Below are 72,089 nucleotides of genomic sequence, written 5' to 3' on the forward strand. Positions count from 1 at the left end.
CCTTCATATATAAGGTAACCTATTGCCTTGGGACATAAGGTGCTGAAGTGGAGGCTCTATTGAAGAACTTATGAGTGGGGCACTCTAGGGAGCCTTGACCATTCTGTGGCCTTAGGAGCATATGATTTCTTATTCACATTACAAAAAAATTGCAAAATTATCTCCTACAACCCCTATTTACAAACTAATATTATATAAATTCATCAATTTTCCTTTATCAAATCACCTTATTTACACTTATTTAATTTGTTCAAGTACACAAAGTTGATCCCTAAAATCCATAGGGTAATATATTATAAGCTTTTATATAGTCTAAAATATGCCACAAAAATCACTACATGTCCTTAGTACTAGACAAAATGTATTTAGAGAATCATAGGGTTCTTTATTTTAATATTGATAGCAAATTTAATGGCCATAAAGTGAATTGTTTTAGACATAAAATCCTTCAAATTGTGCTTAAAACCTTAGGATACCATTTATGCTTGTAAAAATATTTGAGATGCCAATGCCTTGCAGTGACCAAGGTGTCCTTTTCCAAATCATGAACACCATATAGGCCAAGACCATAGGGTCCTTTATATTACTGTCTTATAGAACCCTACAACCCTAAAGCTATGGGATTTTCTATTTTAGTATGAAAAATATTTATTTTGCCCATGTAGAACATTGTTTTGCACCCAAAATGACATATTTGTATTTTTCATACCTCTATATTGGAATGGTATGGTCCTTGCTTCTTAGGGTAGTATGTAAATTTTTAGACAAGTTTTCTTTGAGTATGTGTGACAAATAAAATATAGGCTCTTTAAGGATTCAAATTTCCCATCCTATGAAGATAAATTCATTTGATTATATGTTTAGATGTCACAGAATAGATATGTTTTTTTGTATGTGCATCAATTAGACTATCCTATGGGGTTAGATTTAATATTCTTCAACTATTAATGCTTAACAAAAGTAGCATTTGCATGTTGAGTTACTAGTTATGCTCCTCAAAAAGCAAATATAAATAAACACTAAGGGCAACAAAATAATCATGACTTAATTTCTAGATACTTTAGAGAAAAATATTGAGCAAATCTCTTAAAACTACACAAATTTGTGGTTTGGTAGAGTTATTCTTAAAATTAAGGATTACAAAAAAGAGATCTTGAGTTGATCTCTACAATATCCTATAGATGAGCTCCTTAAAAATAATCTATATTGAGCTATAGAGTTTCTTATAACCCACTTGCATAGAGTACCTTGAAAGCTTAGGGACATACAATGCCCTAAATAAAACCTTTAGAGACATAGGGTTCCCTTTGCGATCCCTTTCTAATACCAATGGCCTTATGGTCTTAAGGCATCCTTTGTGGAGTCTATGAAGCTAAAAGGTTCTAAATAGGACACTAACACAAAGAATCCTTTGGCTTTGAGGCAATAGTGTTCCTTGTGTAGAACATTTGAGGCCATATGATGCCCTAAGAATGCCCCACTAGTTCACAAACTGTGAACTATGACATCAACAATCTTTGAGATTGCAAATTATCAAATAGATAACATTTAGAATAGCTTTAGGATCCTCAAATCCATCAATCTTTCCCCCCTCATTGACTTGATTTTGTGAAGCTGAGGAACTTGAGACCTTGTTTTCCCTATCTTGCATTGTTTTCTTTGTTTTTTTTTTTTCATTAAGGTAAGTTTCTTGCACATGGTTCCACCACTCTTGACCCCATTATAATTAGGATATGAAAAGCCTTGTCTATAGAAGCTTTTGATGGTAGCCAACAAATTCTTACCCTATAGGCTAGGTGTAAATAGTCTTGTTGCAAAATTTCATAATGTTCAAACCTATCAAAATGGATATGTAGGTGCAAGTCAACCAACGCCATTGTATTGACCCACACCAGGGCTAGATCATGAAAGTTCTAAAATATTATAATTTGGGAAAGGATCCCATTTCTCTATGTTCTTTTATGTGATAACTTCTCTATAAGAGCACATGATATTATCATAAATCCTGAAGTACATTAGAGTTGGAATAAATGCTACTTGGGAGTTTAATAATAGAAACCAAAAAATTTACAATTATATCAAATGTCTAAAGCAAAGCAAGGATTGAGTAAGAGGTGCATGGAGGGAAAGAGAGAGAGAGAGAGAGAGAGAGAGAGAGAGAGAGAGAGAGAGAGAGAGAGAGAGAGAGAGAGAGAGAGAGAGAGAGAGAGAGAGAGAGAGAGAGAGAGAGAGAGACCATAATAAGATGATCTAGGAGAAGAGGTTGTGGCATGCACATGAGGGAAGAGAGTGATAGGGAGAGAAAGATAAAAACCCTATGTTTATAGAGGCAAAGTGGACCTAAACTGTGTGGCCAAGGTAGAAGGAAAAGTAAATAATTCAAAGACACCCAAGGTCTTTTCATACATGGTCACAATGAAACAAGTAAAGTGGGAGGGTGGAACACCACATGGTAACATTTTTCTCTTTCTATATTGCTTCTCATAAAAGCTTTAGTTGAGCTATCCAAGATAGGGCTTGACAAAAATGTCTATAAAAGGATATGGAACAATACCAACTAAAAGAGATACATGCACTCAGACTTCAAGTGTGTAAGAGGGCCCTTATGGGGGAGAGAATACAATAAGAATTAATTTCTTAGGTCCTAGAATGTCAAGAATCACAAATTGATCATTTCCTCTCTACACAATATCCAAGGCAACAAGGAAGTTAACCCAAAATCTCATGGAAAAATGAAATTAGAATAATAATAATTCGGTCAAACCCATCCCTAAACAAGTGGAGAGCTCAAAACACAAACATTAGAAGCCTATATTTTTTATGAAATTTATATACAAGTGTATGTCCAAGATCTCAACATCACATATGTCTCTAATATTGGCAAGAGGAGACAACCATAAGAACTCAAGCCTACATTGGTCATTTTGGGGGTCCATTCTTGATACAAATAACCTTAACTCTCTTTTGGCTAGAGATAGCTTTGAATATCAATAAATGGGTTAAATATTTAGGTTTATTTATTGGAACAACAAATTAAATAATGGAGAAAAGGGAGAATTATTTCAAGGGAGTCCATGCTTTTGCTAAACAAGGAAGTGCTGGTGGTGGGACAAAAAAATAAGCAGTGCTCCATTCAATTGGGTTGCCTCTTTACTCTTTCATAGCCTAACCACTCTCACTCTAAAAAGGGGCACCACCTTGCTTTAGGGTAAACAAGGAAACCAAAATCCACAACCTAGGGCTACCTACCCCACATGAAAACCCTAATTTTTTGTCAATAAAATGGTGTTGTTTGTGTGGCTGCTATAGTTTGGGGGGTTGGCACAACATCCCTATTACCTTGCAATTATTATGCATTACATATGCTAGCCCAAGGCATTTGATGGTACCAAACTCTCATGCCTCAAGTGTTGCTCCCAACCAATATTGCTCTAAGCAAAGGGAAGGAATTATGAGGCTAGAGTAGTGGTGTTGTAACACCTTAGCCTAGAAATGGTATGCCTTTCAACAAGACATGTGAGAAGTTTTGTGCATGGTTGCAATAAAATTTTAATTATATCCACATGATCATAATTATATAAGTATGAGTCCACTTATACAATCATTATCAACCACACCTAAAGTGTAGTCACATTTTATACTAAGCTATAGTGAATACTTAGTCAAGTAATGCACCATGAGCAACATGAATTTTTCAAAACCATGCATTATCAAGAAGCCCAATATTTTTCACTAACACTCTAGAAATTTCATCAACATATTATCAAATTCATTGAATCATGATCAAACTCAAGCACACACTCCCAATAGTTGCAAAATCATTGATCAATTTGACATGCAAAATTCAATAGCCAACCATTCTCAATGCTACTCCAATTTAGCACATTTGAACTAAAAAAACCATAACTCTTGCACTCATGCTTCATACACAACTTCTATCATAACTCTAACCCAACAATTATCAATTCACATGCGGATGCACACTCAAGAAAACAAACCACCATCATAATGCTAACTCAATCAACTAAAATAGATCTTGTCAATCACACAAAACACAATTAGAGCTCAACCATGCAACATTATTGATTTAAAACTAATTTAACAAAGGATGGGTGCTTAGGTGATCCCACTATTGCTCCTTTTGCAAATCTTAAAGCTAATTTTGTGGAAATACTAGGTAGCAAATAGTAGTGTCAAGCTTTACTTCTACAAAGTCAAACCCAAGGCTAAGCATCAAGTCCCCAAGACCATTTTATGAATGGTATGTTCCTCCTTTTATTAGGCATGGAGAGTGATTTTAATGATTATAATTTCATTAAAAATAGGAGTTGAAATTAGAATTAAAAATGGAAGAAGAATGGTGGTTTTTCCCATGATAAAATGTTCATCATTACCATGATGAATTTGATGTAGCAACCAACTAATGAATTTCTCCCCCTTTGCTTAAGCTCCTCCTTTTTCCTTAATTTCAAATTTTAATTATTGAATTAATATAATAGAGATAATAGTAAAGGTATGAGATAACGTTTTAGAGCAAAAGACTTTATGTTTTCTAATCTATACTTGGTAGATATAATGATTTGGGAGACATGTAGGTGTTGAAACACTTCTTTGTTGTGGTTATGGAGAGAGTAAGAGAGTAAGATAATGAAAATGAAATGCATACTTGGCAAGAGAAAACTAAAATGGGTATTTTGAAAGAGATAGACCCTTTTAGTGTGTATGTGGTAGCAAGGGATAAGAGTGTGTGCGAGACAAGTGGGAAAAGAGCTAAGCATGCACTCAAGGCATGATGTGGTGGGGTGTATAAGTAATCAAAAAATTGCACATTTTCTTGGAGGAGGGGAGTGTGTGAGAGAGGGTTTTGATGATGAGCCCCTTTACTTTACTTTTAAGCTTATCTCAAATGTTGGTGCTACCTCATGGCTTGCATCATCAATTGTTGCCCTACCCTAAATGTGGTAACCACCTTGTTTTTTTCTTCTCAAATCTAAACTCAAGCATTTGTTTTAATACATCTAATAAAGGACTCAAACCTAAACTCAACACACAGTTGTGTGTGAGATTCTACCAAGACTCCATCTCTCTCTCTCTCTCTCTCTCTCTCTCATAGCCACACACACTTCTCATGTCCTTGTGCACATGCACTTCAACTTCTATTAGAGCAAGAGGCGAGAGGAGCCACTGTACATGCTTGTGGGTCTAGCCATAACTTGTTTAGGGCTAAGGAGAGAGTGTGTGGGCTATAAGTGAAGCTTGGAGTAAAGAAGGAGAGTAAGAAAGCTGTGCAGAATGTAGATCTACAGGAGAACAGCAAGGTCTCCCTTCACCAAAAAAAATGATTTTACATTGTTATAAACATAAAATGATGCTTTAAACAAAAACAAGTACATAGTACATGGGTTTTTGTAAAAATGGCCAGATCCTGCTCAAATTTTGAGTTATTGGCATTTTTCTGTTTTGTGGCCTATTTGAGGCTGCCAAATTGTGATGAGGAATTCTCTACACAAGCACAGTAGCATTGCAACCAATCTTGGTTATTTGGGCAGCCCCAAAAGCTAGCCTACAACTCAACTTAGGCACAAGAATAGGTTTGTGGAGCATGACCTCCTTGATATGTCTACATCAACTACTTCACACTGCTCCTTGTCTAGTGAGTAAAGCATCAGGAGAGACCAATAGAGCCTTGTTTGCAAGTACTTTTGGAGAGAGTTACTCTCTCATTGGTATGCATTTGAGGAGCCATGTATGACATTGTGGGTCTAGTGGCTATGAGTTATGCACTAGACAGCCTCCACTGAGGTTGATAGGGAGATTGAGTTGAGAAAAACATGTTTATAATGTTGTTAAGCAAAACACAAAAATCTTTGCATAAATCCTTGAGAGTGTGAGAGGTTTTCTTTGAGCTAGGGGATTCTCATGTGAGATTCCTACTGTGATACAGGTGGAACATCCTATGACACACCCTATCGGCATTGAGCTTTATGCTTTACTGTGGTTAGATAGTGTGAGTGCATCCTATGCTATCTGGCCATTGAGGCATTGTGTAGAGGCAATGCACATTTATGCACTGCTCCATATAATCCACCTCAAAATGGTGTTGTAGAGAGGATGAATAGGACCATACAAGAGATATTAAAAATTTTGTTGTCCAATGCTAGTTTGCCTAATGAATTCTGGGCAAAATCATTGGCCACAAGTGTTCATTTGATTAATAGGTCACCTAACAAGAAGTTGAAGTCAAAGGTTGGTGAACAGGTATGGTCTTGGAAGCCATCTTCACATATGCATCTTAGAGTATTTGGTTGCAAATCACTTTGCCACATTTGAAAAGAGTTTTGAGATAATTTGGCACCCAAGTCAAAGAAATGTGTATTTCTTGGCTATGGAGAACCTGGCAAGATGGGTCACATACTTTGGGATCTAGAGGCTAGGAAGATTTTTTGCAACAATGATGTCTTCTTGAATGAAAATAAGATGCATAAGAAGCCTATCACAATAGTAGATATATGCAAAGTTATCTTTGAAGAAGATGGACATGTTCATAGAAGTCTACAAAATGCTAGGCAAGTTGGACAAAATGCTCCCCATGTGCAAGAGGAAGTTAGAGGAGATGAATAGGCCATTGAGGCTCAACTTGTTGTCAAACGGACTTGTAGAGTCAGTAGAGCACCTGATTGGTATCTTCCTTCTCTAGACTATGTCATGTTGATGGATTGCAAGGAGCCATCTTGTTACAAAGAAGCTATGTTAAGGGAATACTAGCCTAAGTGGGAGAAGGCTATAAAAATCAGAAATGGACTCATTGCATAAGAACTCCACATGGGAGTTGGTCAGTCAACGTATTGGTAAGAGGATTCCACCATACAAGTGGATTTACAAAATGAAGGTTATAGATAGTGTAAGTAAGCCAAGGTACAAGGCAATACTAGTAGCCAAGGGGTTTAGAAAACAAGAGGGTATTGATTTTGAAGAACTCTTTTCACAAGTTGTAAAGTTGACCACCTTGCAATGTGTTCTTGCATTAACTGCACAAATGGACATGGAGCTTGTTCAAATGGATGTTAAGACTGCATTCTTACATGGTGATCTTCAAGAAGAGATTTATATGCAGCAACTAGAGAGTTTGAGGATAAGAGCAAAGCAAACTTGGTGTGTAAACTCAAGAAGAGATTGTACAGCTTGAAGCAAGCACCAAGGGAATAGTACCACAAATTCCATTCATTTATGCTCTCTGAAGGTTACAAATGCATTGATACGGATCATTGTCTCTAAAATAAGAAAGCTAAAGATAACAACTTACTTATTCTCATCCTTTATGTGCATGATATACTACTTGCAAGGACAAACATTGATGAGATTGCCACTATGAAGTCAAAGTTGAATGAGCATTTTGACATGAAGTATTTGGGTGATGCTAGTCACATATTGGGCATGCCCATTTTAGAAAGCATGGACAAGAAGGCACTTTTCTTATCTTAGTTAGAGTATGTTGGCAAGGTGCTTAAGCCTTTCAATATTGATGAGGGAAAGGCATTGAGTGCTCCACTTCTTTCATATGTGAAACTGAGCCTAGGTGACTATCCTAAATTGGATACAAAAAAGACTGAAATGGCAAAGGTGCCATACTCTTTTATGATTGGTTCTCTAATGTATGTTTAGATATGTATAAGACCATATATTGCTTATGCACTGGGAGTGGTCCAATAGGTACATGTCTAACCTTGGCAAAAAGCATTGGGAGGCAGTAAAAGGTATTATGTGGTACTTGAATGGTACAAGGAAAGTAAGCATTTGCTTTGGAAGCAAAGGAGCATGTGTAGAAGGCTACAAGGATGCTGATTATGCAGGAGACATGAACAAGAGAAGGTCCACATTAGGTTATGTGTTTATGTTTACTGGTGGTGCCATGTCATAGCAATCTCATTTGCAAAATTGTATATCATTGTCTACCATTGAGGCAAAGTACATTATAGTAGTAGAGGCATGCAAGTAAGCCATATGGCTTGCTTGTTTAGTAAAAGACCTAGGGATGATAGTTGAGATGCCTACACTATACTGTGATAGTCAAAGTGCTATCATGCTAGCAAAGAACCCAGTATTCCATGCAAAGACCAAGCATATTGATGTGAAGTACCACTTCATTAGGGATATTCTTGAAGACAAGTTCATGAATCTTGCAAAGGTACATACTAATGATAACCTTGCTGATCTTATGACCAAGGGTCCACCTCTTAAGATGTTTGCACACTGTCATGCACTTATGGGTGTTGGGTAGATAGTGTCTTCTACTCATGGTTGTACATACATACATTGTATGGGTGTCCCATAGACTTAAAGGGCACATTATCATTTAAGTGGGAGGTTGTTGGGATATAAAGCCCATTGTATCGGCACCAATCTATGGGCGGTTGGACACTAACATTGACTATTTGTGTGAATACATAATAAAGGACTCAAACCTAAACTCAACACATAGTTGTGTGTGGGAGTTTGCCAAGACTCCGACTCTCTCTCTCTCTCTCTTGCAACCATGCACACATCTCACATCTTCATGCATGCACACTCCACATGATAAAATAAGATTGCACAATCATGGTAAAACATCATTGCAATGGTGAGAATTAATAGAGTACATTACCCTGTTCATCTCTACCTCCTCTTTCCATTGTGCTTGTTCATATAGTTTTTTGATGCTTTGGTTGCTTGATATTTTATCCTGAAGTTTTTCATCCCATGACCCCTTAGTTAGGGGGTTTTCTACCTCAAACCATATTAGATTGCTCCAAAAGCTACAATAATAAACATTTAATGTTGTTTCTTCCTATGGCCTTGTGCTCATTTAAATACACACTCTTAGAACATTCTACCATGCTAGCATCCCTATTTATCTTTCTACCATGGGGTGGCCAATAAATAACTATTTACCATAAGTAAAAATTTGCACCCGCCCCCTAGGGATGAGAGCAGTAAAATACAAATATATAGCTCATATCTATAAGAGAAACACGCTCATAGAAATTAGAATAAGTGGGAAAAACATAAGAGTATGCATAATTAGGGAATTGCTCATTCTTGCCAAAAAATTCCATCATCATATCTCCTCCAAATGTCGAAGGCATTCATGCATCTAGCTCCACCATTTCTTTGATGTCAAAAATCCTTGGGAGTTTCCACTTAATTATCCATCCATTTATGCAAGTGTTGTGCACCTTCCTATTGATATCCATAAGCTTATAGTTGTCATTGTCAAACTTTTTCATGACCTTTGATGGGCCTTCCTAGTAGGGAACAAACGTTTTTGTCTTTTCTCTTGTCAAGTGTGTTATCATACCCTAGCACCATTGAGGCCTCCTCTATGTCCTTATATATCCAACATTTTGTTGAATATATTTCTTCTCTTCATTATATAAAGTTCATAGTGTTAAATTGTGTCATCCCTCTTGAGTTGAGGTGCTTCTAGTTTTAAAATTATTTTTCTTATTCTCTCCTCATCATTCCTATCTTGGTGCTCTTATAATCGCAATATTGATAGCTCCATTCCTATAGACAATACGTCTTCTTGACCATACACTAGTTTAAAAGGGTAAAATCAAAAGCTACTTTGAAAGATTTTCAACAAGCCCAAAGGGTTGCATTAAAGTTCTTATCTCAGGTTTGTGATTTATCTCCTACATGCTTGGTAATGATTTTGTATATCATACCATTTACCCTCTCTACAAACCCTTTGCAGTGAGGATAATATGGTGTAGAATGTTGCAATTTAATCTTGAGTCTCTTCATGAGTTTTTACATTAGTGCTACTCTAGAAATTGGCCTTTGTTCAAGATTATCTCTAGTGTTGTGTTGAATCAACAACAAATGTGCCCAAATATGAAACTACTTATATCTACTCCCATGAGAATGTATTTGTTTCCTATATTGGTTCTTTGTAGTGACCCAATGGCATCATTGCTCCATTTTTCAAATGTTGCATAAGAGACAATTGTTTGTTGAGGTCCATAGGTAAGCTTCATTGTACTTATGCCTTGACATGCACCACATGCTTTACAAAAAAAAACCACATCTTTATGAGGTGATAGCCATACAAATCATGCTTGTCGCACCTCAATAGACGTGATATTTTTAGTGAAGTGCTTACCACGTATTCCATCATGGCACACATGTAAGATCTTTGATATCTCTACTTGCATAGGGAATCTTCTTAGAACCAACTCTTATCCCATTAAAAACAACTCTTCATTGACAAGGCAATATTTGATTGCCTTCCTCACCAATCATTGTTGCCCCCCTTTTGTAATATGTGGAGGTGGCTCATCTACTTACAAAAGGCCCATTACATCTAAGAGACTCTTTGCAACTTGAAATTTGGGCTCATAAAGCATGATTGTCTCTTTTAGAGCTTCACTTTCTGACACATCCATAAGATGATTATTTTATCCATTTACGTGGTAAATTTGAACATGTTTTGTACATCTAAGTATACCCTTCACTTCCCTAAGATTAGTTGCAATCTTATCACTCTTACATAACCATATCCACAACACATACTTAAAAATTAAATAGAATCCCCGTATACATTCAAGTGACTAAAGCTATTTGGGAAACACCATTTCAAACCCATTATAAATGGATCATACTTTGCTTCATTGTTGGAGAAAACTTCTTGCAAAACCATATCCTTTTTTGTAAGCAATTCCCCCAATGGCTCAAAGACCACTATGCTTATTGCTACTTCTCCTTCCTTTTTTTATTTAAAAGCATTGTCAAAGTAAAGAGAAAATGCATCTTTAAGCTCCATTGTTAAAGGGTGGGGCTACTCCCTTGCTTTCTATTATTGCTTACTTTACACTCACTAATGTGTAAGGACATCTGCCAACGTAGCTCTTGTGGAGTGCTCCACCATCATTTTATATTCAAATTATTATATTTGCACAATCTACTTTGAACTTCTAGCCAAAATATCCATATCTTGTAGGACATATGGGAAGGAATCCTCCACTATCATGCTAATGAATGGGCAAAGCAATAGGTAGGAGCAAAATCAATATGTAGCAAACATGAGGGCCAAGACCATCTTCTCTATTGGAATGTAGCCTCTCTTAGTTTCCTTCATCACTTGACTTGCAAAGTAGACAAGCCTAATCAAGGTATTCATAAGGACTACTCCTAGTGAATCCATCCCAACACTTGAATTAATATAAAAATCCTCATTCCAACATGGCAACAAGATTGTTGGAACCCAAAACTTTCTTCATATCATTAAAAAAATCCTCACATTCTTCATCCTAAGAAAGGCTTTGTGCATTTGTAAGGCATTGTAGAGGAAGTGCTGATTGAGAGAGTTTGTGTATGAACCTACCTAAGCCCCTTACATTTTTCAAGAGGGATGTCAAATCTCTTGTTGAAGAAGGTGGAGAGAGTGCAAGTAATGCACTAACCTTTGATGGATTTGCTTGTATGCTTACTTCAAGAACCACTAACCCTAACAAATTACACTACCTTTCTCCAATATGAAATTTAGCTATATTTAAATGACCATCCATTAATGCAAGTCTACTCAAGTCTCTATCTAATCTAGCTAGATGATCTATGTGTGAGCTATAGATGCAGAAATCATTGGTGTACACCATTATGTAGCTCCCAAATTTTGGTTGAAGAACATGATTCATGAACCTTTTGAATGTTGCGAAAGCATATTTAAGGTCAAACAACATTATCTTGTGTTATAAGATAAGAACCCCCATGGTGTGATGAACATAATCTTCTTTTGATTCCCTAGTGTAATGTTGATTTGGAAGTAGCTAGAGTAGCCATTGTACATTGTATACCTTTCATGCCCTACTACTTTTTTAATTTGTGATCCATCTATCTCATATACCATCTTTAAATTATTTCTCTTTTTTATATTGCCTTAAGGATTGGGGATCCTAAGCACCCATTAACACTAGCCATTCCGGCCATGCTACTAGTGGATTGATTTGAAGGCATAGCCCATGGTTATACCCCTAAATGGTGAGGAAAAAAAGAGTGAAAAAGGGAGGGGAAAGGGATGATCATAACATTGCATATATATCAATTAAGATGGACACATAGTTGGTGAAAAATGTAGTAATTTCATTAATAAAATCATCTCAAAGAAGCATTACAAAATTGACATAACATAACCATAAGTCCATAGGCAAACTTGAGCTACTAATTACAACCTCAAACAAACGTTTACAATGAACCATGAAAGACAATATAAACATATTCATGAGCTGTCTCAGGGCAACTTGCCATCTACTTCACCTACAAACATGTTAACATCTAGCATCAATGATACATCACATTTACTTCAATTGTTTTATAAAACATCACATGAAACCAAGTTGAAGCACCAAACCCATAAAATGGGATTGACCGGTCTAGCCATCCTACAGCTCCAACTATTGACAAGGAGAAACTCCCTTCCTAGCAACAAGGTATGATGCCAAACATCCAAGTGTGAATGATCACCCCCCATCCTTATAAGAGAAAGAGCCTTGAAGGGATCCAATACCTACTAACCATTGGATCAAGTGAGTTAGCAAGTTTAAGCCTTTGAGCTTGTTAGGATTCAACCACCTAGCAACCCTCAATATTTCCAATACTAGTGAGTGTGTGGCAATGCCATGCCCCTAGCTTTATAGCCCATGTGGTTCTTTTGGAAAAACCATATCATTGCATATCACACCTCTGCTTACATAACATACATTGCATAGCACATCTGTGCTCATTTTCAACACATAATACCATACTTCCAAACCATAGCACACCTGCACCTTTCCTATGATCATGAACAAACTTTAAGAGCTTCACAAGCTCATTTACATAACTTCAAAAGAAGAGTATATCCCATAACCTACATGATTATCACACCTTGCATTAAATAGCTTTTCTGGCATGCTTTATGCCTAAACATAATACTTTCAATCCCTAGCCTCAAGCCACATCAATTCACATTTATTCATGCCACATCTTTGAATATATCAACTCACAATCCATTTACACATAAACCAAATTTTGTAACCAATTGAGACCACATTTGTAGCTAAATTTAAGCATGAGAAATCAAGCACATCAAAAAAACTTTATAACCAATTGAGACCACAAGTGTAGCCATCTTTAAGCATAAGAAATCAAGCATATGAACCAAGCTTTATGACCAATTGAGACCACGTTTGTAACCAATTTTTAGCATGAGAAATCATGATTTTTGCCCCTATTCTTGGGCCTTTATTTGTAAGTCCACATAGAATCTAGCTACACAATCAACTAGGAAATTGAAGACTGCATCATAGGCTACAACCCCCTTCTGTTGAATAGGCCAATTTCTAGGCAAAGCCCACTTTAATGGTTGATAAGTTATGCAAGAAAAATAACTTTACCAATTAATAAAAATTACAACATTAAGAGAATTTTTGCACATCAAATCAAGCCATAACTTAAGAAAACTATGAGACAACCTTGATTTTTAGCACACACATGATTTATAGCCCATGTGTAGGTATTCAACATTTTATTTGAAAATTTTATCATTTCCATCTTATTCCTCTTATTATCCCTCTTTATTTAAGTGATTTTTAACCTTTTTTATGAGTGTTTATCTCTTTATGGAAACTCACCGTTTCTCTTATTTTAGGCAAACCACTCATGGAATTGATCAGTATTAGTTGTTTAGGAGACTTAGAAGAGTTGAACAAAGGTCCTAGTCAAGTATTTCCATATTATAGGTCATTATTTATGACCAATTATCATAGTGTAGTAACTAGGAATGAAGAAAAAAAAAATATAGTGCTATATGAAGGTGAATTTGAAGCACTTCACACATGTCCTAAATGTGGATTGAATCGCTACAGAGAAGATCTTCAAGGAACACAAGTCCCATGTAAGGTAGTGGGGCATTTTCCCATGATTCCAAGGATACGACACATGTTTCGTTGTAAATCTATTGCAACCATGATGTCTTGGCATAAGAAGGGGCATTCAAAGGATGGAGTATTAAGAGTGCCTGCAGATTGCAAAGCTTGAAAGCACAAAGAGGAACAATGGACAAAGTTTTCTCAAGAGCCTAGACATCTAAGATTTGGCCTAGCAACGGATGGTGTCAATCCATATGGATTGAGGTCAACAAAGTGGTCAACATGGCCAGTGGTTTTGGTGAGCTATAACATACCCCCATGGTTGCGCATAAAGAAAGGACACTTGATTTTATCTCTTATTATCCCTGGAAAAAGAAAACCTTGCAATTGACAAGTATATATGGCACCAATACTATAAGAGTTGCAAATTTTGTGGAATGGTATAGATATGGTGGACAATTCAAGATCCGAAAAGAGCAAATACTTCAAGTTGAGGGCAATTTTAATGTGGACAATGCATGACTACCCAGGGTATGGAGAGGTTGTTGGCTTGTCAACAAGTACTTACTATGCATGTCCACCGTGTGGCATGAGTCTCAGTAGCAGACACTCCGCAAACCTAAACAAGGTTGTGTACGAAGGGCACAGGAAGTATTTTGATGAGGGATGTTCAAAGCATCGCAATGTGCAGGATGTAAAGCCATATGTATGAAAGAAAAAAGATTGGTTTGAGCATTGGGAAAAGAGGTATCAAATGGAAGGTTCCAAGAAAAAAAAGAATCTTGGCATGAAAACATTGAAATGTTTTCATAGTTTTCCTTACTGGCATAAACTACTCATCAATCATATTCTCAATCCAATGCATATATTTAAGAATGTGAGTCAATTGGTATGGGATCATATAACTGGAAAGCGTGACACTATCGGATTCCACAAACATTTGGAGAAAGTTAATCGTATGCCACATCTTTGGATTGATGAGAGTGGAAACAAATCACCCTCGCCATGGATCCTAAGCAAACAAGAGATGATTGTAGTGAAAGCAGCTATCAAGAAGTTTCGAACACCCACAAGGACTATGCAATCTCTGAACGGATGCTTCACCACAAACGATGATCTCTCTAGACTAAAGAGCCATGATTGGCATAAAGTACTACAGGTATGATGTCTTTGTGTTTCTCTATAATACAACCTATTGTGATGTAATTAATCTAATTTTATATTTATATACCACGTAGTTCATCCTACCAATTGCAATAGGTGGATGTTTGACAGATTCAATGCACAGATGCATATACAAGCTATGAAAAATAGTGAGGTATACATAGCTCTATATGTGTACTTGATCAAATGTCACAACAAGTGAGATTCTATACATAGGGCACACGTTGACATATATATATATATATATCCCCGTACTTTTAGGTGGATATCCTGCAAGGAAATCAATCCATCAACAATTTTATGTGCAAAAGAAGATGCCATCGAGACAGTATGCTTATTGGAGGAGCATTTTCCTACAAGTATTCTTAACATTCAAGTCCACTTGCTTGTACATTTGGTGGATAAGGTGGAGATTGCAGGCACTATGCATGCTCGATGGATGTTTTTTTTAGAAAGGTTTATGAAAACTCTCAAGGGCTTTGTGAGGCAAAGAGCACAACATGAGGGCTCCATGGCAAAAGGATGGATGGTACAAGAGTCATGTGTATTTGTTGCAGAGCACCTATCACGCTCTCAAAACAACATTTTAGAATTGTGGAGCACAAAAGACAATGATCGAGTAGTGGGTGATGTTTCGCAAGGCAATGGAATTGTAAAGCCATTCAATGAGGAAGTACAAACCAAAGTGAGTAATTATTGTATGATGAATAGTGATAGCATGCAAAGGTGGTATGACATGTATGAAAAAACACGGCAAGAACAAATCCACGCTCGAGAAGAATGGAACCAAGCAAATAGGGGTGCTCCTTATCCAAAATCATTACGACTTCTTCCAAAAAGTATGAGTACATCATGGCTTGAAGGGAAGATTGCAAGTGTGAAAGAAAGTGGAAAAGTAATCTCCCTTGATGAGCAAGAGTATGCATTTGGACCGGACTGGCATGTCAATACTTATTACTTTGAGTACTATACAAGTGGAAAGTTGCATATAATGTTTTGAATGTGGTTTTCTCTTGTTCTGAATTGTACTTATGCACAGTATCACAAATATAATCCCTTATGGTCACGTGGTAGTCATTTTTGAGTGGAAAAAATAGACAAGAATTGCAAAACCTATGATTGTGGAGTGAGGCTACATTTGAATAGGACGCAAGCAGAACTAGCAAGATTGAACTACGTCTTGATTAATCTAGATTGATACAAAATATTATTGAAGTGAACTATAGAAGATTCTCTCATTTTATTTTGGATGTGAGATGCTTCAAAGTGATCAAGACAGGAAGAAATGCCACGGTACGTCCTGATCCATGTGGACTTTATGCTATTGACTCTAGGGCCATTTGGAGGGACCAAAATGACACATTTGTTTTTCCTCATCAATGTGAGCAGGTATATACTATAGATATAAGTTCAATTGGCATATCTTTGTAAATAGTAATAATGTTTGTTGGGTAAATGTGCTTTGCAAGGTTGCATTCTATCCTACACGCTCAAATCCAAGGTGGTGGTATGTTATACAAAGTGCTCCTTGATCACGACAAATATTTGATGAAGGAGGAATAGAAGAAATCTTGCCTAAACAAGCCATGGATGAGGAACATGAGACGAACAATTTTACAAGTGGCCAACCACATCCTGCTGTTTCAGAAGGGGAAAGAAGAGGGTTCAAAGAGGATACTTCAAGTGATGACTCCTCCAATGAAAGCATTGATTATTCATATGATGACTACAATGATGATCCATTCAACTCTATTGACAACAATGACATGGCTACATCGAAAAGTGTAACTGGTACTAGTTTAGGAATCAATCTAGGGCTAGTATTAGAAATCTCCCAAGAGGACATGTTAATGGCCAAAGTGTCAACGCCATGGGATGAATGACCTTCTTTTTGTAAACTATAGATATAAGTTAAATTGTGTATCTTTATGTCCTGACAGTTTGAATGAAAGTGTATATGTATGAGTTTGAGAAGGTTTTTTAGTTCAAACTTTTTTACTCTCAATTTGTAGAGATAATGCATAAATGATAGTCATTTTTTAAATGTATATTATAAACATTTTGCAGAGTTGACACTTAAAATGTAATGTTTTTGCAGGCTATCTTGGTCGATTCACATCATATCCTATCAGTGTGTGCCAGTAAGTTCCCTGTTCTCTTTATCACTCCCGCTCTCAAATCCTATAGCCTAACACAATTTCTTTATTGTAAGAAAGCATGCCAACTTTCCATTCAAGAGATGCAGTGGAATTGCTAGATGGAGGTGAAGTGGTGGCAAAGGGTTGTGTTATTAACATGGATCCCACTAGCACCATACATGGTCAACCTATGCCAGTTGGCCATGTTAGTGTCATTATTGCTTGAGTGTTAAAGTGGACAACGTACATCCCTTACCCCCCCCCCACATGAGCCAAAGCTATGCAGGTTGGCAGATGTCGTGGGATACATTATACCATGGCCTAGCGTTGCTTTAGCGGTATGCATGTCCCTAGCTAGTATCCATTTGTATTCACATATGTATATTGTTTTTGATGAAGCAAGGGTTGTATAGCATACTATATGACACAACTATATGTATGTTTTCTATCTTTGCAAGAAGAAGGTACAATGTCCTCTTGATCGCATTCACAATCGCATTCTCGATCGCATTCATAGCAATCCCATTCATCAAGCTCCTTGCACAGTTCACGAAGTAGCAAGTACTCAACCATGACCAAAGAGGATTTTAAGGCTGAGGCAAAAAAATGTGGTTGGGTGAAGAACAAGGGTGATAGCTCTAAGGCTACCTCAAAGGGCCGTTGTTTAGGTGATTGTTTTGGGAGAAGAGAGTCAAAGCCTTTGGAGACTGTGTACAAAGAGGCTGAAGACAATTTTGAGTTTTGACCTCATACACAGCTTCAATTTGATGATCCAAGGAATCAGGGGACAACAAGTAACACCCCAATGGATATGGCCCCAATGACTCCTCACCAGCAGGAAGTGTAGTATCTTTAGATATATGCAAACTATACTAGTCATATATATGTACATGTTGAATGTTGGCTCACACGGTTGCAAACGATTCCATTTTGTTTGGTATGTGCAAGGATTTGTATTATGATCTAGATAGCAATGGTGGGATTATTTCTAATACTAGAGGAAAGCGAGTTATATCTTGCATGCATGAGCTTATGGGCGTTTACTTCCCTGGTGACATTCTTACTGACTGGAGGCATCAACTTGATAACAGTAAGAATGCAGTGCTTGATGAGCTACATAGGGAATTCCCAAATCCCAAGTGTTGAAGTCTAGGTGAGGTACGACAAGTTAGGCAAGTTGCGAAGGTGCTCAAAAGCCTCTTGGAATATCTGACGATGATTGGAGGAGAGTCCACGATGAACGCCGCACATTTCCAAATTGATGGGAGCAACAAAGAGAGGCCAATTGAACACAATATACTACTATTGCGATTTATTGGTTTGGTGGTGGAGGAAAAGCTAATTTTTTGTACAAATTTGTAAGTCAATTGTTGATTTGGTGTCGTACTTTGGTTTTGTTTTTTTGGAATGTTTGTCAATGGTTTTTTGTGTGAAACCAAGAAGAGATAGTGGGGAGAAAACCCACAAAGACAGAGTACACAAAGGGAAGTGGTAACAGCCTCTCAGCATTATTGGCAAGAATGCAAAGTGACAGCATCGTTTTCAATCCAAAGCCAACCAGCAAAATGGTATGCATAGCAACAAATCATGCAATCACTAAACAAACTATAACAGTGTCACCCAATAGCTAGATATAACACACATGTATGTGTAATATAAAGACCTCCTCCTGCGGGTTATGATATGGAAGAAAATGTGGCAATAAACATTGAAGAAGAAGACATCAACTCCTTTGAACCCTTAGGCAACGACGAGTTTGAAGATGAAACTATGGATACTGAAGTTGATGCGCATACCGAGTTGGAAGATGTCGATCAGCCAACTAGCTCTTGCCAATTCAAAGGATGTAGATGAACCTTGGGACTTATATTTTTATTTTTGGAGCCTTATAACTTATGTCGCAGTACTGAACGTTGTCATTTTATATATGAGCATTGAGCTCATTTTGTTGACATTGTAAATGTGGATTATCTTATGCAAATCATGATGTTTTTTATTTCTTTGAATTTATCTTCAAATCGTGTTTGTTTTGTTACATATATATAGGTACTATACATATATATATATACATATACATATACATATATATATATACATATACATATACATATATATATATATATATATATATATATATATATAGTATATGTAATTATATATATGTATATATATATATATATAATTTTATACATATATATAAAAAAACTTGAAAAAAAAAATTAACACAGCGATGGTATTTCCAACGTTAACATACCGCTGGAAGTATAGTCACGGGTATTCTCATCGCTTAGTAGAGCTAGAAAGTCTTTGGAATATGACAGTTATACAGTGCTGGAAATACCCGCACAAACCACGGGTATTTGCAGTGCTCAACAGAGCTAGAAACTCTTTGGAATTTGATAGAAAATTGGTGCTAGAAATACCACCAATTTTTACAGCTATTTTTAACTGCAGCATGCGTTGGTATAACGCTAGTATTTTTGCTTGTATTTCTAGCTATGTAAACGTTGGAAATACCAGCGCTCTTAAGGAGCCCTAAACGTTGGAAATACCAACGGTTATTTGAGGGTATTACAAGCACTTTTTTAATGGTAAAAAGCGCTGGTAGTACCTAAGCTACCATAGCAGCACTTATACCAGCGCTTTGAGATTTGTTTAAAAGAAAATTTTGCACAGGAGCGCTGGTATAAGCACTAGTATAGGCTCATTTTGTTGTAGTGACATGGCCTCGGGCCAAATGTCACTCAAAGGCCTAACTTGACCCCATCATCATAGACGTATATTGCACACCCTATGGACCTAGGTTCATAGGAAACTCTCCTTTTTTGCCATAGAGTGCATGTTTGTGCCTAGCACATACACACCATATCACCCTCAAACCATAAAGTGGCCTCACTCTTGGCACATGGGCTTTCTCCCTAGCAACAATGGAAGACCATAATCCTAGAGTCATGGTGAGCCCTCACTTTTGGCACATAAAGCTCCTTTCTAATAAGGAAAAAACCACATGTCCCTGGAACCACAGGCCACTCAACAGCCCTACTTCAGCCCATCATCATAGAATTCTTCTTACCACCCTACGGACCTGGGTCCATAAGTAGGAGCTCTTGTTTTTGGCCATAGAGTACATGTTAGTGCCTATCACATACACACCCTATGGGCCTCAATCCATAGGGTTCCATCACTTTTGACACATAGGCTTCCTCCCTAGAAAGCGCAAAAGCCCATAATCCTAGGGCCATAGTGTGCTCTCACTTTTGGCACATAGGGTTTCTCCCTAGGAAGGAGCAAATCACATGGCCCTAGGGCTAAAGGCCTCTCTAAGGCTCTATTTAACACTATCATCATGGACACCCTATGGACCTGGTAGGACCATATGTTGCTCTCATTTCTGGCCATAGAGTGTGTGTTTGTGCCTAGCACATACATATTCTATGACCCTTGGTTCATAAGGAGCCCTCACATTTGGCACGTAGGGTTCCTCCCTAGAAGGTAGAAAACCACATGGCCTTGCGGCCAAAGGCAACTTAAAGGACATAGTGTGCCCTCAATTTTGGCCATACGTGCCTTTTTGCACCTACAACTATAGGGTGCTCTCATTTTTGGCCATAGAGCCCATGTTTGTGTCTAGCACATACATACCCTAAAACCCTTCGTCCATAGGGTTCCCTCACCTTTTACACATAGGATTTCTCCCTATCAAGTAGGGAAGCCCATAATACTAGGCCTATATTATGCCCTCACTTTTGACACATAGCGTTCCTCCCAAGAAAAGAGCAAACATAAAAAACCCTACAGACCTAGGGCAATAGGGGTCCTCCCTACATAGGAGGAGCTCCATGCCCCTAAGGGTTCACATGAAAGACCCTATGGACCTAGGTCCATAGGGTTCATCCCTAGCAAGAAGGATATTCATGGCCCTATGCCACTCAATGGTTTTTCTTGACCTCATCATCAAAGACTCTGTCTATAAACGCTATGGCCCTAGGTCAATAGGGTGCCCTCATTTTTGGCACATAGGCCTCCTTGCTAGCAAGAAACAAACCCTATGGTGCAAGGGCCACATGCCACTCAATGGTCCTACTTGAACCTATCATCATAGACCTCTTCTTTACACCCTATGGACATTGGGCCATAGGGTGCCCTTTCTTTTGGCCATAGAGTGTCTTTTTAGACCTAGGACTATAGGGTGATCTCACTTTTTTCCATAGACCCCATGTTTGTGTGTACCACATACATACCCTAGAGCCCTTGGATACAATGCCCTTAATTTTGGCACATAGGACTTATCGCTAGCAAGGAGGGAAGCCCATAATACTAGGGTTGTATTGTGCCCTCACATTTGACACATCAAGTTCCTCCCTAGTAAAGAACAAACATAAAGAACCATATGGAACTAGGGCCATAGGGTTGTTCCCTAAGAAGGAGGAGTTCCATGGCTCTAAGGGTCCACATACAAGACCTTATGGACCTAGGGCCATAGGGATCCTCCTTAGCAAAAAAGAACTCCATGGCCCTAGGGCCATATGCCACTCAATGGCCTTGCTTGACCTCATCATCAAAGAATTTGTTTGTGCAACCTATGGCCCTAGGTCCATATGGTGCCCCCAATTTTGGCACATAGACTTCCACCCTAGCAAGAAACAAACCATATGGTGCTAGGGCCATAACGCACTCAATGGATCTACTTGAACCTATCATTATAGACCTCTTCTTTGCACCCTATGGACTCAGGGCCATAGGGTGCTCTTTATTTTGGCCATATAGTGCCTATTTGGACCTAATACTATAGGATGCTCTCATTTTTTTCCATAGAGCCCATGTTTGTGTCTAGCACATACATACCCTAGAGCCCTTAGTCTGTAGGGCTCCCTTACATTTGGCACATAGGAATTCTCCCTAGCAAGGAGGAAAGTCCATAAAACTAGGGCTATATTGTGCCCTCACTTTTGACACATAGGGTTCTTTCCTAGAAAAGATCAAACATAAATAACCCTATGGACCTAGGGCCAAAGGGTTGATCCCTAGGAAGGTGGAGCTCCATGGCCCTAAGGGTCTAGAAACAAGACCCTATGAACCTAGGGCCATAGGGTTCCTCCATAGCAAGGAGGAACTCCACAGCCCTAGGCCCATATGCCATGCAATGGCCTTGCTTTACCTCATCATTGAATACTTTACTTCTGCATCCTATGGCCCTAGGTCCATAGGGTGCCCTCACTACTAGCAAGAAATAGACCCTATGGTGCTAGGGCCATGGGCCACTCAATGGACGTATTGCAAACAATCATTTTAGACCTCTTCTTTGCACCCTATGAACCTAGGGCCTTTGGGTGCTCTTTCTTTTGACAATAGAGTGCCTTTTTGAACCTAGCATTATAGGCTTCTCTCATGTTTTTCCATAGAGCCTATGTTTGTGTCTAGCACCAACATAGCCTACAACCTTGTGTCCATAGGGTGCCCTCACTTTTGGCACATAAGCTTTCTCCCTATCAAGGAGGAAAGCCCATAATACTAGGCCTATATTGTGCCCTCACATTTGACACATAGGGTTCCTCCCAAGCAAAAGGCAAACATATAGAACCCTATGAACATAGGGTCATAGGGCTCCTCCTTAGGGAGGAGAAGCTCCATTTATCTAAGGGTCCACATACAAGACCACATAGACTTAGAGCCATAGGGTTCCTCCCTAGCAAGAAGGAACTATATGACTCTATGCCACTCAATGGCTTGTCTTGACCCCATCATCAAAGACCTCATCTAAGAAAGCTATGGCCCTAGGTCCATAAGGTGCCCTCAATTCTGGCACATACGCTTCCTCCCTAGCAAGAAACAAATTGTATAGAACTAGGGCCACAATGCACTCAAACCTATCATCATATACGTCTTCTTTACACCCTATGGACCTAGGGCTGTAGGGTGATGTTTATTTTGTCCATAAAGTGCCTAGGATTTTCTAACCTAGGACTATAAGGTGCTCTCATTTTTTGACATAGATCCCATGTTTGTGTCTAGCACATACATACCCTAAAATCCTTGTTCTATAGGGTATCCTCACTTTTGTCAAGTAGGATTTATCCATAGCAAAGAGGGAAGCCCATAATACTAGGGCTATATTGTGCTCTCACTTTTGACACATTGGGTTCCTCCCTAGTGAAGAGCAAACATAAAAGATCCTATGGACCTAGGACCCTAGGGATCCTCCCTAGGAAGGACCAACTCCATGGCCCTAAGGGTCCACATATAGGATCTTATGGACCTAGGGCCATAGGGTTTCTCCCTAGGGCCTCATGCCACTCAATGGACCTATATACGTGGGGCCATAGGGTTGTTCACTAGGAAGGAGGAGCTCCATGGCCCTAAGGGTCCACATATAAGACTGTATTGACCTAAGACCAAAGGATTTGTCCCTTTCAAAAGGAGGAACTCCGGGAACCTAGGGCCATATGCCACTCAATGGACCTCTTTGTTGTGCCTTATGGTCCTAGGGCCATAGGGTGCCCTTTTTCTTTTGGCTATAGTGTGCCATTTTGGACCTAGGACTATCGGTGTTCTCATTTATAGACTTAGAGCCCATGTTTGTGTCTAGCACATACATACCCTATAGCCCTCATTCCATAGGGTGCCCTCACATTTGGCACATAGGCTTTCTCCCTAGCAAGGACAAAAGCCCATAATCCTAAGGCTATATTGTGCCCTTGCTTTTGTCACATAGATTTCCTCCCTAGCAAGGATAAAACATAAAGAACCCTATGGACCTAGGACCATAGCGTTGCTCCTTATGAAGGAGGAGCTCCATGGCCGTAGGGCAATATGCCACTGAATCGGCCTCTTCATTGAATTTTGGCCATAGAGTACCTATTGGGACCTAATACTATAGGATGCTCTCATTTTTTACCATAAAGCCCATGTTTGTTTCTATCACATACATATTCTAGACCCTCAACAGATAGGATGCCCTCACTTTTGGCACATAGGATTTTTCCCTATCAAGGAGGTAAGCTCATAATCCTAGGCCTATATTGTGCCCTCACTGTTGGGACTTAGTGCTCCTCCCTTAAAAGAAAAAAACATAAATAACCCTATGGACCTAGGGCCATAGGCCTGCTCCCTATGAAGGAGGAGGTCCATGGCCCTAAGGGTCCTCATATAGGACCCTATGGGCCTAGGTCCATAGGGTTCCTCCCTAGCAAGGAAGAACTTGATGACGCTAGGGCCATATGCCACTCAATGGCCTTGCTTAACCTCATCATCAAAGATTTTGTATGTGCGTTATATGGCCCTAGGTCCATAGGGTGCCCTCACTTTTGTCAAAGAGGGCTCCTCCTTAGCAAGAAACAAAACCTATGGTGCTAGGGCATAGGGTACTCAATGCACCTACTTGAACCTATCATCATAGACCTGTATTTTGTAGCCTATGGACCTACGGCCATAGGAAGCTCTCTCTTTTCTCCATAGAGTGACTTTTTGGACCTAGGATTATAATTTGATCTAATTTTTTACCATAGAGCCCATGTTTGTGTCTAGTACTTATGTATCCTACAGTCCTCAATCCATAGGGTGCCTTCACTTTTGGCACATAGGGTTTCTCCCTAGCAAGGAGGGAAGCCCATAATACTAGGGCTATATTGTCACCTCACTTTTGGCACATAGTGTTCCTCCCTAGCAATACTAGGAGGGAAGCCCTATGGGTTTGGAGATAGGACCCTATGAACCTTGGGTCATAGGGATCCTCCCCACCAGCAAGGAGGAACTCCATAGCCCTAGGGTCATATGCCACTCAATGGCCTTACTTTACCTTATCATGAAAAGATTTTTCTTAGTGGACTATGGCCCTAAGTGCATAGGGTGCCCTCACTTTTGGCACACAAGGTTTCTCCCTAGCAGAAAAAAAACTATGGTACTAAGGCCATAGGCCACTAAATGGACCTACTTGAACCTATCATCATGGACCTCTTCTATGCACCCTATCAACCTCGGGCCATATAGTGCTCTATCTTTTGGCCATACAGTGCCTTTTTGGACCTATGACCATAGGATGGTTTCATTTTTTACCATGGAGTCCATTTTTGTGTGTAGCACATACATACCCTAGAGCCCTCAGTCCATAGGGTGCCCTCACTTTTGGCACATAGGCTTTCTCCCTAGCAAGGAGGGTAGCCCATAATCCTAGGGCTATATTGTGCCCTCACTTTTGGAAATTATCATTCCTCCCTAGCAAAAAACAAACATAAAGAACACTATGGACCTAGGGTTATAAGTCTCCTATCTAGGAAGGAAGAGTTCCATGGCCCTAAGAGTCCACATAGAGGACCCTATGGACCAAGAACCATAGGGCTCCTCCCTAGCAAGAACAAACTAGAGAGCATGCGTATTTCACAAGTAAGGGTGCCCTATGGCCCTAAGGCCATAGAATGTGTATGTGATAGGCACAAAAAGGCACTCCTTTAAAAACAAAAATCACCCTATGGCCCTAGCTCCATAGGGTGCAAAGAAGAGGTATATGATGATAGGTGCGATTAGGTACATTGAGTGGCATGTGGTTCTAGAGCCATAGGATTTCTTTCTTTATAGGGAGGAACCCTATGGCCCTAGGTCCTAAGTGTCTTAAAAAATTTCAAGTTGTATAGATTGAGGTTTATGTAGAGTGCACTAATGATTTTTTGCTTCATAAGTTTATATATATATATATATATATATTCTACAAATTTATGGCTCAAACTACTTTGAGGAAAAGAATGTCAATGTAAATTTATGCAACATGCCCAAATCCATGTTCATTATGCTTTGATTTTTACTTATCAAATGGTTGATGCAAAGAAAGGGTCCATTTGTTCGTTCAAGATAAAGAAAAATCTCCCTTCAAAGATTGTGAGATTGTGAAGGAGATCAAGAGGGATTCTTTAGATCTTGACATGGCCCCATGTCTTAATGTAAAGGTAGGCAATGATGATTCCTACTTGCTAGAGCCCATGGCTTTTGCTAAATACTTGATGAAAGTTGATCATGAGGGAGCAACAATGTCAAAAGTAGGGTGGGTAGACCTTAAAGAGGACACTCCAAGTGAAAACCTCATAGATATATATATTGAGAGCTTTAGGAAAGTCACTCAATATTTGGGAAACTTGAGGACAAAGAAAAGTAAGAAGATAAAAATGAAGATACAAGTGAAGCCACCCAAAGTAAAACTCCAAAGGAAATTGATGTACCATCAATTGGAAATATTAGTAAGAATGTGGAGAAAGACAACCTTGTATCCACAGAGGCACAAAAGGAAGAAGAAATTTGTGCTCCTACAATTGCCTCTTTGGCAATGGTTGTAGACTTGCCCTCAAAAGGTATTCTCAACTTGATTGTTTAATCTAATGAAAAAGATATTATAGATAAAGAAGTTGCAAAAACTTCTAAGAGTGGGCTAGATGGTTACATTAGAATAGAACACTACTTCAAGTTTGGGGCTCAAGTTACCTAGTTAGACCTTGTTGATCAATGCAATATTGCACCAGGTGTCTATGTAAAATACCTTGTAAATTAGTTTGCAAGGCATTCGTAGGCAAGTATCCAATGTAGCATATCTTATGCTATATGATCCCATAACAAAGATGCCTCTAAAGAACTATGAAGTACAAAGAGATAAACTAACCACATACCATTATTAGATTCTCTTTACACAACATTCTATTATAGTAGCCAGAGCCTTTCTTCTCAATAGGAGCACAAAGTATGTTTCAAGAAAAGTGTTATATAAGTATAAAACTACAGGATTGTTGTAGATGATCCAAAAGAGGTTGTTGTGAATATTTTCAAAATGGATAATATAGAGATACAAACAAGAATGAAGACTCAACCTTATGTAGAGGTATTGAAGTAGGGATGTGGACAATGGCTTGTGTATTCTTCTCCAACAAAACCCAAGTCAAGAGTTCTTATTGTTCATGAGAGTTAAAGACTTTTGGGATGTAAGTTATATTGTCCTTTCCCTTATTTTCCTTTCTCTCATGTTTTTAATGAAGATGTCTTTAGAGAAACTTGTTTGTTTATTTTTATTGAAGGCATTTGTAAAAGTGGCAAACATCACATTCAACCATAACTCATTAGCCACAAAAGAGTTCCACATGGTCATGTACAAGGACGACATCTATGACCAATGGATAAACATCAAGCATCATCTGCTCATGGACACCAACCAATCATAACAACCTTTAGAAGCCTACAAGGCATGGATGAAAATGATGTCAAACTACTACAACAAAGAGCTAATAGAAGAGAAGATTTGCTTGGTGAAGCAGCTACATCAAGAGAAGGACATGCTTGATCTCTTTTTTCATGCAACAAATATAAAGCAAATAGAGGTTTTTGTTGTTGAGATGTTCAAGATGTTTAAAAAGATAGTTCTATTAGTAGCCATTAAATCATGGGAGGTGTGTAGGTATCATTATAATATTATAGATGATATCTACAAATCTCTTTTCACTAGTTGTATTGAATGGCTACAACAAAAGCTACAACAAACCAAGGAAACACCAGCACTTTTAGAAGTCACCAAGGGGTACGTGTAATGGATCATTGCACAAAAGAATAGTATGATTAATTTGAAATTTAGTTTACCATGGACAATAAAGTGCATTGGAAAGAATTTTAAATACATTGAGTTCTTTTGTGGTGAGGATAATTCCACAATACATGTTGGTGTGTGTATTGTAGACACAACACAAAAAGGTATTATACCTAGTGGTTGGAATGTTATCCAATTTTCCAAGGTAATTGATGGAATATGCAAGATAGCACATCGGCCATCTAAATTTGTGATTGTCAGCCTACTCTAGTACCAACATGTTGCTTACCTAGAGAAGGCAATTTCTATAAAATTTGGATGGTATGAAGTGCACACTTTGCCCGTTGGCTCTTTAAAAGCATCAAATCTTGTCAAAACTAGTTCTATTTGCAATATGCTTTTTGGGAGTTGGACCTTTTTTTAGTCAAGGTGACCAATACACCAGTTATTGTAGTGTTAAAGAATCTCTCTTGCAACCAATGCATTCTCTTAGTGTCAATGAGGAGGAGTTTGAGGCTGTGACCATGGCAAAATCTTGTTTTGTTTGTCATGTAGTCAAGGGTATTTGTGTCAAGGAAGATGATCAAGTAGTGGACATCTTTTCAATGGGCTATGGGACTATGGAGGAACTTCAACAACAATGAAAGGTTTTATAACCTGCATGTACCAATGATCAAATGGCAAAGTTGGAAGCTCTTTGCCATTCTATAGTAAATGAAGATGCTGAGCTTAGAAGATGGGCTAGTTTGGATATCAAAGACAAAGTTAGTGCATTTGCTCTACACAATGATGATGGCAAAACATTAGAGGAAGAGGAAGTTATAGAGCCTTTGGATTCAACTGCTAATGCCCTTCTGGACCAACTACTCAAAATAGGTTAAGATAGACATTTCCAACCTTCTCTTAGTATCTAGACCTCTAATGGTTATATTGTTGTTTTCTCTTTATATTTTGTGAGCTTAAAGACCTTTCATGATTAAGAAAATTTTGTTTTCTTTGATAAGATGTTTGAAGTATGCTTGTGAGTTAATATGTAACAATTTAATGCTATGTGATTATATGACATGTATTGTGACACATTTTCATTGAACCAACTAGGTGTAGTGGTCTATGACCTTACCGCCATGAAGCTCTTTGTAGATGAGCCACTTATGGCCCCAAGGCTATAGGCTAGCAATAATGATATGCACCTTGTAGAGATTTGAAGAGAACCTTATATTTTTCTAAAGGAACCTTATTAACTGAAGGCCATAAGGTGCAAATTCTAGGTGACATCAATAACTTTTAAGAGTTTGAAAAAGAATGCATTGGCGTATTTATATTTAAATTTTGAGAATAGGTATCTCAAGTGATTGTTAATGACCTTTGGATCATAGGGTTTTGATTCTAGGCCATAACTTTTAATGCAAAAAACACAATGAGAGTGAACAATTGAGATACCATAAACTAGATTCAAAAATCATCTTTTATCATATTTTAGTTTGAATGTAAGTTTTTTTTCTAAAATGAGTGTGAAAGAATTTGAAATAGTTATCTTTGCAATGAAATAATTCAATTCACTTTTTTTTACAGTATTTCTTATAATTGTCCAATTCTTCTCAAAGCAATAAAGATCTATGTATCAAAGCACGAATGGTTCATGAAAAATTTTCCTCTTGATTTTTGTGAAGATCTAGTTTCTGAATCACAATAGTATTTCATTGGACAACAAAAAATCTATGTACCTTGGCCTAAGCTACAATTTTCTTTCTTTCCAAATGGAAATGTTGTATGGAACATCCAAAAACTTCTTTTGGAGGATGTAGATAGGTGGGATGGGAATTTAGAAATAGTTTTAGTAAAAGAAAAGTTAGGCCTAATGTAGTTTTTTAGCTTATCATGTAGAAATGATAACATTTCCCAAGAGTTTTTGTCTCATAGAAAAATTATTGTATCAAGGCTTATTCTAAAGCAGTGATTGTATAAATTTTGACTTCTTTTAAATACAATGTATTGGATTACATAATTAGTGGTTCAAATGAAATAATATTAAATGCAATATACAAAGTTAAGACTTATTAATGGAGAGTGAAGACATTGAATTTTTGGAAAGCAATGTATTTTGAGGTTAATATTGATTTGTTTTATGACTATGTTTATCCAATGTAGCTAACATATACCACCCTTTCAAATCAGTATTTTTTAAAGATACTTCCAATGTATTATATTTTTGAGATTTATGTCACACAACCAAATTTTTATATATGGTACTCTAATTCATTGAAAAAAAATCATAATAAATGTTTTCATATTCAAAACAATACTAAATTTATTCTATAAGACACTCCATAGGATGTTACATGTGGTAAGAACCCTATGGTCCTAAGGCAATAATGTTCTCTCTATTTTAGGACGTTCAAATTCATTATCCATATAGCCCTAATGCCTTAGATTACTCTCTTCTATACCCTAAGTTGTCAAAGGTAAACTGAGCTTGATTTTCACACTTGATAAGACTTAAATGGCCTTAGGGCCATAGGGTGACATCTTACAAATTTTCATATACTCTTACAAAAAACTTAAAAAGATCACCCATTTTCTAGATTACTTGAGTGCTCTATGGGATGCCTAGGGTGACTCTTAACTAGCATAAGACCTTAGATTTTGTGTGGTGCACCCTTGAAAAAATGAGCCTAAGGTCCCTTAGGCTTACAATAGGGCACCTTACAATCATAAGACAAAATTAAGCCATTATAAAGGGTACCCTATGGCCCTAGTGCCATATGGTGCCACTATAGAGGCCCTATAAGAGGCCAAGGAATCTTTGTGAGAGCTCCAACTCGCATTCTTTGGATTGGAAGATATAGGTTGCTTCTATTTTATCTATAAGGTACCCCATATAGGCCTTATGATGTTGGGGCCATAGAATGGAGTATGTATAAAACACCCTCTAGTTTTGAAGTTATAGAATTCTCTCTAAATTTATCTTTATGGCCCTAAGGCCATACAAAGGTAAAAGGTATCTCAAAGCCCTATCTTAATTGTGATGTTTAATAGGAACCAAATGGACCTAAGTCCATAGGGTGGCATGCTTGAGGTTTTCATATAATCTTAGCATCATGGCATAATTTGCTCAAGGGAAACATTATCTTTGTTTTCTCTCTTGAAAAAGAAGTTATTTTCAAAAAGAAAAATCTCTTTATTTTGATAGCTACAAATAAGCTAGATTCTATGGTGCATAGGGGGTATAGATGAGCATGTTAGGATATTATAGAGTCTTCAATGTACAAAAGAACACACTTTTATCCTAAGGCTATAGTCTATAATTTGGTTATTCTCAAGAAACCTATTATGAGCATTCTATGGTCCTTGGACCATAAGGCCTTTAAGTAATCTTTGTGTGAAGCACATTATGCTCTTGAATGGTAGCTTGGCCACCTTACGGCCTTAGGTTCATAGGACTCTTAACTAACATTCAGGGTAATCTTTGAGCCTAGGGCCATAGAGTACCAATGTGGAGGTACAATAAATATGCCTATGGTCCCTTACACTCAAAATAGAGCACCTTATGCTCACAAGGCAGCAAGATGCCATTAAATAGGGAGCCCTATGGCCCTAGGGCCATAGGGTGCCAATATAGAACCTCTATAGGGGTGAATATTCTATGGAATGACAATGGACCATTGGGTTCTTTGTATGTGTATAACAATATCATTTTCAAAGGATTTTCTCACCCTATGGCCTTAGGGACATAGGATGCCTTGCTAACATGACACACCATATGGTCTAGAGGGTGGAAATGTAATTTCTAGGGGAATCCATATGGTCATAGGACCAAAGATAACACAAACTCATCTCTTGATTGTGACACCTAAAAAGCACAATATGGCCCTAAGGACATAGGATGATCTCTTTTTTCATCTGAGTATGCTATATTATGGCTTCACAATCCTATTTGTTCAATGTGTGAGGATACTACAACAAAAACCATTTTCTAGTGGCTCAAATTTGAGCTAACGTTTTAGGAAAATCAAACTCAATTTTATATCCAAGATTACTTCTAAACACCATGGTGAACAAAGAAATAATGGAGCTAGATAAGGATAAGGAATATTTAGACAATGAGGAGTCTAAAAGTAAAAGCAATGCAGACTCTTTCTTAGGTATTAAATTTGTCATTTCAATAGCTATTTATTTTTTCTAATAGTGTGACCAAAAGAATCCATAAGGATTGTAGGTGTACTACCAAAGTTAAATTTATGTGTTCTTCAAAACTTGCACTTCTTTAACAAGATAATGGAGTTGATAAAGTTTCAAGTGAGATCACTGGTACATAAAACTTCCCAACTATTGAACATAACAATAAAAAGTCTAATGATCCTCATCTCAAGCAAAGAGTTCTTGAATAAAATGAAAAAAACCTACAAGTTTTTGAAGGTAAACCAAATGATGAAGATAGATTTAAAGAGTGATGCAATGGAGATAGAAGATGGTGCAAGTTTTCAAAAATGTAGAAGCTCAAAAGAAGAATCCTTGAAAAAAAAAAGCTCAATGCATCCTCTGGGAATCACGGTGAGCATTGAGCTAGAGCTTTCATCCACTAACAAACTAATGCTGACTATAGTAGTGAGCTTGTGTGGATTGCTTCTAAGGCAATGTTAGCATAAGTTCAAAAAAATGAAGAGGTTAAAGTTCCAACATGAGTATATTGTTATGTGGCTAGGATGCATTGAGTTTCTAAGAGCTCTACTTAGCAGTTTCAATGTAGGGATATGGTCCGTTGTTGCAAGTGATACACATGTGATGAAAATTGTCAAGATTTTAAAAAAGGAGGCTAAAGAGGAGTTTCCATTCTTCATGATCTTGGGCCAAAGCTAAATGTCAACCATGTGTAGAAACAAGAATTACTCACCTTGATAATCCGGGGGTGGAAGAACTTTTCAAACCATTGGCTTTTGCATCAACAAAATTTGGGATTGATGCAAAACAAATTCTTCTCATAGATGATGCACCATTGAAGGGATGTAACAATCCTACATCAAATTGTATTTTTCCTTCATCATTTAATGTTGAAGAGGAGGACAATGTCCTCCTTGGAGAATTGCTACCATATATCAAATCTTTCCATCATGCCAACAACATTCATACAATTACAAACTCTTCTTTGTATGGGTGAGCACCCATAGCGCAAGGTCATGACCTTTATAGTTGTGTACACATGGTTGTTGTAGAGTGGGAGGAGAGAAATTTTATTTTTCTAGGAAAGAGTTACTCTACAAGCAGTCTACCAAAATATCCTTGGCCTCTTGATGGTGAAAAAGATGCAACATCTAGCACTAGTGGAATGTCCACTTGAAATCAAAATAGAACAATTCAAACACTTGATAGAGAAAAATTAAGGTTATTGAAGAATAGCATATCTTTATCAACCTTGAAAGGTGTTGAAGCAATTATGCTTGCCCAAAAATTGGGATACAAGGAGCTTGTTATCAAAGTACATGAAGCCAAGAGTTATATAAAACAACTAAAGCTTCAATATAATCTCAAGTAGGTTTATGTTAAAGAGATCATGTAGCAAAGTTTTGTAATGTTATGGCATCTACTAGATATCTTTATGTATTTATATTCCCTTTTCATAAGACTTATGTTCTCAAGATGTATGAAGATATATTTAAAGATGAATAGTTTTTAAGCTTGTCTATCATTGCTATAAGTATATTTTGAGTTTTATGTGCCCCAAATCTTTTTTATTAATCAAAATACTTTATAGTTTTGTTCTTTGGAGTCTAGGTTCTTTGATCTCTGAAGGAAAACCTACATGGTCATTAGGCCATATGTTTCTCCGTGGTCCTAAAAGGTCTTCACTTTATGGTTCCAACACCCTATACACCTAACACCTTCATCAATTCATTTGCTATACTTTTGCTAAATGTGGCCATTATGTGCAAACATAAAGCCTATGATTCTAAGGGGTAGCAAGGCCATTGGGTGGCTTATGCTCCTAGTGCCAAGGGATGCTCTCCATGGCTATAGTCTTTATGTGTGAATGGTATAGTGCTTCAACTTAGGAGAACACATAAAAAACACAATGTGCCAAAAGGGAGTGCATCCTATGGACCTAGGGCCATAGGGTGCAAACTTCAAGCCTATGCTACTATCGAGAAGCAAGGCCATTGGATGGCATGTGGCTAGTGGAAAGGGATTGTTAATACATCCTATGGCCTTAGGGGCATAAGGTGCTCTACTTTCTAGTGAAAAACCCTATGACCATAAGTCCATAGGATCTGTATGTGCTAGGCACATAAAGGTGCCTATATACTATGTGGGTACTCTCTTTGATTGGAAGTAATCCTATGGACTAGAGACTATGTGGGTATTCTCTAAGATAGGAAGAAATCCTATGGCCCCAAGGCCATAGGGTGTGAATGTGCTAGGCACATGCAGGTGCCTAAAGACTATTTGGGTACTCTCTTTGATAAGAAGGAATACTATGGTACTAAGGCCATTGGGTGTGTATGTGCTCGGCTTATAGAGATGCCTAGAAAATTTGTGGGTGCCTTCCTAGAACCCTATGGCCCTAGGCCATGGGGTAGCTTCTATTATTTGAAGGAACCTTATAGACCTAAGGCCATAGGGTGCTCATTGTGCATTGTAAGAGTAGAGTGTCACCTTAGAGATACAAAAAAGAGATGATGTGCTAAAACTAAGGGAACCCTAGGGCCATAGGGTGCAAACACAAAGCATATGCTACTTAGGGATAGCAAGGCCATTAGGTTGCCTATGTTCAAAGGAACATGGGGTTCCCTCCATAATAGAAAAGACCCTTATGACCCTAAGGCCATAGGACGTGTATAGGCTAGTGAGAGGTCCCCAACCCATTCTAGCTAAAGAAAAAAAAAAACTTTTTCTTATAATTTTTCTTAATTATTGATTTCATATAATTTCTTTTCAAAGGGTTGGATGACCTTAGCGCCCACTAATACTAGCCTTTTGGCCATGCTACTAGCAAATTGATCTAGAGGTGTACACCTTCTACATGGGTTGGGAAGGGGATTAAAAGGTGGGAAGGGGAGAAGCACAACATTATTAGTTTCATGTCTGAATGAGCATACATCAATGCAAAATAGTAGCCTTTCTATAGATAAAAGTTTCAAGATAAAAACTTTACATGTTAGGTCTAGATAAAAGCTTAAGTCTATAGGTGGATTTGACTACATCTTACAACTAAGGAAGTATCATTTTCTTGCAAAAAAAGACAAAATAAAAGAGGTTTGATTGCCTAAGGGCAACCTTTCTTCTAGAGCACGTGCAATTATAACCATGTTTAGCATAATCACATGTACATACAACTCCCACATGCATTCGTTTCATCACAAAAATATCCTTGTTGAAGCATTGGACCCAAGAGGGCTCAATCTGTCCACCCATCCTCCTACTCCAACTATAGACAAGGAGGAACTCTCTTCATAGTAAAGGGGCACATCTTATCACACTAAATGATATCCACCCTTCGTTTTTAGATGAGCGAGAGCCTAAAAGGGATCCTTATCTATTAGCCCCCGAATCCAGAATGAGCAAATAGGTTTTAGCAACTTGGCTTGTTCCATTGGTAACCACTGATGCTACCGATACTAGAGAGGGTTTTTTTTCACCATCTTAAGTAGTCATACAGCCTCATGGCACTTTCCACTTTTCCATATCATCACATAGCACTAATTGTATCCAATAATCAATTTGAAACTACATATTTACAAGGAAAAATGACGTCGGTACACTACCAGTACATTTCATCATTTTAAAAAAGGACTTATTCTAATCAAATTGAAAAAAGGGGAGTAACCCACCCTTTTCGTTGCAAAAGATAATACTTTTCCATAAAACATAAAAATTAATCATGCAACTAATCATATGTCTCATCATCATACTCATCATCCTTTACTCACATCGTGCAACTTTTGTTAGCGAAATAATTTTCACACCTTTAGTCATAGAACAAAATTTAGCTCATAATTGAAAAAAAATGGCTAAGTCTAAAACTTGAAAAATCATGATTTCGGCCCTTGTTGTGGCCCCATAGCTTAAGATTTATACGAAATTAGCCTCTACAATAAAAAAGAGAATTAAATACTTATACACAAGCTACAAATTTGCTTCTTATTGTTTAGACTACTTCTAATTAAAGTGCACTTTTTAAAAGTTGTCAAATCCACAAAAAGCCCTTTTTTTCACACAAAAAAATTGCAAAATTGTAGAAAATTCCTACTTAAATAAAGGCATATCTCTAAATTTTTGTGAGATAACCCTTTTTCTGTGTACACACATGACTTATAGCTCTTAATTAGTTCTATAACTTTTAGTCTAGAATATTTCTCACATTCCTCTTAGATTTTTAAATAATTCATTTTTTAAAGTCTTTTTCTTTGGACTGATACTTAGGAAAAAAATTGCAAAATTTGTAGAAAATGCCTATTTAAATAAAAGCAAATCTCCAAAATTTTGTGGGATAACCCAATTTTTCTATACACACATGACTTATAGCCCTTGATCAACTCTAGAACTTTTAGCCTAGTAGATTTCTCAAATTCCATTTAAATTTTTAAATAATTTATTTCCTTTAAGTCATAAATTTTTTTGGGATGGATTTGACACTTAGAAAAAGTTCCCATATCTCATGATTTATGGAAGAGAACATAGAGCTGCACTTTTTGGAGCTTATTGATGTTTAAGAGAGTGAAAAGAAGGTCTTATCCATGGCTTCCCCCCTTAGTTAGTACTAATTTTTTAGATTATTACATAGAATGATTAATTAAGCTAGAACTTAATTTGTCACTCTTAGGGTTTGCAAATGAGCATGTATACATCTGAGAAGTGATTTTAAAGAGAAGAAGAAGATGAAGAGCATCCCATCAATGGAGGGTATTGTATAGCCATACTTTATGACCATTTATCATAGCATAGCATACTAGCAATTTAAAGTATCTAAAAGAACTAGGGATTTCATTAACATCAACGAGAACACATGAACATGTTATTAACATATGTTAATAACATAGAAAATATTAGGATCACAAGGTTTGTTCACGCAGGATTAGCAATGACCTAAAGAAATTTACTATGCCAATTAACGTGTTGGGATTCCTCATTTCCTTGGCGGGCCCACCAAGAAAATGAAGAATCTCAATAGGCTTTTTTTGGGCCTATATAGCCACAAAAATTAACCTTTACTTGGTTTTTATGGAAGATTGTCCTTGTTTGGGGGCAGTTGTCTTTCCAAAAAGCATGAGTATTCTCTCAATTTGTCTAGGTTTGTCTTTTTGGAAAAAGTTTCCTTATCTTGGGGGCAAGCATCTTTTTGTAAAGACAAACCCAAGGTTGTTAAGCCAATAGTCTTCAAAGTTTTCATTTGTGGGCAAGGTGTGGTTCTTAGCTACTTACTGTAGAGTTTTTTGAGTGAAGTTTGGATCTTCTCTTTGGTTTTGGATAGAGTAGGATACAGGTACTCTATATTGTGCTCTCTATTCTTTATTCAAAGGGTTTTACGGAGCCAAGAGTCTAAATTGGGGCTAGTATTGGTTCTTAAAGTTAGATAGAACTTAGTCATTTCTCATTAGATAAGGGTCCAGTGTCCTATACTAGAGTATTGGTCAAATATGGATCTTTGGTTGGCTATTTATTCTTGATTGGGTTAATATAGTCCTTGAGTTATGTATCTTTAATTGGGTACCCAAAACATCCTTGATCGGGTGTGTAATGTACAAGACATTCTTTTGAGTGATGTATTATGTCTCTTAACCCTAAGAATCAAGACACACATGTATTTAGTTCAAATATTTCATATATGCATGCTATGTTGCTTGTTGTTTGAGATACATTGAAACGTACATATTTATAAGCTTAATCAATGCTTTGTTTCATTGTTTGAAATATGTTCAAATTTGATAATATAGCTTGCTAACTCTTTATGTAATTAAAGACAAAAAGAGGTAGATCATTAGTGTTCAAGCTTTGTATCAAGTTATTAGTAAATTTTTTTATGTAGGTGATAGTTTTTTTAAGCATATGATATAGGTTAATTGAGTTAGCTCTCATTTTTCTAGCTTATCATTTCTATTTAAAACTTCATGATTAATCTCCTCTAGTTGTTATGATGCTTTCAATGTTAGCATTGAAAACTTATTATGAAGTATAACATTTGGTCCATAGACAAAGTTAAATGGTGTATTTATGAAGATTTTGTATGCATAACAATATGCCCATAGCACACTAAGCAATTTTTGTTTTTTAATGGATCTATTTTCTTCAACTAACTTTGTTAAAAATATGCACAAAACTTTATTTTCAATATCAATTTGATAATTTTTCCTTTGTGAACGGATTGTCCACCATAACATCAATGAAGTGAACTCCTTGATCATAAACTTTCTCAATGGCTAGACTATATCTTATGAAGACAAACTAGTATTGTTTTTTAGTATCACTTTGAACTCCACCTACATGATAATTTGTGCCAAAATATAAAATTGGAAGCATCTTTATGGACATGGAACCTTGGCATCACACCTAGTTTCAATGATGATCTTGCAAGTGGTTGTGGCACTGCATCCATATATTTATAGAAATTATCATTGTCTATCTCATTGTCCAAAATATTTTCTACATTGTGTGTGAGATTTTATTGTCTATGTAAAAAGTACTATGCTTGTGTGTGAGATTTTACTATACCTATATATTCATTGGCTTGTGCTTTCATAAATAGATTATTTCAATGGAAGAAAACGGTGGATGTAGCTGCCTAAATAAAAGTCAAACCCAAAATAGTAGAAAGAAAAAGGCACCTTGGATAGAGTGGAAATATGCAATCAACATTGGTGATTGATTCATAAATTAGGAGTGTAACCTATGTCATGTAGTCAAATCAAGTGGGTCACATCAACTTAGGGACCATTTTCTTGGTGGGCCTAAGAAAATGGGTCATACATGTACCCACCCATGGCGGCTAATTGTTTGAGGAAGGAACATTAAAAAAAAATGTTAAGAAATATTACATGTCTACAACTAATGTGTCTAGGGTGGAAGAATGCGATTTTAATCAACAAACTTTAGAAGCATCACCAGATTGTACACCAAGTGCTACTTTACAATTGGAGTGTTTTGTCATCAAAGCAGACACGTGATAGAGGCAAGGCATCCATGTGTCAAGCTTATCTATAAGAAAGCTCATGTAGCAACTTTGCTTGATGATGCACAACTCACTCTTGCACAAGCAATTTACTTTTCAAGAAGTGCTATGATGATGGTGGAGAGAGACCATTGGAAAAAAGCATGGAAAAAAATTGGAGAGTCTAGTCCAAGGTTTTCACCGCCTATGTATCATTCTATGCAAAATGATTTATTAGAAAAATGTTATGGACATGTAAATGAGTACATGAAAAAGTTACTTTTAAATAATATTTTTCTCTCTTGATGTACTATAGTAGGTGATGGTTGGTCCAATGTACAAAGAAAACCATTAATCAATATAATGATTGTATCACCTAGAGGTGAGACATTTGTTTGGGTTGTTGATTTTGTTGGATCAATCAAGTCTAGGCTCTACATTGTTGATATACTCTCATCTGTAACAGATGAAGTGGGTGCTAAAAATGTAGTTCAAGTAATTATGGACAATGAAAAAAATTACAAGCACGTAGGCAAAATCTTCAAGCAATGATATCCTCATGCATACACTTGTGGTTGTAGTACTCATAGTCTCAATCTTGTTTTAAAAGATTGGTGCAAAAACAAGGATACTCAATGGTTTGCCTCAATCATTAGTATTGCTCACAAAATTATAAGATTTGTCCTCAAAAGATAGAGTGTTTGACATTTTTTGCTCTTGCATGTCTCTTACCTTGAAACTACTTGTTGGGATGAGATTTTGTACCCACTTCTACACTCTTGAGTCTCTTCTTTGTAGTAAAGATGCAGCCATTGAAATCTTTACATGTCATGATTGGGGGTGCACTTAAAGTGAAAAAGTTAAAGAGAAGGCGATAGGGTTGATGGCGACATTGAGTAGTAAGACTTGGTGGAAAAGTGTAATAGATGCTTATCATGTAATGATCCCCATCATGTATGCAATACATAATCTTGATCAAAAGGGCCCAAATCTTGGAAAGGCATGGATGCAATGGTGGACAATCCAAAGTAGTTTGGAGTGTCTTGAAAAACTAAAGAACTTGGTGGTGGAGAATTATTGATGTGTTCCATTCTCTAGCCAACAAAGATGAGTACTCTTAAATTACTTTCATACTAGATGGATTGGAGCAATTACGCCACTACATAGTGTTGCTTATATGCTTGATCCAAAATTTGGAATATGGGCTTGATGTCTAATGTTGAAGTGGTTCAAGATTTTTACAACATGGTCAACACTTTCTATGCTGATGTAGATGATCGTATCAAGTGTATGAAGGAATTGTCCTCTTTTTTATTAAAAGAAGAATTGTTTTCAAATTCCTTTGTGCAAAAAATGGCAAAAGAGTATCTTGCTTGGAAATTCTGGATGATGAATGGTGGAGAGCACTATGCTTTGTTACAATACCTTGCAATGAAGGTTCTAAGTAAGTATTCTACTAATTCAAGCTCAAAGAGAAATTGGAGAATGTACAAATATGTGCACAGTACTATTCACAATCATCTTCTTGCAAATAGAGCTGATAAGCTTGTGTACATGTATTGTAGTGAAAAAAAATTTCAACATATTGAGAGGGAGGAATATGAGGAGCATATGCCTAGATGGATGTACAATTGTAATGATGTAGAAGATGAGCAATTTGATTTTGGACCTATGTTGTATATGCCAATTGAGCTAGAGCAAAATCTTGAAATTGATGTAGATAAATTTTACAAAGCTGGTGAGAAACTTGTTGGAGGGATGCCTTTGCAAAATAGTGACTATGAAGCAGACAAAGAGCTATCGCAGTCTGCATAAGCAAGTCTATGAAGCCATAACAATGCTTCTTTTGATAGACTTACACAAATTATTATAGTCACAACACTAGTCAATTTTTAGTATTGACAAACAGATGATATAGATTTATATTTGTGCAAAATCTACATTATATTTTGTTGTATGCAAAACGTTATGTTGCATAAAAACTACAATTATTTTTGTAAGGTGAAGAGGTTTTGAATTGCACTAGGTGTTTCCTCTTGTTGCCCTAGCGCTTTGTATTTGCTAGACATGCCAAGTATTGTATACAAGCCTAGATTGATGGGCGTGTCGTATATTGTACATGTGGATACAATTTACATTTGGCACACTAGGCAAATAAAATGATAATAGTGACCACATGACTGCATATAAGTGGCCACTCCATCCACCAAAAAACTTGTAGTACACAAGGCATTGGGCACTGGAGGAGATGTTGGCCACATTGTTGACATCCGCAAGGTGGGGGTGTATCAAAAAATTTCTTATGTGGTTGCCTTGACGAACTAGATTTAGGCATTGAGACAAGCCCTGCACATCCTAGGAGAGCTTGTAAAGTTGTGCTTCAACTCTCATATTTTTCAGTGGAGGAGTTTGTACTTAGCTTAGCCTAATAGCTTCTTGCTCCTTCTCAACAAGCTCTGCTTCCAAGGTTTTTTTAGCCTTGTTGAGCTCTAAACCAGCTCCTTCCACCATAAGAGCAAGCTTCTCTCTTGTGAATGTCACTGTCTCTTTGTGTATGTCATGAGTACTGACAGTGACTTCTTTGGATGCAAAGTCCACCTGTCTATTTTTCACAAATTGCACATAGAGAATCTTTGCAAACTATAATGGGTAGTCTAAGTTATGGCAAGGATGACCAAACACTTCTAGGAAGAGTTGCTTAAAGTTTGATGTCTTCATTTAAGCAGTTTGAGACCTTCCATCTTCCTTTCTTGATCTCTGACTCTAGGCAAGGCCAAATCACCTTAACCATAACTTTTGTGATCTCCTTGTTGATAACTAAGCTTTAGACATTTGTGGGGTTTGTCCATTTAGACAACCTGCACACTATTCTAGTGGCCTATCAAGATGTTATTCCTTGAGCTAGAGTTTTAATCTCTCATATGCTTTTTGAGATACCTCATTTTGAAAGGCCTCCTCTTGATTTGCCATACTTGAAAAAGATATAGATGACATCAAAGACTCTATACACTACATGATTAAATAAGACATATCAGCCATTGAATAGTGGTCAAATATAACACGATGCAAGATATAGACAAACTAATCATTGAATACAAGTATTCAATACAACATGACTCATGAATGAATACAAGGATGGAATACACTTGAAGCATAAGTTTAAAAAATCATGAGATAAAGACCAATAAACACAAGTATGCTTTTTTTTATAAATCATGTTTAACTACATCTTTACATTGAATGAAAAGAGACTAAGAGTTCAACTAATGGGTATTGTTCCCTTTACGGGTTTAGTCTTCAAGGATCTAAAAAACTCCACTACTTGCAACATAGATTTTCTTTCTAGTGGATCTAACACTGTCATCCAATTTTGGACTTTATAGTGAATCTGATCCATTATTGCTCTATCATGGGTGATGCCACCCATAAATGAATCTTAAGCTTTTTTCCAAAACTCATATAGGGTTTATAATAAATTTCGAAGAGCATATACATCACTAGCCTACTTGTATGCATATGCCAAAAAAGGGTCATACAAATAAGAAGCCATCCATGGCCACTTGTGTCGCTCTCTGTTAGCATAGGCTTGGGATTCTACAACCTTTGTCGGGTTTTTTTTGGCCTCAAAAATAGAATTAAGCAATGTTTTCTTATTATGCACTTTGAGTAACAACCCCTAATCAATGATGCTGACTCAGACCTTCAAATTTTTTGTGAAGTCTAGCACTAGATTGAAGGGGTGTATGTTGATGTGGAGGATCCTTGCCATGTGTGCAGCTACCATGCCATCTACGCAAGCATGCATGATGCGAGGCATGTTTGTGACCATTGCCAAGCTGCAGCTCACTCAGTTTGTGATATATAGGAAGCAACCTTCTCCCCCCCCCCCCTTGATCTAAACAAAATATGACCCTCGCAAGATTTTGTGTTGTACTAGCTCCATTAATAGCATGTCACCAAGAGAGCTACCATTCAAGGATGGGAAGATGGTGCAACTCCTTGGTGAAGGCAATGCATTTAACAATACTTGGGCATAGTACTTGCATTCCTTGCTCTATTTGGAGGTTCCCAAACTCCCTTTAGCTCTCTCCCTTGTACAACTTTCTGCAATACATGATGTGCTCTAGAGAAAATGATATGCTCTGTACTTTGCACTCCCTAACTTTCCCAAAAGCTTTTGCACCTATCCTTGCTCCCTCTATCAAAACATTAAGTGGAATACCAATGAGGTGTGTGCACAAGGAGTTGTAGACAATGCACATGATGGCCCCTATCCCAAACACATTTGGCACTCTAGATGGCTCTACAATGGTGTCCTAGGCAATGTACACTCTCTTTGGAAGAGATTCTCCATCTAGTTTCTTTGCCTGCTTGCTCTTGGCCTTTTGCTCTTCCCATAACTTATCCCATATTTGGAGCTTACACAAATTAGCATCATGAGGCACTAACTCCTTAAAATCCTTGTATGCAATGCACATACTCTCCAGGAAGGTGCAAATTTTGTGCATGTAATCAAAGTCTCCAAACTTTGATCCATCCAACAATGCAACTACATTGTTTGATCATAGGCAACATTGTGTGTTCTCTCAAACTTGCACGATGAGGTGTTGCATGAGAATATCCGATTGATTGATATTTCTCATGCCCTCTTCTATGTTGCATGAAACTATAATGATAGATTTTTTGTGTATGATACAAAGAATAACTTTTCTCTCATCTAGATAAAGCATGATTGTTGCTCACTCCAATATAGTGAAGACTACAAACAATAATACAAAACAAATAATACGTATAGAAAACATCTATGGTAAAAATGATAGATTGTAAATCACATTCAAGTCAAGATATAGACAAGACATTGCATTCATAGACATTAGAAAAAAACAAATCTAAATTTCAAAGCAAACAAAGCAAAGCAAACCAAATCCAAAGTACATGTATCACAAAGCTATATACAAGTGTGTTGAGCGCTTTTCTCATCAGTGTTCTTGCATTAGAAGTATACACCTCAATGACTTATCATAAGTTAAATGTGTGTGTATCATAATGACTTATCATAAGTTGTAATACAACTCTAATACTACAACTAATAAAATCTTGTAACAAACTTGTACACTCTTTATTCATGCAATTTAAAGACACTTCATTACAAAGACCACTTGGACTTAAACACAAACATACACTTCATCACAAAGACCACTTGTAGTTAAACAAAGAGAGAGAGGGGGAGAGAGAGAGAGATGCCAAACCAACATGTCCTATACACTCTAACTCCTCCTAAGACATGCTCAAGACAAAGGAGAGCATCTCAGAGAATCCCCCTCTATTCGGAGAGCTAGGTCCACTCATGGTATCTTTGAGAGTCTAAAGAATGGCTTCCTAGAGAGTAGTGTTTTGAAACCTACGTACTACAATGCAATTCCATAAATCAACTTATTGAATGAAGTAGAACTATGCCCACAACAACTTGTGTTGTCAACAAGTAATCCCCACCAATTATAAGCTAATAAACAACATACTAGTGTTGTTTAACCCCCTAAAAAAAACTAGCACTAAAAAAAATTACAAGTAGCAACCGCAACATGAGAGATGATCTCTCATTTTCCAACCAACACATATGTAAAGGAAAAATAAGAGGAGCGTCCCCTTTTTAAATGCAACAACCTATGAGAGGAATCTCCTCTTTCACACAAATAAGTTATACAACAAGCAACATCCTTGCACTTGCAAGGCCGTGTGTCTACACACACGTGCGGTTTTGTAAATACCTATCCTTTACAACTTGTTTCTACAGCTTCAAAGAAACACACACATGCATACCATATGCTAGATTGTAAACTTTAAGGCAACAAAGCAATAAGTAACAAAAACAATAACTCTACTTGAAATCACAAATCACTTGCATACACTATGCATACCTAAACGACATTGTCCTTTACATCTACATGCAAACATACATCATTTTGACATCAAATAATATCCAACACACTAAAATATATTTTCTAATGATAAAACAAACATAAACACTTTCAACAACCCTCAAGGCACACACATAGAGTGCTTTTCTAAGCCAAAACACACAATTTCATTGTATTTTGGGTTGTTTGCATCCAAAAAAAGACTCGTTTTTTAATCTACAATCATCTAACACCCTCTAATCTATGACTACCACACTCACATATGTATTTTCTTGCAAGAAAGAAACTATGGTGTGTGGTCATGTCCATGGTTATATACGAAAACAATTGAAAATGGAGAAACAAAGCTTTTCTCTCTCTAGAATTCTCTATTTAGCATCTCTACAACACCGTACATGACTCAATAGATGTGTTTTATCTTTTGAAAGTTTATTTTCCCCTTTTTTTTACCCATGTCCCATTTTCAATGTATTATGTATGTGTATATGTGGTTGTAGCTTCTCAAGAGAGAGATTTTTAACATTCTCTCTCTAAGTGATAGGACCTATATCTTCTCTTTGAGAGATGGAGAGTCACTTAGTATATCTTACACACATACCAAAACATAGATAATTTGCAAAGAAAAGAGAGCTTGCAATAATACCTGTCCGCAAATTTGATGCAAATGGAGAGAGATATGGCTTTCTCTCTCCTTGGGACCACTTTCTCTCTCTAGGTGATGACCTCCTCAAGCTTGAAATTAGCTATAATAGTCCCACAAATGCACAAACTAGTTTTTCTCCGCACTATGGAGTCTCCTTGCTGCAATATTCTTCACCTTGCTGCTTTGAATCAACATAGATAGCCAATTCTCTCTCTAGGCGTGTAGAGAGAGAGCAATGCTTTGTTGTTGTATCTTGTTAGATAGGTAGAGGGAAAAAGAAGAAGCACGTACACATGCTTCCTTCTGAGAGTGTGTGTGTGTGTTGTTCTACACAATCAAGCCTCTCTAAGAGCTTCTTTCTTTGAAGGCATCTGGGGAGAGAAAGAGATGCAGAAGAGAGAGAGAGAGATATTAGGCCTCCCTCCTAGAGCTATGTATTCAAGCATAGAGAGCTAAAAGGAGAGTTTCTTACCATCTGCAAGGTGTGTGTGTGTGTGTGCATGTGTGTGAAGCTCTCTCTGCAATGGAAGCACTTCCCAGTGACTACACTTCTCTTTCTATTTGCCCCATGCTAGAGAGAGAAAATCTTGATTTTCTTCACTTTATACCTTATCCTTTACAAACAACTCTAATTTTCCCCAATCCTTTGCTTGATTTTGCCCAAAATTCAACCTTAATGTTTTGTTCTTCCTATGTCACACATAGTGTTTCAAAAATAGAGCCATTTCTCATACCTTAACTTCACAAAGTAAGTCCTATCCTCTCCCAGAGAGCATGCCCACGCTCGGATTGCCCACAGTGCATGTTTGGATTATGCCCAAGCTTTGATACCAATGTTACACTCCCATAACCATCGCTATAGACTCTACCATAGCCACCACTGCAAAGGAGATGGAGAGGGCAAGTCACCACCCAACCATGGAGGATAATGTGGATAGCCATCCACATTGTTGGACTAATAAAGTGGCCTACTTGCCCAACTAGTCCGACCACTCGTGGGCTACACGTGTGCACCTCACCCTTGAACTCCAGCTGCACTCGGCCATGTGCTCCAACGTGGCTCTTAACTAATTGGTTGCCCTCATTGCTCATCCATTACAAGACACTAGGTCCTATTAGTATCCGTTACAAGCTACATAACAAATAGAGAGGCACATTGGCCAAAGAAGGAGCCTTTTAAAGTCTACCCTACAAGACTTCTCCTTGTAATGAAACCCTCGTGCCACTCTTAACATCTTCCAAGGGCAAGCAAGCCCCATGTTGATGATTCCATAGACTAGCTAGGGTCCTAATTCCCTTCTTGTTGAGCCTCCTTGAGACTTCTAACCAAATACCATCTAGTTCAAAAGACCCTAGCCATGAGTCCCATAGAGATTAGTGTAAAGTAGACTCTCTCCAATATTTGACATCTTCCTTCAATTGAAGTGTACCATCACCTTAGAACATTTTTTCACTAGCCTACCACAATAGCCTTCTAACTCCATCCTTACTTCTCTGGGAGTGAGAAGTTTGTTTGCAAGGCTTGGGTTTAGCTCATGATCTCCTTTAGAAGTCATTTTGTTGTTCCTCACCAAAGTTTTGGCCATTATTGTCTAGTTCTCCTTTGAGTTAGCAAAGATACAAAAGAGTTTTGTTCACAGTGCATTGCTATCAATCACTAGGTCTTGCATGCCAACCCACCCTTGAGATGTAGGGCTAGCTAGTAGCTCCCATTTCCCCAATATCAAGGCCTACCTCCTACCATGTTGTGCCTCCATGATAATTTCTTAGTTGGATTAACAAAGAAATTCCAATTTCACTATGGAATAAGGATTGTATCTTATAATTATTCTTCTCTTATAATGTGGGTGCATTTTAACAAAACTATTTCTTGAAGGCCTATTCATTTGTATCACCACCATCAATAGGGAAACTTAAAAGACGACAAAGTTGATTATAACATGATTCTATATCATCACATTATGCTTGTTTGTAGAATTGAAGAGGAAACTTAGGCAACTAGCATGTTGACCCTTTTTTGAAGGGTATTTTTAAAGCTTGCCCTTCTTGAGAAAGAAGGTTTGAGATGAGTTCATTTGTGCAAGGCTATAAAATATTTGCCATGCATATGCAAGGCAAAGCACCTCAAGAAGGGTGGGCAAGGTTGCAATTTCTACCCATGCTCTCGGCTTTGTTCCCTCTACAAAACAATTGTTGATGAGGGAGTTAGCCAACATTTTAGGCATTATTTGAGTCAAAATTAGGTTTGAATTTTTATGGTTAGTTTGGAAAGATCGACATGTGGGAGCTTTTGATGGGAGTTACCAAATTTAGGATTTGAAAGCTATGTTCTTTGATTGTCACATGTAGGTTCATCATCTCTATTTGGATAGGATGCATTTATAGGACTTCGACACGAATTTTGAGCAACTGTGAAGATAACTACATGGCATCATCTATTAACTACACCAAGGCAATAAACACAAAACTTAATCATTGCTCAAGGATTGGGGTGAGCTCATGACTAACAATGTAGAGAAGAATGAAGGAAGACTCATAATAGTGGAGGATCGATTGACCAGGTCTTGGCTCAAATTGACAGCCTTGTTCAAAACCCCTAGGCTATGATATGTATGTATTGGTTATCATTTTGTACTTTGGAAAGTTATGTACTATGGCTACGCTTGTTGGATGGCTTGCATATTAGCTCCCTTGTGGCAATCCTTCGAATTTTTCTCTCTTCTTGATATCACATAAGGCTTTTCTATGGTTTTTTAGCAAAAAGTCTTTGGAATTTGTAGGCATTTGTCCTTCAATTCTTTATTTTGACACGTGATTTTGAATTTTGAAGGTGGGATTAGATTAAACTTAGGTTTTTGTTTTTAGCATTTCTGGCTCATCCATTGGGGGTGACGGTATTGAATTTGCGATTCAAGAGTAGACCTCCAAATCATTGCATGCAGAGGTCTTAGTGTGATTGATGATTATCCGTGCATGGGGACAACTTATTTTTACTACCTAAGCAATTTATGTAATCAACATTCAGAAAAGGCCTTGGTTTACAAGCAAGTGTAAAAGGTCAGTTGTATTGGGTCTAGAGTCTAAGACATTTCTAAAAAAGGCCCAAGTTTAGTGTAACGAATTTTTCTTTTGTAAGGTTGGTTTTGCACGCATTAGAGTTTCACTTTATCACTTACGTAAGCAAACCTTGCTCTATCACTCCCAACTTTGACAAAAAAAAAAATGGCAAAGTTATAGATCTACTTTGGAAATGAAGCCAACGCTAGAGTTGACTCATTCCAATAGCTGCAAGAAAACTCATTGGTGAAATAAGACAAAAATGTTGATTTATTATCTAAAAAGAGGGAAAAGGAGAGGGGGGGGGGGGATGACGCCCCACATGAACTTGCTCTAAGCTCCTTGATGCTTCGCGTTGGCCAATGTTACGTAGTGTAAGATGGGCCTCCCATGCAAGGGGGGTTACAGTTACAAGTAAACACCCCCCCAACCCCCCCAATTAACGGAACCTCAACTTGGTCCAATCACATCTTTAGAGCGTGCTTCCATGTGTCGTTACATTCGCCATCTTTGACGTGGCCTAACAAATGGTCTTGACCCTCCAAAACCAGCGTGCACGCTCGTGTGCTCTCTTGGCAGTGAAGCAATTTGAAAAGCATGCGCTCCCGTGCAACCTTGACATTCACTACAGCGCCCAACCTTTACAGCATTGAACCTGCACTCCTCTTCTTTTTGTCTGTACCTAAGGTGCTGACCGATCCCTCTCTCTCTGTCTCTCTCCCCTTCCCTCCTTCAGCCTCTCTCTCTCTCTCTCTCTCTCTCTCTCTCTCTCCTTGCCTCTGATACCTCTTCCACACTCAACAAAAAACCTGCACTCAGTACCTGAGTGCTTGACAGCCTCTCTCTTTCTCTCCGTGCCTTCCACACCTCTTACACACTCAATAGCATCACAGCCTCTCTCTCTCTCTCTCTCTCTCTCTCTCTCTCTCTCTCTCTCTCTCTCTCTCTCTCTCTGTTGTGTGTGCATATAGACATAGATAGTCTTCTTTGTTGATGTTCTCACCGAGCTATACTCTATCTTTGAGGTGCTTCCTAAGTGCTCTCTCTCTCTCTCTCTCTCTCTCTCTCTCTCTCTCTCTCTCTCTCTCTCTCTCTCTCTCTCTCTCTCTCTCTCTCTCTCTCTCTCTCTCTCTCTCTCTCTCTCTCTCTCTCTCTCTCTCTCTCTCTCTCTCTCTCTCTCTCATGTGTGTATATAGCATGACATACATAGCTTTATATTTACATGATCATTCACTTATCTCACATCAATTTCTATTAACTCTTCAAAAGAATGCCTGCTTCTTACACTTTATATTACCCTTCTTCAACATTTGCTACAAACCCTCATAAATCTCAATACCATATGTGGTCAATCCATGCTTCTTACTCAAAGCTTTGCCAATGACGTCATACTTGAAGATGATGATTTTAATCACATGCTAATGGTAAGCTTTGCATTCCTTTCAACATCTACACACATGTTTTTGAATATACCAAATGCTTGTTGGCTTGAGCCCACACTAGGCTTATGGTATGTGAAACCACGTTCCCTTAATTGGTGGCCCAATTACAACATGTGGTGTGCAAGAGAAGATGAGCAATTTTGTGCATTCTTTTGATTGCCACAACCATTATTTCATCAACTTTGTGGTCTCCATGATTCCCTTGTGCAAGGAGATATCCCTTCATCCTTGCTATCTATATGTGGCCGCTTCTTTTTTGTACAACGAAAGGTTTCTATTGCATTGATGAGATTGGAAACAGGTTGCTCTCATAGGGTCATATCTGAGCTTTTTGGTTGTGGGCCCTCTACCATTGTCAAGATCATGGACAACTTTTTTGATGCTCTCATGCAACACATGACCAATTTCATCAAATGGTCATCAACTCCGATGGAGATGGACGCACTAAAAAGAGGTATGGCAAGAGCTCAAGGTTTTCCTAATTGATGCGGAGCTATTGATTGCACACACATTAACATGGAGGCTCCTCTCGACGAATTGAGTAGCAATTGGTATGATTGCAAGGGTCATTACTCGATGACTCTACAAGATATCATGAATTCCACTATGCGATTTCGTGATATCTATGTAGGGTTTCTCAGCCCTGTGAATGACAAAAGGGTTTTGCAAAACTCCTCTTTCTTTTGCCTTGCTCAAGCAAGTAAAATTCTTAATAGTGCTAGTTTTACAGGGTGTGATTACAATATACGTGAGTATATCATTGGTGATGGGGGGATATTATGAGCTACCATGGCTTCTCATCCCTTATCAAAACCCTTCATTGCCATCACAAAGGAGTTTTAACTTCAGGATCTCTTCCACTCGCACGGTGGTAAAACGAGCATTTGGGCGCTTGAAAACTACTTGGCGAATCCTCCATGGCGCTATTTGTAACCCAAATATCACTAAACTACCCAAGATCATCGCCGCATGTTGCATATTGTACAATATGGCCATATATCATGGGCTTATAGTGGATGATATGGTGGATCCAACCCTCACTCATTATGATGACACCAACATTCATGTATATGACCCTTTAAATGCTATTAGTATGGAAGCTGTGACGCGGTACCTTGAAGAGATTCATGGCCCTTTTCCATCCTAGATAACTCTTTTGTATGGCCCTTTGTAATTGTGTCTTTTTCCTATATGTGATGTTTCATGGCTTCATCTATATGAATCTGTTTTGTTTCTCTTATAGTTGCCATCTCTCTCTCTCTCTCTCTCTCTCTCTCTCTCTCTCTCTCTCTCTCTCTCTCTCTCTCTCTCTCTCTCTCTCTCTCTCTCTCTCTCTCTCTCTCTCTCTCTCTCTCTCTCTCTCTCTCTCTCTCTCTCTCTCTCTCTCTCTCTCTCTCACATTTGATTTTTAATCAGGTATGTTGATGGTGATTGCTTGTGAATCAATTTTTGTTCAAGCCCCTTTGTTGCTCCTAATGCTTGAGCCAACTTTGTTTGAAGATTAGATAGCATAGTCCATTGCTATTAAAGCTCAAATCTCCAAACAATGCCACTAACCATAGCAAATGGAGAAGAGGAAAGAAATAGCTCAAATCGTCTATAGAAACAACAAATGATGCCATGGTTTCTAGGTTTTCAAGATCTATCAATTAATGGGATAAGCCAAGATGCTTCACTCATTGCCACTCAACAATGTTTCTAGGTTTTCAAGTTCATAATCATTCTTATTGTGCTTATCTTGTTATAGAGCTTTAATCCCTATGCCCTATGGATTGCATACATAATGGAAAGGATAGAAATGTTGCTCTGTAAACTTACTTATGAGAAAATTTATCATGCACACATGCACATACACTACAACACAAATGCACACTCAATCCAATCAAGGTATACATCAAAATATAGTTAAATACATGCATTATTACTATACAAAAGCTCAAAGCAAACCACTCACGTTATTGAACATAACAAGCACTCAAAGGTCTTGGTATATATGAACCATTGAGATTGGACACTCAAGGTCTTGTTCATTGTTTCCTCAAAAGTCATTGCATAAGAATTGACACTTAACATAACTCATTGCATCATTCCAAAACATATTGAATGCTTTCTAATAGCTAGCTAGCACCTCAATTTTATTTGACAAGTCCAAATTTCAATATTCTACATCTAGAGATTAGGTTTCCCAATGCAAAAAAGTATAGGTGCAAAGCCACATCTTTGACAACATAAAGCAAGAAATAACTTACGTCATTCACAAATGAAGTCTATTAGATGAGGCTTGATCAAGATATCTCTCCATTTCTTTGATACCTTTAGATTTTGTTCCATAGTCCACCATGCCATTCAAGTTTGACAAAATTAATAACACTATGATCCATATAGTGTATAGCATAAATCATAGGCATCATGTGCATGCATGTGCTAGGTACACAACTTCACCACTATTTTTTGTTCAATATTTGTGGTATAGCAACAATATTAGCCTTATGGAACTAGTCTTATTGTCTTAAAAAAGGCATGATAATGTCTTATTGAATATTACTTTTTTGCATAGCAATGACTTTATTGTGTCAAATTGCATCCAAACTTGAACTCTTTCTATTAACATAAACATACTCTTCAAGCATCTCACAAAAGGTATTAGCAATGTTAGGGCCATATTTGATTTTGCCAAAACCTAGTAGTGGCTTAGTAGTGGCTTTTGTAGAAATTTATCCTCTTGAAGACACAATAATGATATTCAAAGGGTAGAGATGCATGTGTGATTTTTCCAAACATATACTAGATAGTTATTAAAAGAAACATTATTGGTGATATCTCTATTTATTTAAAATTGGCAAACATATTGAGCTATTTAATATTCATAACTAACTAGTGATTGTTATTTTAATATTGAGCTATCTTAAATGCGTGTGTAGCAATAAACTTGCAAGTTGTGGATCTCTATACATCTCTCCAACTAGTTTTGCTTGTAAAATTTGTATGGAGTTCTCCTATCTTTTGTGAAGCTATTTCGTGGATAGAATACCACACAAGAATATAGCCCAACCAAAAACAATTGAGCATCCTTGAGTAACATGACATTAAAAACTTTCCCTATAGGATATTTGGTTGACAACTCGTATAGATGGTGGCAAAGTCTTGTACTTAAAAGAAACAATGTTGTGAGCCACAATTTTACCACAAGCACTTCTATTTGGATCAATTACAAGAGATGGAGATTAGTTACTTTCTACAACAATTTCTTTACCCAAAAAATCAAGAACTACAGTTTTTTCCAAATATTCTATGCACATACTTATCACTCAATCCTACTTTGAAAGTATTATCCTGAGCACATCAATAGTTGCTCTACACATGTATATTGCCATTTTTCATTTTTTGGCACTACCCTCCAATTTCCTTCAAGATAAGCATATATGTATAATCATAAGAACATACTTCTTAATTCGTGAGGAGTAATCAAACTCTGTCTCTCTCTCTCTCTCTCTCTCTCTCTCTCTCTCTCTCTCTCTCTCTCTCTCTCTCTCTCTCTCTCACACACACACACACACACACACACACACACACACACACACACACACAACGTTATGAAGTCAATCCCAAATTTAAGCATAGAAACATAAAACTTACATTTGAAAACTACAAAAAGAGAATGGCTAAGAAGGTTCTAACAAACCTATGACTAGGAGGGTAAGTATCTCAAAGTAAACACAAAACAAGTTGGAAAAAGTAAGTTAGTCTTGGCGAGCCAAATATGCACCTAGAAAATCTGTAAGTTTAGAGATGGATTGTTGAAGAACAATCAGTTGCTCCTCAGCCGCCTTTGCTTGACGCTCTTGCATAGATAAGAGGTCTTGAACATGCTTCTTTTGTTCAGTCATACGTGTCGTAGTTGTGTGCTCCATTGCTTCTAAAAGAGAAGTAGAAATGTCTTGGAAATCTCGTCTAATGCCATGACTCCTACTTGATCCCAAGCCTCTTCTTTTTCCTGTTGAGGAAGGGTCCTCAACATTGACACTTGATCCCTCCTCTTGGAGTGTGGAGGGATTGCATTTGTCTTTCACACAAAAAGAAAGTCATCAAGAAAGAAACATATAAGCAATGAGAGAGAGAGAGAGAGAGAGAGAGAGAGAGAGAGAGACTTACTAAAGGAGGTAGTAGAACTATCCACCATAATAGGCCCCATATTAACGAGCTTGTCATTTGCAAAATGCTGCTCCAAAATGAGGTAAACCCTCTCATCAAAGTGTTTTGGAAGTGTTCTTGCTTCATGTTCATCGGCATCCATTAGTTCCCATGATGAGAGCCCGGATGGAATAGCTTTATTCCAATCATGAATGCGCTTGAGCTTAGGGAAAATAATTTTCCATTTGTCCATGCATTGAAGTGGAGTTCTATCCACCCCATCTGCCTCACAAAGTTCCGCAACTTGAGCCCATTTATTGTTCCTTGACATAATTTGTGTGACTCCTTTGTTTTCAGTTTGCTTCTTAAAGTAGTGCTCCATGACATCAGCAAGAACGCGTACTTTGTCACGTGACCAATTACTATGGTTTGTTGCAACCTTGTCCTTTGCCAACTTTTTGTGGCAAGCTTTTTCCGTTGGTGCTTTCTTCTTGCCACGCTTCAATTCTTTCGTCTTTGCGTGGGGTGGTGCAATCAAGCCATCCTCCTCTATCAAGGAGGGTTGTTCCATTGCTTGTGTTGTGAAAATGGAGTCATTTTGTATTGTACAATGAGTGTGTTGTCTTACTTGCTGTGTTGGCGAGGATGAAGGGGCACTATCTTGTGCTGGGCTACTCAAAGGGGTTGAGAGCACAACACTGCAGATATTTGACACCAAGACATGTTCTCATCATCAACAATGTCATCACCACCATTAATTGAGCTTAGATTCAAATCAAAATCCATTGCAAGAAGGTAAGTGTGGTGCGAGAAAGAGCAAAGAAGAGAGAGATGAAAAGAAAAATGAGGTCAACTTGCTAAACAAGATGCATTGTAGCTCTTGTATTTCTTGAGAAAAAGAGAAAAAGATGGTGTGTCTGTGAGAAAGAGAGGAACTTCATCTTAGGTTATCTCAATAGCAGAATCGTGTCCATCTCACAATAGAGAGAGAGAGAGAGAGAGAGAGAGAGAGAGAGAGAGAGTTCTTTTGAGAGACACACAAAGAGAAGAGCTGGTGCGTAGGGGAGTAGTTTGCACAGTAATATAGTGTGCAACTCGAAGAATATGCAAAGAGAGGGGCTGACAAAGTCTAGTGAGAACTACAAGGAGGATACACAGAGATAGGAGCTTGTAGGGGGGACAGATATGTAGAGACACACGCTGGTAGGGGAGGGGGGGGGGGTAATTAAGGAGAGGAGTCGATGCAGAGAGAGGAGCTTGTTGGGGGGGCAGATATGCAAAGTGAGGAGAGACACACGCTCGTAGGGGGGGAGTATGTAAGGAGAGGAGTCGATGCAAAGAGAGGAGCTTGTTGGGGGGGCAGATATGCAAGGAGAGGGGCTGGCAGGGGAGGCGTATGCAAAGAGAGGAGCTTGTAGGGGGGTAGATATGAAGAGAGATGGGCTGGCAGGGGGAGGGGGGGGGGGGGGGTAAGTAAGGAGAGGAGTCGATGCAGAGAGAGGAGCTTGTTGGAGGGGCAAATATGCAAAGTGAGGAGAGACACACGCTCGTAGGGGAGGAGTATGTAAGGAGAGGAGTCGATGCAGAGAGAGGAGCTTGTTGGGGGGGCAGATATACAAAGAGAGGGGTTGGCAGGGGAGGCGTATGTAGAGAGAGGAGCTTGTAGGGGGGCAGATATGAAGAGAGATGGGCTGGCAAGGGGGCATATCAGAGAGAGGGGCCAGCAGTGGGGGTGAAGGGGGGGGGGGGGGAGAGAAGCGTGCTTCTTCAATGCTTAGTAGAGGGCACACTGGGCATGGAGAGCGCCTACTTCGGATCAGTTCATCAGCGGGGAGTGGGCTTGCATAGAGCCGTTTTGTATTGTGTGCGAACGCTAGCGTGAGAGCTTAAAACTGCAGTACGCGCCCCAAGTCCATCCCTTGCCGTAAGCGCCAACTGTACGGTTAAGGGGTGCTGCTAGGTGAGCTTGGGTGGCCATTCGATTGCGTAAGTGCCCCACACGTGGGAGTGTGCAGGTTGTCCACTTATGTGGTAACGATGCATGGGAGGGCCCACTTAGAGGGCAGTTCTTGAACTGTTACATGTGAGAGCACGACAATTCAAAATAATCGATTTTGCAACTGCCTTTGGCAAGCGCGCAAGCACACCCTAATCGAACTCCTCTTTCAAAAGCTGGCATGACGTGTGCGTGTGCGTTGGTTTTCTTTTAAGTACATCCGCTTCGCACCAAAGCTCGCTTGCTGCTAATTGAAGATGGACGCCGAGGTGTGTATATTGTATTGCAAATGCCGTCTTTGCCACGGCACAACCTCTCTCTAACACCTAGTTGCTGTGTTTTCGTTCCAGGTTCCACTTTGGGCTGTAGAGAATCGGGCTCGCTTTCTGCGTGCGGCAAAGGCCGCTGGGGACAGCGCTGGCAAGCCGCCGCTTCTCTCGGCAGCCTCGGTCTATCGCTCCCTGTATGGTACAGAGGCTCTCGCGCGAGCGGGGGTGACGGTGGGGAAGGCAGATGGCTCCGCCGTGCTGACTACCGATGCAAGGATTTCACCACCCCCGGTAGATGTGAAGCCCGAGGAGGAGTACTACCGCAACGAAGACAACCACCCGGATATCCTAGCCACTATCCTGGAGACTGCCCGAGTGAATGCCGGCTACAACCCCGCGGCAGGTGGAGCAGGTAACACCCCTGCATTGGCGGCGGCGCAGCGCGCCGCGTTTGAACGCTTTCTGTGGGAGCTAGACTTGCACTTTGTTTTTCTGTCGCTGGGGCCTATTGAGACGCGACAGGTGGAGAACTCAAGCCTGGACTGTGACCGCCTTGTCGACGCCGTGGCAGATGTGATTTTGGGGGCGATGGGGGAGGCGGGCGAAGGCTTGAAAGATCGCATGGCGAATACCATCAGATCCGCTGCTGAGCGCGTCACCAGCAATGTGTCCACCAATAGCGTGGTCGACGTAGGCTACGACAATGTCAATCTTCCCTCTCCCACGCCTGACAGGCCTAACAGAAACCCCGCTACTGTGCTCTGCTTCTCTATCGTGAGAATGACCCGCACAGTGCAAAGCAAGGGCAAAGGTACTACTGATTCCTCCAGCCAGTATCTCTACATTACCACTGCCACGTACGGCCTGAGAAGCCGGGTTGTGAGTGCGCTCGCTCCCTACCTGGCTGGCTCCACGATCATTCCTGCGGAGCGTGTCATTCAGCACTTTCAGACGGTCGGATGAAAGGCGATCCTCCGGTTCTCACAAATAGGTCTTTGGTTTTCATGGGAAGACTTTCCGCCCCTTGTGTCGATGTTGTGCAGGCAATAAAAGTGGCATAATAATCCTCTCTCTGCTTTTCTAGCATCTCTTTTTGGTTTTGGTCGATACATACACGAGTCATCAAACCTCCACGTTTGTGCAATTGAAGATGATCGATTCTTTCAAGATGTGCGCATATTAGGCTCAATTAAAATGCTAGCGAAAGGTTTGGTTCTATTATTTGCTTGATTTGTGAGCACGTTATATGTGAGAACTGGTCATTGCAACGCGCTGTCTGTGTAATCAAGGATGATTGATTCCTGCTACACTTTTCAAAACTTAGAGTTATCTCTATGAGCATTGAGCACATTTGACAACTGGTCATTGCACTTGTGGTTTGTGTAATTAAGGACGATTGATTCTTTTAAGGTAGGGTTATGTTACACTCGGGTTTGATTTTTGTTGGGGGTTTCACCTATTTATGGTATTTTGCTCAAATTGAATTTTTAGGGATGAAAAAGATTTGAAATTAAAAAACTCAACAAAATAATACAGAAATAATAGATTTGATTATAGGTTCGTAAATTTTATGCGGATCAAAAATCAACATTGGTTATACTTTTGAAAATTGCTTATTAGAGCTGTTCTATACAGGGGCGTCATTTACCCACATGTCAGGAAAACGACTCACAGAATGTAACTATGCCAATTTTTTCCATAGTTAAGCAAAAGGAAAAAGTTAATGAACTCCCTGCGCATGAACACACTTCCATAATAAAATAAGACGGAATAGTCGCTATTCACCTCACAATGCTACCTAAACTACGCCCTTTGCGTGAAACAGCCCTTATCTCCACGAGTAGAGCTAGCACATATTACCACATGTTACGGGCATCCTTACCCAGCAAAGATGACGATTGTGAAACTTTGAGGCTTCTTTCTTTTAAAAAAAATAAATAAATTAAAATGGCATTTGTATTAAAAAATAATCAGACTTAACCAGTTACAGGTTAGACCTTTAATCCACATCTCCTTACAAATACCGCAGTTTGAGTATCATATTGAGGTCCGTTGAAGTTAGAAGCTGTTTTTTTCTTCTTAGGCTTTCTAGCTCTACGAATTCTTTAACATTTCAACTTTTGTTGGTTAGCTTATCAATGCTGGTTTCTAGTTCTGCTGTTGTTCTTGAGTAGTATCCTTCACCTGCTTTTATCAGTTTATCTTTGAGCATCCCAAAATCTTATGTGAGCCCCCCATAAATGGCATCAAGCCTTGCTAGCCACAACCACCACATAATTTCTACTCTGATCACCGTCCAAATCCATTTGAGCATCTGACCGATTCTCCAATAAATAGACTTTTGTATGACCAAGGCGCTCTTCCTTCACTTTGTATGAGCTTCTTGACATGATTCGGAATAGGGACTATACATTCACATTGAAAGAAAATATGGATGTCGTCTTCTTCTTTTTTACATCTTTGATAGAGCCCATTCCCTTTATTGAATCTGAGAGCCTTTTTGTTGGTCCAAATAGCTATGTACGCTATTAGCCAGGCAACACAGGACTTCTTTGGCTCTATACATTTGCTCCACAGCCTTTGCAACACGTTGATCCATTAATATCTGTCTATTAGAATTTTCCATTTGAGGTTTAGTACACAGTGTATTGAATCGGTGTCCATGCCCTTAGGAATAGGCCATATTGATTTAGAATTCTTCCACACAAAAGCATCTAAAAGCGGTTTTTGGGTTATTGTCATTAACAATAGATCTCCTCTGTCCCATTGGTCAATTCTTCGACCTATAAGATTTAGCTGGTGGTTAGACAAGGTATATTTTGCAATGAGTGTTGCTCTCGACTTCCAATATTGGAGATCTGTATCCCAAGTATCTTGCCATGATTTCAATTCCATCCTCTAGAGCTTCAAGGCCTCTTCTTCCTGTGCTTGATTTATTGATAGACCCACTAGTGTTGGCCACCAGATTGAGTCTCTTCCATGAGTCCCCAAACTATTCTATAAATTGTTAGATGGTACTACATTCTTTTTCAGTTGTATCCAACTCTCCTAAATGGAACAGGAAAGTGGAGACCCTTTGGGCACAATCCCATATTTGCTAGCCCAGATAGTGATAAGAGGAAGCTTGACCCACTTGGGTTTACCTTTGAGGGTAAACATGTCCAATTTCCTGAATAGCAGTATTGCCCAAATTTTTTGCTTCTTTCTTTTTCACTTTTGAAAGTTTAGTCTAGTGGTTAGAGTTTTGAGTGGTAAGTGAGGTGTTAGTTCAAGTCAAATGGAACGGGCAGGGGGTGCATGTGGATGGGTTGGAAAAAAAAAAGAATTTAAAATATAATTTTAAAAAAGATTAAAAAAATTAAATGATAAAAATATTTGATAAAGATAAAGAATTATTTAATAATAATATCACCCAATCGTCCAAAAAAAACATTAATTAGTTAGATACTATTAAATAACTATAAAAATTTAAAATAAAAATTAAAAAATATATATATAATAAAAAATTAACAAAAAAATATATAAAAAATAAATAAATAGTATCTAGGACCGTTAAAATCCATTAAAGGGCTACAAGTAGAAACATCACGAGGTGTTTCCCTATTCTAAGTTCAAAGAAACGTGTCTTTACTTAATTCTACTACGGAATATGGAATAAAAGGCTCATCTTTTCGTTGTAAGTTCTTAACATTTTTTCAATGATAAAATTTTAGTATTATCACATCTAGTCCTTTATCTAGTGTGTTAAAGGTAATGTTCCGATCAAGGAAGACCCCAATACTAAGATCATTTAAGATGTGAAAATGTTCTTTTTTTTCACATGGAGGTATTCTCTCCAAAGTGAAAATATTGATCTAACTAGTTAGTATGACTTGTTCATTATTGGGTTTTGTTGGCTCTTAGCCCACACGTCTTCGATAAGAGATTATCAATTTACTTGAGCATATTTGATTACATATCATTTAAATTATTTTAATATGTCATATTACCTTTGAGTCCTCCAATTTTACTTTAGATCCCTTTAATTGTATCATCTTCTATACAAAGAGAGAGAGAAAGAGAGAGAAAGACAAAGAGAGAGAGGTGCAAACTCATTAGATTATGTTATGTGTAAAGGGATTTATCTCTCCTTTATATATATATATGGAAGATCATAAATACATAATTTATCTACGAGAAGGTTGCCAAGATTTTCACTTTCATGTCTCATGGTTTAAAGACAAGTTCTACCTGATAAGGAGTCGTGGCTATATTCTTCTAGGTTCAAGAAACATCGAGTTAATGAAAATTGTTTTCCATGTTAGGAGTCCGCGTGAAATTTAATAATAAAACCTCATATAAGTGCAAACAAAACCTAACCACAATAAATCAATTTGACATTGTAGTAGCCTAAGAAAAAAAGTCGTATATACTATTTTTAAAAAAAACATTGGTTGATTGCAAATCACCAAAGAAAGACCTTTTTGTTTATAATAATGGAAACATTTGAAATGGATAATGTTTCTAGATACAAAACACACCATATGAATAACAAAAAGACCTTAATTATAAAAAAGTCTAAAAGAACCTAGAATCCAACAATTTCCCTCAATGAGATACATTGTTTGTTATTTGTAGCCCATTTGATATAACATTTCAAAAGGTCTTTTGAGTTAGTTTTCATTACACAATCATGAAAATTAAATCTGAGTGTAGTAACAAAAAGACCTTAATTATAAAAAGGTCTAAAAGAACCTAGAATCCAACAATTTTCCTCAATGAGATACATTCTTATTTGTAGCCCATTTGATATACCATTTCAAAAGGTCTTTTGAGTTAGTTTTTATTACACAATCATGAAAATTAAATCTGAGTGAGTGTAGTGTTGAGGTCCCTTACATTAGGCCATAGCCTACCATACATCCCATCAACATCGTCTTCATTTATTGCCTTCATAGCAGTGGCTAATTCATCATTGGTACATATGTTATCCACCACCTTAAATATACAAAAAAAAAAAACAAGGTCATTACATTTGCAAAATGTAAAGTGTGTAATCAATTCAGAAGGGAACCTTACAAGATTTCCATTTCACCTATCTTTGTCCCATTTTTTCCTCAATGCTATCATTATATCTTATCTTGTAGGCTTCTTGATTGCTCTACAAAATTTTGTTGCTTTGATCATCTATAGATATAGGTAGAGCAAACAAATTAAGATGGCTTAATTTTGATAATACATAAACATAAGAAGATAAAAACTTAGTAGATTTCACTTACACTTGGGTAATGGTTAGAGTGTAACAAAGGGAGGGCTAGATTGGATATGTCTACATGCCATCATATGTAGTTGTAAATCTTTTTGAAACCTTTCAATAGAGACTTACTTCCAAGATTACAAACCTTTTTTGTTCTTGAAGCTTTCTCTATCCTCCCTTTTATCATAGAGACATCATTCACGTTGTTCTAAGAATAATAAAAATAGACAATACAATGTAAGTATAAGTATCTAGCCTTTGAAAGTGATATGTACTTCAACTAAAGGAGTTCGTGCTTACCATAAGGATTGATAAACTTGCAAACTTTTTGGGCTTCTAATTTTTGTTGCCTATTGGATTGTCTTGTAAACCATAAATGACTTTAAAATGATTGCATTCATGCACGAGAGAGAGAGAGAGAGATATGAAATTAAAATTAAAGGTTATATCAACATCTATAAAAGACCAAAATAATTTGTGAGACCCAGTAGTACAAAGCATGTTGTTTGATAGTACAGTTATCCAATAAATATACAAAAAAGAAAGTAGAGTTGAATCTAGAATTCCATGTGCCACAAACTCTAGTTGGCTAGAATCTTTAGTGAGAGTGTTATTTAATAAACTCCCGCATGGCATCTATAGAATGGACTCCACCTCCTCTCTAGTAAACATCCTTGATTGGGAGTGTTCTCTATGTCTAAATATAATCCTCTGGGTTTGGTGTGTATTCTATTTCTATGTGGCAATTGTCTCAATCTCAAATGGCTAGTAGAGCTAGTCTAAATTACTCTATCAAGGAGAACTCCTTGAGTAGCTTGGGATACCTCTATGGGGGCACTTTGAAAATACTTTGTGACTAGACTCTATGTGTATCTTATATGCTCACCCCTTCTTTCTTGAAGAAGTTGTTGTATGCGTCTTCATAGTTTAAGTAGGAATAACTTGAGGCACTTGTAGTGGCAAAACTCCATCACCCTAGCAAGGGGTTTTAATCCTTCTCTAAAGAGACAATGATAGCATCCTTGTATATAGTAAATGGGGCATTTGCATATATAGTTCTCTTCTTTCTTAGGCTCTAAACCACAAATCTGACATATTCTCTCCTCAACTAGTAGTGCACATGGTCCTTATCTCCTTGTCTTAGAATGAAGTTAGTGAGAAGATGTTCTCATTTGCCCAATTGCACATCTAATTTCATAAGAAAGGTGAACATCCATGCATTTTGGCTGTATGATAAACCCATCATGTATAACATGTAAGAGATTATCTATATAAAAACACATATTTGAATCGAACTCCTCCTGAGGTGTAATATAAGTTTCCTTGACATGTAATTGAGTGAGATCACATTTGATAAATGTGTTAATCCCATACCCCATTAGGGTAATGGAAGGTGCATCCAAAGGGTACTAAATGGGTGGTAGTCTATCCATAGAGAAATTGTGTAGCTCTAACCATGAAGATATCCATGCATACCAACAAGAGGTGTCCCTTGCACTAGCTAGTTGTTGTGAGGACTTGAGAGCTAGCCGTGCATATCTGTGTTGGGGGAGTCTTCACAAGTGGTGGATGAAAGACATTGTTTTAGTAAGTGTCTCCACTAATACTTGTGTGGCTCTCATCTCTACTTATATAATATCATGAGGTACAAATGCCTTACATCAAATCATCTTTGCAATCATAGTAACTAGAGATTTATCCATAGAACCCTAGCCATCATATACTTGGCCTATGCGGCTCTTATGATCTAGGCTTCAACCCCACACTTACACACCATATAAAAGTGTTGAGGTGACTAGTGTATCAAAAATTCAAAGTTTGGTGTGTAGCTCATGAAATTGAACATGTGCACATATCCTCTCTAATGTACACAGAGCTACAAACCCCATTGTTAGCTATGCATTTGTTGCTTATATCATGGAGAAAATAGGTCCTAAGAAAACTATTCCCAAATAGATGTAAAACTTCACATTTTCTATTGTTTCCTACCCTTATTTGAATTGTGTTGTCAACAAGGATTTTAAATTTATGTAATCACACAAATCACCTCCATGTGAACATGCTATGGAGAATGTGGCGTGTTTTATTAACATTGACAAATTGATGAATTTAAACTTATGTAAAAGGTTGGTAAAAATAAATTATGAAATATTCAAGTTTTTATGGTAATTAGCATTAATTAACACTTTGTAATCACATAAAAATAGGGTGTTATTACATTATTTTGAAATCCTTGGTTGTCAAGAGAGTAATCCATTGTGTACTAGTGTTGAAGATCATGATCTTGATTTCCCTAAGGTTGACAACAAGATCTCTACCCAAAGCAAATGTGTCTAGAGCGTCCAAGTATTTTTGTAATTGCTCACGTGAATCTACTAAGAATACAATGTCATCTACATAAAGGATTAATAGAATTCAAAAACCTACTAAGGATGCTCCTCTACCCCCTCCTCTATCAATGTAATGTGAGATCACATCTATGTATAAGCCAAAGAGTTTCAAAGAGAGTGGGAAATGTTCTTTAACTCTAATAGTAGATTGAATAAGCTTTGGTTGACCTTTTGGTGTAAGAACCCTTCCAATCCATTCTCATATAGAGTTATAGTCCCCCACATGAGCTCGTTCTCCACTCCAAGATCTTGCAAATACCTCAATAGTCTAGCTCGTGGGATTGTGTCAAAAACTTTGCAAGAGTCCACAAAACAATAATGTACTTGCTTATCATATGATCTACCTTCCTTGATGATAGTTTGCAAAGTGAGAATATGATCTAGAGTTGATAGCCCTCTTCTAAAACCCATCTATTCCTATGCTTTGTGTCCTTGTCTCTCTACCCAAACATTGGTCTTGTGTTCTAGAATGGATGCATATAGCTTAGCTAGAATGTGAAAAATGATAATAGTGCAATAGTTATTAGGATTGGATGGATCCCTTGATTTGGAAATGTGTATAACTTTATGCATCTACCAATTCTATGAAAAGCCTTCACATAGTGCTGTATTAAACATGTGCACTAATAAGGGAGCAAGCATATCTCTAGCATATATCAAGTTCTTGGCTAAAAGTCTCTTGTGATATCGAGCTTTGCAAGTGCTTAGTCTATTTATGGCATCATGTACCAACTCTATGGTGAAGAGAGAAGATGTCTGTGGTTTGGACCCTGATGGGGAGGGCAATAGTGGTTGATTTGATACTTTATATAGAATATTAGCATATTGTCCCCAAACATTGGGAGAAGTGATAGAAGTCAATTGTTGTTCTTCTTGAAACAACACATGTTTCTCTAGAATCTTGACCCATAAAGAGGTGACACAAATCATCCTCTAATTTCATCAAATATCTTCATTTCTTTTATCTAATCAACCAACATATGATAAGTGTCCTTATTTAAAATTCGTAGAGCCCACAACCACTTCCCTTTGTGTATGTGCTTGAGTTTCATGACATTCATCATCATAGTAGCTATTTTGTGGCATAGTCCCTCATTTGAATTTGTTAGTAGGACTTGAGTGAGGGAAAGCTATTGCTACTGAGGTGTGTAGTGCATCACTTAGGTTTTGTGTAAGATCAATCAATCAATAATGAGGGTGAACTTTTGAGAGTGTCTTGAAGATCTATGTCATACACATCCCCTCTATATGTCTTGTAAAATTATAGTGGGGATGCTTATACATTTGTTTATCTGATGTCTCTCTAAAGAACTCACACATGAGTGTCAAAGAAATATATGCATGATCAACATTTGCCCAAATTTTCCTATCAAATATTGAGATGTCCTTCACTTGAAGAATAAGTGGTAATGAGGCAAGAACATAAGCAACCACTGTATGACCATGTCTATGTGCATAGCATGTGTAGAAACCTGAATGGGGTCATTTTGACATGCCATTTATAGTAGCAATTCCATGTGTGCTTCCCATTTCTAAAAGATACTATCCATGTTCAATAATTGCTTCATCTTGTGATTCTCCTTGTATTCCTAAATTATCTTTAGGATTGTATTCTCAAAATATCTCTTCACTCATGTTATAGAGAGTGGTTTGTCTAGATGTTGTACGAGCATTTAAATCTCAAAGTAGAAGGATGTCTCAATCTCTACTAAACTCCATAATATCCTCATCAAGGATAGTGTATGGTGATTTTCCTCTTGGGTAGGCATAAGAAGGGTGGATTGGTGTAATGTAGCATACTACAAGAAATAGATCTTGTTTCTAGGCTCATTTGAACTCTGATCCAAACATACCAAGCCTCTTCATCTCTGCATACAACTTCAATGATAGACATGAGAGACAAAAACTCCATGTTTCACAAGCTCTACAAGATACAAAGCTCTTACAACACAAAATTGTCTCACAGGTCATTCTTATGCAAATCTTGTTGGGTGTCTACAACTTATTGGTCTTAATAATGGTCATAACAACCGTTTTTCTTTTTTCAAACTCTCTTGGTCAATATTTATCACAACCTACAAATGAGCATTGGACTATATCTAAGTGAGCTCTTAAGTATTTGAAGGGTACCAAAGATTCAAGTCTTTTGTTTTGATGTCAACAAGATAATTCTACTTTAGATGCATTACGTCTCGTAGGTTATTTGTATGCTAATTGGATGAGTTCTCACTCCCCAATGAGATCTACCACTTGACATTGTTTCTTTGTCAATGGCTCTTTGGTATCATGGTTCAGCAAGATACAACATTTTGTTGTTGTATGTACAGTTGAAGGAGAGTATGTTGCAACATCATTAGCAACATGATTTTGTTTTTGGTTGAGGCAAAATCTTTCAAATCCTAGATAATCTATATCCTCTAGTACTTTGTTACATTGTGATAACCAAACTGCAATTGGTCTTTCAAAGGATTATGTGTAGCACGATAAGTCCAAACCCATTGTTATGAATTACCATTATGTTGGACATGAAGTACAAAAATAATGAATTATGATCAAATATTTTTCTACAAATCAACTACTTGCAAATATTTTTACAAAGGGCATTGATGATGACACTTTTGCTAGCTCGCAACAAGTAGAGCATGGTGTTGCAGCTTCTCCAATTTTCCTTTAGGAATTATCCATAATCCAACTTGTCTATACTTATCACATCTAGTTCCCTCTTGTTCTACCCATAGCATTTCAAACTTTATGCACCTAATCTTCATGTGTCAATTTTGTATACCTTGCACATACCTCACTACTTTACTCAAGATCGATGTGAAAACTTTTGTACATATGTGTAGGACCTTGAGTATTTGCACTCAAAGCAGCTAGATACCTTTATCTCAATGGGGATGTCAAAAAATGCTAATATCTCACTCTCCAATCAACCTAGATTTCACCTATATACATGCACATCTCCTCAATATGAACATTACTTTGGGAGTGTATATTGTGTCTTTGTTGTCTCTTCTCTCTACAATCTCAACAATGAGGAGCATCAACTACACATAGTTGGGATGCCTATGTTGAAAAAGATTGCTTTCTTTCATTGGCTCACATTGCTATGTACTTTGTTAGAAAAGTTTTCTTGGTATTAGGAATCCCTCAAATTTGTATGGCAACCTTATAAAGGCAAAAGAATTTATGTAAAGATGCCTGAATGAAGTCCCATAATGAGGTTTTTTCTTTTTCAAGGAACTATCTATTGTAGTACCCACCTATTATTATGTGTACTAGCCAAGCTGATTGCAGATTCCTTTCTAAGATTGTAGTCTCCAAGCCATCTACATTGCCATCATGCATCTCTCACATCTACTCTACCACCATCACTTCTATATGTCCCATGACAATTGTATCATCTAGCTCCATCACTTCATCTATGCCTCATGAGTTGCCAATAGACCCCAATCCAATTTCTTGCCAAACCTTGCACTATAGCATCTCGTATAGCATCACCATGAGAACAAATCCAATTGTTCTATTTAAAGCCAAATGAGCACCTAAAGAGGTTTGATCCTTTTTTTTTTTGGAAGTACCATCCAAGGGTTGAGCTTGAGTCTTTGCAAATGCACCCAAATGCTTTAACCACTATGCCAAACTCCTTGGTGTAGAACGAGGTTTGATGTTGTATCATAGCAATTTCTAGGAACATTATTTTTGTCACTAGAGAGGGGGGGGGGGGGGGGGGTAGGTAGAAGGTAAAAATGTTTCAATGTCATAGGAGACTATCCCAAGAGACCTTAATGATCTATCCCATTATGGATTAGCCAATTAGAGGCAATTGATGAGAGACATGTGCACAAGCTAAGGGTGGGTTGAAATGAGCCAAGTGGTAGATTACTTGCCAAAATCTTGTTTTCCTCTTGATGATCAAAAAGTGCGTCAACAATTTTCTTTCTTGCCAACAATAGAGTGTTGTGATTGAGCGAAGGGAAATGAGGCTTACACTTCATAACATCTAATTTGTGAAGGGTGGCAAATGGTTTCTTCCAAGGGGAGTTGATCACCAAATGAAAGCAAGGGTGGTTGCTATCACATAACTTGAAATGGTAGAGTAGACAACTCTAACCCATGGACCTTAGGTAAGGTAAGTCGTGAGGATCGTGTTTGCATGGCAAGGTGGACAATTGGCTGGAGGTGTGCACGCTCATTGAGGCTAGTAGCCCAGTGCAATTGATTGATTTGTGACTCATCCGTTGAGACTCAAGACTCATCCCTCGACAATGCTTGACAAAAAAAAGCATTTGTGGTAAAATTTATGGCTAAATTTCCCAAAAAATTGAATAGGGTTCACATGCATCCTTACATTTAAGGGCTAGATTTTAGGCAATTTAGTCATAAAACCAACCATCCATCAAAAGTTTATAAAGAATAAGGGTTTTTTATATGGTTTTCCCTTAAAGTTATGGTTTGAGAAATGGGGTGCTTGTGCGCTAGCCCAAAAAATAGTTTGAGAATCTATTACTGCAAATGTCACATGCTCCCATGTGGGACAAGTCTTCAACTGCCCTTGTTTCTTGTGATGGAACCCATTTGGGGTTCCATCAAAAGAAATAGGGGTCATTAGACATGACATTTACCCCTCTTGCATGGGAAGGTTATCAAATAGGTTTTTTATTGCACAAATCAAAATGATAGAGAGGGTAGCTCTAACCTCTAGCCTCTAGGTAAGGTCAACCATCACCCGTGATGACTATGGTTGCATGGAAAGATGAAGTACAATTGGCTATAGGTGCACTCATTGAGGTTGGCAGCCTAGTGCAACTAATGAATTGTTTGTCAGATTATGGACTCATACCTTAACAGTGTTGAAAAAATCTTTTTTGCAACCCTTACCTTTAAGGGAAACACTTAGAACAAACCCTTATTCTCTAAAAGAATTTGATGGGTTGGCAATGTTCATAGTTAAGTTGCCTAGAATATGATTCTTAAATGTGAGGGTGCTTGTCCTCATCACTAGTTGACACTTCCCCTCTCATGAGGAATCAATGGCCAAAGATCATTGATCAATTTGGGTTGTTGAATTTTTTAGATGGGAAAAAGATTCCATAGGGACTCTCGTCCAGCTATCCCAAGTATTGAACCCACAATCTCACCTTTCAAGCCACAATGTGCTAACCACTAGACCATCTTCCATGTGTTGTTCAACACTTTTACAAGTACAATTTATAAACTGAAAATGAAACTCCTAGCTACCCTTAGTTTATGTGTTCATCCTGGTTTACCCCAAGTTCGCCCCCTACACTCTCACTTTTCTCTGTTGTTTTTCTTCTCTCACACACAATCAACCAACATGGTGAGCCATTTAAAATTTTTCAATTCATTATTCTTTCTCTTTCTTTTTGCCTCTCTTTCACACACTCATGTAAAAGGCAAGCCATCTTAAAATTTTAACATTATTTAGCAACCACATTATTGTGGAATGCATGTTTGTATGACATTGATTCTACCCATTGAGGCTTAGCCGAATTCACCAACTCATCTATGGGGAAACCTCCAACTTCCTCCAAGAACCCACGCTTCCATGTGATTGATGATTTTAATTTTCAATCACCAAACAAGCGAATGAGTATTTTGATTACTCAATCATCTCTTGGATTACCTATAGTTATCATATACTCAATCTCTCAACAACCACCTCAATCATCTCCTACATTATCTCCTAGATTACCTAAAGTTATCCTATATCATCTCTCATATTATCTAAAGTTTGATTAGAGCATCAACCCACCTACGTTACTCACCAAACCACATCCATTGATGTATATAAACATCACTAGTTGTAGTAGAAATATGTGCAACCAGTAATCAATATTTTCAACTTTCAAGTAGTATTCTTGGTATTCAAAAATTGTCTAAGTCCATGTTTGATTTAGATATTAATTAATCACTCTTTCACATGGTATCAAAACTTTTAGGAATCTAATGATTCTCTTAAGCGCTATTAGTCTCTAGTGCTAGTTACTAGCTTTCCATAGCTTTACATCCATCTCCCAAAGAATCCAAAACTTTTCTAGATGGTAGACAAAGCATCATCTTCTCTTGCCACCCCAATACATACAAGCCTAGATATACCATATATAAGCTTAATGGAACAAACTACCAAGTGTGGAAGCTTTGAATGGAGCTCCACCTTAAACAACTACAACTATGGGAAATTGTCATTGGTAGAGAAACCCAACCCATTGCTCCATAGGAGAAAGCGCCTCAAGGCAACTATGCGGAGGACCTTAAAATTTGGAAAAACAAGGACATCAATGCACAAACTAAGATTACTGGTCACTTTGCAGATTGACAAGTCCAAATGATACGCAACCTTGAGACTACACAAGCTGTGTTGCACTTCTTTGAGAAGAGTTATGAGCACACTGACCTCATATACCTGGTCTCCCTAATCAAGAGATTGGTCAGCTCAAACATGCAAGAAGGAAAAGCTACTTCCCAGTTTCTTAACACTTGGCAAAACCTTCTTGCTAATTTCCTTTTCTCTGGATTAATTTTCCTAAGAAAGCCACAAGCCATGCTATTGCTGGCTACTATTCCATCTTCTTGGAGAGCCTTTATCACTACTCAAGCTACCACTGAAAATCTTGAACTTCAAAACTTGGTGGCTAAAATCCAACAAGAAGAATCTCTTAGAGAGCATACTTCTAGCCCTCATAAATCTATAGCCCTTGCCACTACTGCAAAACTTGCCAAACATGGAAAACTTGTGAGTAACCAATCACATCATCATTATCATGGAAATAAGCCCCACCACCACTACAATAATTAGCGACATCATCATCAACATAATCACAATACTACACATTCACAAGGCACTCAACAATGCACTTTTTGTCATTGCTATGGACACTTGGAGAAGGATTGCCACACAAAACAATGACAAGTAGGAGCCAACCTTGACAGACATTCCAAAGGGCATCACTACCATCAAAATCAACTCTTGATGTGGCATAATGGACATCAACGTTAGAAATGTGCTCAAGCCCACTACACCAAAGTTTCTAACTATGATGGTGAGTCCTACTCTACTCCTCTCTAGTTATTTTCTACTAGCATCTCCAATGAATTCTTACCTAATTTGTGGTTTTTGGATACGGGAGCCACACATCATATGACTAATAATTTTGATTGGCTTCAGAATATCACCTAACTTGGATGACCTCTTGAGGTCACTTTAGGCAACGATAGTATTCAATATGTTAAGGCCTATGGGAATGTCAATATTTGCCTCCCAAATGGGAGCCAAACCACACTTTCCAAGGTGTATTTTGTGCCTAGTCTCAAGAAAAACCTCATCTCTATCAGTGGACTTCTACAAGCATCAAAGTTGAGTTCAACCACCATGGTTGCAAGCTTCTTGCCAAAGATTGAAATGGTACGCTAATCACTCTCACTTGTACTAAACAATGGCATTTGTATCCACTTGGCACCTCACACTTTGCACATGCCCTTGCTACTACAATAAATATGCTTGCACGAGAAGATACTCTAAAATGGCACTATAGACTAGGACATGTCCCACAACACACCTTACAACATATGAAAAATTGCCAACTTGTCTTAGGTCTTCCTAAACAACTCACACTGCTTTCTTTTTGTGAAGGTTGCATTCTAGAAAAAGCATATCACAAACCATTCTTGAGAACTCACTCTCATGCTTCATCACCCTTAGAACTTGTTCACACAGATCTATGTGGCCCTATGCCTACTCTATCTCTTAGTGGCCATAGATTGATGATTACTCTTGATACGCATTCACAAATTATCTAGCCAAGAAAGCCTCTACAATCACAAGCTTTCGCAACTTCAAAACCCAAGTGGAAAACCAGCTAGATCCCCACATCAAGCGCTTCTTGTTCAACAACGGAGGAGAATACACTTTGCATGACTTCAACATTCTTTGCAAGGAAGCCAGAATTATTCATGAGTTCACCATACCCAATCATCCACAATAGAGTGGGGTTGTTGAACAAAAGAATCACACTCTCATTGAAGCAGCCTTTTCTATGTTGTCTCAAGCTGTATTGCCACATGTCTATTGGGACAAAGCAACCGCAACCACCTGCTACATTCATAATTGGA

The 72,089-nt window shown here is 37.9% G+C and overlaps 2 protein-coding genes across 2 annotated transcripts; one reads left to right on the top strand and one right to left on the bottom strand.

Moving 5' to 3' along the window:
- Window positions 1-53,405: 53,405 nt before the first annotated feature.
- LOC148039380 (uncharacterized) lies at window positions 53,406-56,037 on the bottom strand. The gene is made up of 2 exons (XM_087675248.1): window positions 54,087-56,037; window positions 53,406-53,997 (listed from the first exon to the last, which is right to left on the bottom strand). Exons 1-2 carry the CDS (start codon window positions 54,634-54,636, stop codon window positions 53,675-53,677), a joined length of 873 nt encoding a protein of 290 aa, XP_087531374.1. The 5' UTR covers window positions 54,637-56,037; the 3' UTR covers window positions 53,406-53,674.
- Window positions 56,038-56,175: 138 nt separating this feature from the next.
- Window positions 56,176-57,403, top strand: LOC148039381 (uncharacterized). Its single transcript, XM_087675247.1, has 2 exons — window positions 56,176-56,330; window positions 56,412-57,403. The coding sequence occupies exons 1-2, from the start codon at window positions 56,319-56,321 to the stop codon at window positions 57,291-57,293; spliced, it is 894 nt and encodes a 297-aa protein (XP_087531373.1). The 5' UTR covers window positions 56,176-56,318; the 3' UTR covers window positions 57,294-57,403.
- Window positions 57,404-72,089: the final 14,686 nt, after the last annotated feature.

This window comes from Lygodium microphyllum, chromosome 3 (genome assembly GCF_053477565.2).
Source record: "Lygodium microphyllum isolate KBCC chromosome 3, Lygodium_microphyllum_v1.1.10, whole genome shotgun sequence".
Classification (NCBI taxonomy): Eukaryota; Viridiplantae; Streptophyta; class Polypodiopsida; order Schizaeales; family Lygodiaceae; genus Lygodium; species Lygodium microphyllum.

What these genes read in the sequence shown, in the direction of transcription:
- LOC148039380 (XM_087675248.1), bottom strand. Translation starts at nt 54,636, where the DNA reads ATGGAACAACCCTCCTTGATAGAGGAGGATGGCTTGATTGCACCACCC. An exon ending in TAGTTCTACTACCTCCTTTA is followed by an intron (nt 53,998 to 54,086) that starts GTAAGTCTCTCT and finishes TTTGTGTGAAAG; the next exon opens with ACAAATGCAATCCCTCCACA.